The 72,089-nt window shown below is 42.3% G+C and overlaps 1 protein-coding gene across 1 annotated transcript; it reads right to left on the bottom strand.

Annotated features, from left to right (window-relative positions):
• Positions 1-14,345: 14,345 nt before the first annotated feature.
• Positions 14,346-58,417, bottom strand: lrrc3ca (leucine rich repeat containing 3Ca). The gene is made up of 2 exons (XM_068013007.1): positions 58,213-58,417; positions 14,346-15,810 (listed from the first exon to the last, which is right to left on the bottom strand). Exon 2 carries the CDS (start codon positions 15,720-15,722, stop codon positions 14,940-14,942), a length of 783 nt encoding a protein of 260 aa, XP_067869108.1. The 5' UTR covers positions 15,723-15,810; positions 58,213-58,417; the 3' UTR covers positions 14,346-14,939.
• Positions 58,418-72,089: the final 13,672 nt, after the last annotated feature.

Genomic DNA, 72,089 nt, shown 5'->3' with positions numbered 1-72,089 from the left:
ATATCACTGTACTAGTAATCCAAATGCTTGGAATAATTGTCCAGAGATATGAGCTTAAATCCCACCATAGCTGCTGGGGAATTTAAATTCAATTAATTAAATAAAATCTGGAATAAAAAATTAGCACCAATAATGGTGACCATGAAAGTACCAGATTGTTGTAAAAATTCATCTGGTTCACTAATGTGCCATCCGTTCCTGGTCTAGCCTGTATGTGACTCCAGACACACATATGGTTGACTCTTAACTGCCCTCTGAAATGTCCAAGCAAGCCAGTCAGTTGTACTCAGGAAGGTAGATTACCACCACCTTCTCAAGGACAATTAGAGATGGACAATAAATGCTGGTCTTACCAGTGATGCCCACAAACTGTGAATGAATTTTTAAAAATCAAATTTCTGTGCAATCAGACATGTGAAACAGACATAGATCAATAATAAGTGCAACAACAAGTTTATTAACAAAAGCATTGAATCATTCAACCGACATCACAAGAAGAAAAAGCAGATATTGAGGGAATCAATGGATATGGAGATAAGAGGCTAGTAGATAGAATTGAGGTTCAGATCAGCCATAATCTAATTGAATGGCAAAGTAGGTATGAGGGGTTGAATGGCTTACTTATATTCCTATGGTCCTATATTCCTACCCCGTTTTGTGAGACAAGAGCATTTCTCTTCAGCTGACTGTTTTTGACTTTTTGTTGGGCATACAAATAGATTAATAAGACACTGCAACGAGAAGTATTAAAGTGAACCTTTTGATATCAGCATAACTATTTCTTTTCACTACAAGCCATTCAATTTGGTGCAAGCATTTTATTCCAGGAAATTACAAAAGGTTTGACAATAGCCGAGGCAAATCTTTTATTTGCCCAAGAATGCCAGCAATCTTTGTGTGTGGCAATTTATTCTGAAGTTCATGTCATTTTCAGAAAATTGGCTGTCATCTGTTAAGCTGGAGTTCATTTCAGGTGATGAATTCTGAGGGATCTCTATGCTTGATGGTTACATCGGACTGCTGCTGCTCACTGCTAATGAAGGATCTGTACTAAAGTGAAATTACAGGAAAAAAAATGAATGTCTAATTATCTGTGATGGCCTGATATGCTCCTTGGCTTTCATTACTGTGTGATAATTATGTGCCATTGTTCTGCTAAATTTGAATTCATATTTGGGGCTACAATATTTGCTAATCTTAGCAATCCCTGTTAAATCTTTTCTCAGCCTTCTCTGCTCCAGTGGAAATAGTCCCATTATCTCAAGTCTTTTCACACAACTCAAGGTGCCCAATCCTGGCATCATTGTGCTGAAACAACTGCATGCTTTCCGTGGCTTTAATGTCTTTCTAAATTGGGGATCCTAAAAACTGTGCACTATGCGTTAATTGTAGCCTAACCAACATTAAGTAGTTGAGACTTCAAAATACGAAATGTATGGATAAGGAAGACCATTCGGCCCATCTGAAATAACCATATACTCCTCCCCTCGCCAATTGCTGCATCTAATTGTTTCTTGAATTATTCCAGAGCTTTTGCCTCCATCACTGCACTCAAAGTTCATTCCAGTCAGGCCCGGGTCAGGTTTTAATTTTATACCCGAGCCAGGATTTACTCTATTCGACTGTTCTGTCTATGTAGTTCACCATTCTATTGGCTTGTTGTTTGTCACTTCAAGTTTACTTCCAACCACATCCTTGGCTATTTCAGCACGATTCATAAAGTGCATGTGTCAGCATTTTCCCTTCCTTTGTGCAATACTTCATACTTGCCTGCACTAAATATTATCTGTCATTGTTCTGCCCACTCACATTTTTAATTTAGTTCATTATTGCTGGCTCCTCTGCATCCACTATTGCTCTGAGTTTGGTTAGAAAAAGAATGGACCCATACTGAGCTATGGGGTACTTCGCACCCCACCCCCCCCCCCACCACCCCACTCCTTCCCCATAGCCTGGCATTACTCCTGGAATCAATACCTGTTTTCAACTCTATAACCAACTTCTTAACCATACCAAATTTTTGACCCTTCCTATTTTATTTATTATTTCCAATTTGTGCAGATATATATTTGCTCCTCTCCTTTCCTGGAAGCGCTGACTGCTACTGAGGTACAGTTTTCTCAGCACTAGACAACCAGCAAGTGGCTAGTCTTCATGGGCAGAATTTTCACCGAGTCGACTCACAGGTCAGAAAGCTGGGGGGAATCCACCAATCCGGATTTTAATTCCACAGCGTGTTAGTCACATCAGTGATCTGTTGCTCAGCCAGAAGCCCAGCTTGATTGACAGCTGGGTCTTCAGTCGGACAGGGAACAGCTCCCTAACTATGGCAGCAGCAGGTAGGTCCATGGCAGGTCCAGGTTTTGATAGGGTTGGAGGTGGGGGGGGGGGGGTGGCTTTGGGTGGGGTTGGAGGAGGGGGCGATCGGGTGGAGCGCGATCAGGGGGCAGGGATGCAAGCGTGGGAAGGGGTTGGAGTTGACAGGAAAGAACTGTCAATCCCGGTTGTGGAGAGGCCAGGTCCTCATTGGGGGGAAGGCCTCGGGCGGAGAAGGATGGGGGTGTGGGGAGGGATCAGGGCCTGGGGGTTGCGGGGGGGGGTGGTAATCGGAGGCTACAAGCAAAGATCATTGGGGGTGGCCCCGAATGCGGAAGCTTCTGGATCGGGTGGGTATGTGTGAAGGCACTGACCTCCTGAATCCACCAATTCATTGCCTTGAGGAAGCTGTCAGGTCTCCCATGTCATGGGAAACCCGGCCGACAACAGTTAAAGGTCAAAAGCTGAATGACGATGAGGCTCCCAGCCTCACTATCATATTTAGAGCTGCAAACCGCCTCCTTGGATCGGGTTGGCTGCCCACCCACCTTCAGACTTCAGTTAAAGCCAGAAATGGGTGGGTGGTGTGTTTGGATTGGGAAGCTGATTTTTATGACTCTAACTGTGATGAGTCTTACAGTCAATACCAATACTGTCCTCTTCTCCCCTCCCCTGCCCCCGCACACATGTACCCTTCTCGGCAGGAGCAGGAACGCTTGCTGGTTTTCCCTCCGTAGATTAGGGATCTCTGCAGAACAAAGATGGAACATGGGACTCGACTGAGCTGTGTGACTCCGTATTATGAAGGATGGTGACGGCACAATTTCTAAGTATCTTTTGCAGTTTGTGCCGGATTGATCAGGGGTATACTGAGTCACGCTTTTTGTTTTTGAAGAGCAGTGTGTAGTGGTGGAAAGATTCAGAAGCTGATTAACAGACCATGACATGGATGTTCCACAGCCATCTTTAAACCAGCAGATAGGTTGGTTGTTCCTCTATGGCAGAGGGGTTTACGACCTCTCCCATCCCATACAATGAGGAAGGGGAGCCACCTACACCCACACGAGTATCCCGCTGGATGTCAACCCAGAATTTAGAGCCAGACCTTCAGGCTCGACTAGCCTGGGCCGTCTGGAGCCGATTTCAAACCCGTCACTTTCTGACCTCGAGGTGGAAGTGCTACCACTAAGCCAAATGTTAGTGAGCCATGGTGACACTGAACGAGTCAGATTCCTCAAAAAGTTAAGGAAAATAAATGCTTTATTGTGGATAGTACCTCCATTACCATGGTTACAATTGGTCTGCTGGAGCACGAACACTAGATTCACAATATCTGAATGTTTACAATTGACAGCTATTGGATTAAAGGAATTTGAAGTTCAGAGCCTCGGGGATATTGTTCCCTAGAGAGATTAGTGTTGCCACACATCTGGCTTTGAGCAGATGGTCTGTTTTATCAGTAAGCTTCCTGGAAGTTTCCAAAATGTAAATTAGACACCAAGATGTGAACAGAATTTAAAAAAAGATGGGAGAATATCTGTTTATCCCTGTAATTAATAGCATGCTAAGAAAATTGTGGAAATTGTGATAATTCTAAGAATAAGATTGCTAGTGGGCCATAAACCAGCATTCTATTATTTTTCATTTAGAACATCTTTTAAAATACTGGCTTTTTCCACTCATTTCTGGGTCTTCTAATTATATGGCTTTTAATGAACTTTCATCAGATTTTCCCTTCTACTTTTCTTCTGTTTTGGACTCATCTAAAGGTGCCAATTCTACAAGGAATTCCATACTGATGTAAAGTTGATAGTTACAGACATGACAATCTAATTTAGTCTGTGACACTTTCAGTTCCTTGGTTCCCTTTCCATTTTTGGCTTAAGATGAAAGGCTTATCAATCAGGCCAAACACAAATGAGTTAATGAGAACGACAAGGCCCTGAAGCAATTGTTGTTCAAGATCTGGAGAACAATTCTTCGAAACCCAGCATGTAGTATTAATCAGCGTCATGTTCTGCGTTCTTTTAAGACAGAATTCTTCACCTAAGTGCATTACACAATCCTATGTGTGGGCTCAATGATATTTAGCTTTAATACTTATTCTTTGTATAACTATAGCAACCAACTTTATTTTTTTTTGATACTTGTGTTTGCTTAAATGGTGTTTGGAATGTTGATTTAAATTGTTAACAGCTTTTGAATTAAACCAGTAATTAATTTTAGGTAGCTAATTACCTTCCCTAACTCTTTCCTACTTTATCTTTATTTTACAGCAGGACCAATGCTGCAGCACCAGAAGTGGCAGAAATTGTGTTAAAGAGCCCTGAGTATGGGAACAATTGTACCATGGAACAGTTATCAATCAGGGCCTGCAGCAGGTTAATCCTGGGATTGAAATGGAGGGAGAGGAGGACGTTATAAGGTTGACCTCATTTTCTGCTCTCCTCATATTTGCTTTTCCCTACATAGTTAGGAGCCAAAACAATCTCAGCCAAGGATATGGAAGTACTCACTAACCATCTTTCTGTGGCCAACGAAAGGAATGATTGCAAATAATTCCAAAGCAAGAGGTTATAACTTTCGTTAGCAATGGATTTGCCTTAGATTGTAGACTGAAACATTGTGATTGAAATTCAATCAATTCATCATTTGTGTTTTGTATAATGAACCCGCTTCCTCAGTATGCCTCATAAACTTCCCCATGGCAACACTGAATGAAAAATGGGCTGAGTACTTTCAGGCAACAGCAGAAGAATAGTTGCTGATTAAGGAGCTCAGGTTGCAGTTGGACAGCACTCGGATATTTTTCAGTATTCAGCTGTGGTGGGGATGAGACCGCTGCCGACCTCTTTCTGGAATGTGCCTTCGCAAAGCAGTTCTGGAAAGAGATGCAGTGGTTTTTGTCAAGATTCATCCCGAGCAGCTCTGTAACGCAGGACTCCGTGCTCTACGGACTGTTCCCAGGGACGCATACCAAGATAAACATCAACTGCTGCTGGAGGACCATTAACTAACTCGGTGAAAGATGCACTTTGGTCTGCCTGAAACTTGCTGGTCTTCTGGTGTAAAGAGCTGATGCACATACCAAGGTCCAGGACTACATGCTGAGGGACACGCTAAACCTTGGGGCAGGCGCTGCAAAGGCTCAATGGGGAAAGGCCACTGTGTAAGGCCCTCCCGCCATAGTATACTGTAGGGCTGGAAACTGTGTAAAACCCCCTCTGGCTGTATGCACCAGAGAACGTTTGTCATGAAATGTAAACGTACATTTTAAATATAACCTGTGATGGCCCGTGTAGTGAGACACCTCATGTACTGTATTGGAAGAAACTGATCAGTGTTGCAATTTATATAACATGTCAAATCTGACATTGCATAATGTACTTTACACATTTTTATGAATAAAGTATATTTTGGGGAAAAAAAATTCAGTATTCAGTCATTTGTGGGAATGCAAAATGGAGTATTGGAAATTGCCATAAAGGTGTGGCTCATTGTGTGAAACTAAAACCTGTTACGGTCAGCCTGCAGTATAGCATGTTGCTATGTGGCCGACTAAATCTAGTCTTGCACACCTCACGCTGCAGTCAACTACACAAACCATAATGATTACTGGAACTTTCTATAAAAAGGTTTAATCAGGTAGGCATATAGAAGATGTTTCCACTTGTGGAAGAGACTAAAATTAGGGGCCATAAATGTAAGTCACTAATAAATCAAGTAGAGAATGCAGGAGAAAGGTCTTTATCCACAGTGGTTAGAATGTGGAACTCGTTACCACAGGAGTAGTTGAGGCAAATAGCATGGATGCATTTAAAGGGAATATAGATAAATACAGAGGGAGAAAGGAATAGAAGGTCATGCTGATGGAGTTAGATGAAGAAAGTGGGAGAAGGTTAGTGTGGAGCAACAGCACCAGCGTAGACCTGATGGGGCCAAATGGCTTGTTTCTGTGCTGTACATTCTCTGTAATTTCTATTCCACATAAAACCATTGGTCTTAAAAATCTGAGATTGAGGGAGCTGGGTGGTGCTGCAACTTACCACACTGTCCATTCACTGCTGAGGCCTGGGTTCAGGTCCAACCATACCGATGGGGTGAAAGTCTTCTGGCTAAAAAGGGAAAATGAATGTGGAAACTATCCAATATTGTTCCTATTGGGCATGAGTACACTACCATCCACAATCCGGCAGCCAAGAAATTATCAAACTAGTGCAGTGGGGAGTGCACTTCCGAGTATTGGGTTAAGACCTATTTCAAATAAAATATTTTCTGGAATATATGCTGAGTAACCTGGAAGTGCAACTTGGTGTCAATAGTTCTACACCTAAAAATTGTTATAAAATAACATGTATTTCATTACCTTTTAATTAAACATAAACATACTATTTGCCATTTCTTTGAATTCAACTCATTATTGGTGGTTCCAAAACCAAGCTTGGAAAACAGAGTAAGTGGCAATATTTACCAGCTTCTGTTCCTGATTCCCAAAAGGACCAGTAAGCCTCCATGGGCATTATGTGGGAAATGGCATGAAGCAGATGGTGCTTATCCTCTGGTGTTAGTAGGCTCACAGGTCATAGTGAAGATATATCACCTTTACTGGGATTGCTTTAGGGTCCATTCGTGGTGAGATGTGACAGCTGAATCCTGTGAAATAACCTGGAGTCAATCTGTTATTTTATTACATGTTACAGGCCAGGACAAAAGGCTGGTTCATGGGAAAATGTAAAACAACAAAAAAAATTGCCAATGCAGGAAATCTTCATTTCAAAGAGCCAGCACAGCTACGATGGGCTAAATGGCCTCCTTCTGTGCTGTAATTATCCATGATTCTGTGGAATCTGAAATAAAAACAAAAATACTGGAAACACACAGCAGAATGATTAGCATTGGTAAAGATCTAAGCATTGATATTTCTGGAGTGTATCCTTCATCAGAATTGAAGACTGAAAGATTTCTAGGCATTTTAGTGCAGTTAGAAAAAATAGAAAAGAGATGTTTCTCTCTCCATCTTCCCTTTATTTTAAATTAATTTTAAGTTTAATTTCAAGAACTGTGGTTCTACACCACACAGACTGCAGCGGTCCAAGGCGGCTCACCACCACCTTCTCAAGGGCAATTAGGGATGGGTAGTAAATGCTGGCCTTGCCAACAATGCCCACATCCCATGAACGAAGAAAAAATACTTACAAAAATGCCTATTATTTTCAGTCTTCGGTTCTAATGAAAGGTAATGCACACAAAATGTCACTGCCTGATCCTTTCTCTCTTTCCAGGCACCGAGTGCCCTGTTGTATCTTTCCATCATTTTGTGCTTTTGTTCCAGTTTATGGCAATTTTTAAAATCCCGTCAGGAGTGAGTTCTTCTTTTCCAAACCTGAAAGTAAAAACATGTTACTGAGGTAGAGCAATGTCACCAGAGAGCAGTATTGAAATATGTTGGCACAGTAATTGAGAGCCAAAATTAATTGATTTTTTTTGTTGACTGTGGCATTGCCTGAAGTTTTCAAACACCCCTTCAGATTGATCGTTGACATGCAGTTCTGAGGGTGGAAACAAGATTGATACTTTTAAAATTTCTTGTATGAGTGAAAAGCAAAATAAAATCAGGATCTTGGGAGCTGGCACCTCAGACTTGAGTCATAGAGTCATTTATGGCACAGAAGCCGGCCATTCGGCCCATCGAGCCCATGCCAGCTCTTCACGGGGCTATCCAGTCAGTCCCACCACCCCACCCCCCAACCCCATTCGATCCCCATAGCTTGAGGTAGATTAATCAGTCAGACTTGTGTTCCACCCAGAATTCTGCACAGTGGAAGGCCAGTCTGATAACCTGTCCAGTCAAGCTGCCTCTCCAGGCTTCTTTACCTCACACACCCCCTGCAAGCCCCTCTTGCACCCTTCTTCTCCCAAAAGCAGCAACGTATGTTGGGACATCGTTCAACAGGTGCTGGAAGCCCACAAGTAAGCTCACCCAAGGTGACCATACATTAGAACTGGAGATTTTGCAGAACAGGGTAAAGAGTCCTGATCTTGACACAGCAGAGATGTAAGCAGGAAAGATAGTTTAGACGAATATTCTTTGCGAAGAAAGTAGGCAAGTAAAGAAGGTAGAATGTAGCAGAACTGTCTAAATGATTGATTAAGCAAATATTTCAGAGGCAAGCTCTGCTTGCTATCAATTTAGCCAAGAAATGGTACTAGTTAAGAGTAAGATGCAATGGATTTTTGAAAGCTATTGAGAAGGTGAAGAAATACTGAATCAATAGCATCGGGGACTGCAAACTTCCACACACAGTTTTAAAACACGGTAATAATACTGCAATCTGGATACCTTGGAATAGAGGGAGGAAGAAAACAGTATACTCACAGCTCATATCATAGATTCTCATTTCAATATTCTTTCATATTTGTCCTTGAGAATGATCAGAGTTTCTAAGGATTTGCTTTGTGATGAATCCCTATTATTGCAGGATCCATTAACAAATCTGCCATACATTGGAGATTACAGTATAGCAGTGTCTTATGATGTGGTTGATAATACTTTTATCCCAGTTATCAATTGACTAAATACTTTGAACTTACATTCTGAGAAAGTTAATTCATGCTCACTCTACTTATTCTCCGCAGTGTTCCATTTTCCAATCATTTTATATCCAATTGTAGGCAAACTGAATATTGCCAAAACTCAGTCAATCATTCTATTACTTTGAACTCAACCTGATTTCAAAGAAAGGCCATAACCAGCACTGTGGATTATCACATTATCATAGGAATACAGGATTGCAGAATGAAATAATTCCAGAACTTCAAAGTGGAGGAGACAATCATTATTTTATTATTTTGTAGGTGAAGGACCTCACAAAAAGTACAAACACTGCAACTTAAACTCCACATCATTTTAATGTAAAGACTCTGTTATGGACAGAATTTCAAGCCTGCAAGTCAGAAATTGAAGTTTACAAAATCCAATGTTGCTGCTAAGAAACCGGCTAGTTTAGGAATATCAAAGATGGCTGAAGTCAGACAAGGTCTGCCTCCATTGTTGTTAGTTTGAGACATTCATAACAACAGGCTCTTCATATAAAAATAAATAAACAAAGAGCCCACTTGAAACCTCTTTTAAATTAGCTACCCTATCTCTACATTAGCATGTTAGTTCAAATTGGCTCCATATAGTCCATAACATGTACATGTAGACCAGACCAAAAAAAAAATCACAGATGGAACATGCAGCCTACACAAACCAACTAAAACATACTGCTTCAAAAAGACAATGGTACTTGAATGCAATAGTAAAAGCTTAGAAATCAATTTAAGAAACAGATTGATTTTTCTCAGGCACTTGAAAAGATGCTAGCAATTCCTGTGTTATGTTGTGCTTTTTTATAGCTGAACAGAGAGTGACTTAATGTCGCACATACAGACAGCACCTGAAGCCCCTTTGCTACTGCTCAATGATGTTCTAGTGCAAACTGCTAGTGAGTGGCACTGAGGAACTGGTGAACAATACCTTCCAAAGCTGTTGAGAGCAGGATGACTTGATTGATTACTTAATTTCCTTCCAGCAGTTCCCAACGTACAAACAGTTCTTTACGCTTGCAGCTCTTAGCTAATCCATTAGCCTTTACCAGTAAATGCACAATGTCACTGAATGCCCCCATTCCATTGGAGAGTTTGGGCTTCAAAAGTGACACATCTACTATGGAGATCTAAGTTCCTTCTTTTGCGTGCTTTTAGATCATTCAACTCCAAAGTCCAGAGACATCAGAATCTTCTTGTAGGACAATTGTCACTTTCTGCAGACTTTCTCTTTATCATAACAAGTAAGAAATATTTTGTAGAATAGCAGGAATATTACTTATTATTCAGACAGTTGCAAACATAGGTTGACACTAATAAATGAAAAGGTATGTGAACACCGCGGGATTGGTTTCATCAATGCCCATTTTTGGCTGGAGCTGAAATTGAGTTTGGTATTCTTTAACCTATGTAAACCTATAAGTATGCATTCATTGTTGCAATTAGGTTTCATCTGTGTGTATAGTTTTATTTTGAATTGTGTGGGTCATTTGAAACTGGGCAAGTGAAAGAATTATTTCGTCCTTTCCAATCCTTGGTTGCATCTTGATTAGTTTGTTAACTGGCATGCTTCCTCGAGCTGCAAGATAAAGGAATAGCCTAAGCAGGGAAGATGCACAACACTGCGTCAATCTATCAGTCAAAAATGCACCATCCAGATTCACAAAAAACGTCTTGTCAATAATTCAGTATATGGAACTCAAAGTATTGACCTTTGCCTGGCATCAGTAATGAAATGTGAAAAGTTGCAGCACTCTTGCATTACTGCAGGCTACAAAATAAGGTTAAATGTTAAAATAAGCCTTCTCATTCTCATGAGGCATCACTGACAAGGCCAGCACGTAATGCCTGTGCCTCATCGCCCTGAGAAGGTGGTGGTAGGGCTTCTTCAATCAAAGCAGTTCAATGCACTGAGTGGCTTGCTGGGCCACTTCAAGGGGCAGATAAGAGTCAACTATGTCAGTTTGGGACTGGGGTCATTATATAGGCCAGACCAGGTAAGAACTATAGGTTTCCTTCCCTAAAGGACATGAGTGGATCAGTTGAGTTTCTATGACAATCTGCCAGCTTCTTGGTCACGTTTACTGATACCAGATTCCAGATTTTGTTTTCTTTGTACTGGATTCAAATTCTCAAACTGCCATGCTGGAACTTGAAATCATTTTATCTGGATTATTAGTCCAGTCTCTGGATTGCTAGTCCAGTGATATAACTACTGCACTATTGCACCCTAAATTCCGTTAAAGGGCATTGCCTGAAATATTGACCTGTTTTTCTATTGACTACCCTACTGTTCATTTCCAGCACTTTAGATTTGGCATATTCACTGTTGTTCTTTTTATCTCTTGTGAAACTATTTCTCCTAGAGGCAGAATATTTTGGTCACATCTACTTGAAAAAAAATAGGTCATTTTAAACTGTAAGTAATTGTACTAGTAATAAACTTTAGGGGAAGGTGCTCACAAAGGCTAGACCTTTCAATTCACAGGAGGGAATAAATAAATAAAGAATAAATCTGCATGAGCATCCATTTAGTTCAGTTGCTGGTTTCCAAGAAGAGGTTCTTAGCCTCGGTGGGTAAGATCACCCTTCCTCCAAGTTGATAAAGGAGATGAGGAAAGTGACCACATTAAGGGAAGAGGGCTTGAAATCAGGAAAAGTGGTTCAATTAAATTATTTAGGTGTTTTCCTCAAGTCAAATGAGCTTAGAAAGTTCTAGCCATTAATTAATCCCGAGATCATAATTAAGATCATAATCATTGGGCGGCACAGTGGCGCAGTGGTTAGCACCGCAGCCTCACAGCTCCAGGGACCCGGGTTCGATTCCGGGTACTGCCTGTGTGGAGTTTGCAAGTTCTCCCTGTGTCTGCGTGGGTTTTCTCCGGGTGCTCCGGTTTCCTCCCACAAGCCAAAAGACTTGCAGGTTGATAGGTAAATTGGCCATTATAAATTGTCACTAGTATAGGCAGGTGGTAGGGAAATATAGGGACAGGTGGGGATGTTTGGTAGGAATATGGGATTAGTGTAGGATTCGTATAAATGGGTGGTTGATGTTCGGCACAGACTCGGTGGGCCGAAGGGCCTGTTTCAGTGCTGTATCTCTAAAGGTACATTTGAGTGGATAAAATGAAATCCAAGGTATTTCTCTCCTTGCTATCATGCTGGGAAGAAGCACTATTACCAATATGGATGAGAGATTTGTGTGGACAGCAGCTGACCATCAACAGCAATTGACAGCTGAGCTTCAAAGTAGATCAGTTATTACTGGAAATATTTGTGGGTGAGAGCCTTGTTCAGAGATTAATCTGTTATGGATGGGACCCTGTAATGGTGACTCAAGGCTTCATTCCAGCATTGAGTTAAAGGGATTTCTCCAGATATAGTTTGGCTAAATTTTTGACCTCGGTATCTCCTGCCTTGAAAGACTAGCCTTAGTGAAGTCAATGAACCTTTCTATCTCTGACACTTTTTAAGAGGCTTGCAACCCAATTGATTTAATGAAAATAATTTTTAATAAAGAGGAAATGAAATTTAAAATGGTAACTTAGGTAATTAAATGTTTTTAATCTTTATTTATCAGGAAATTAGTATAATGCAATTGAAAAATATAATTTGAACACATTAGTTTCATTTGATATGACACCAATGTATTACTTTGAGAGTTGCTGAGAAGGGAGGTTTCCTGTTTATAATCAGAGCTAATGCCTGAACTGTGTAAATAATTTATACATTATTGAAAAATTGTCTTGGCTGTATTTTCTTGCATGTCCTTATGGATGATAAAGTAAGGATGGAAATATTAGTACTCATTAAAGCCAATTGTAGGCACTTGGGTTGATTGAGTTGGTCTCAGTCCAGTACCCAAACATAAAAGACTGAAAAAAGGAAGAACTTGCAATTCTAGAGTGCCTTTTGCAACCTGGAAATGCTTCAAAGCATTTTACAGCTAATGAAATACTTTTTTTGAAGTGTAGTCACTGTTATTATGCAAGAAACCCAGCACATTGTCCAACTACCTTTTAATATTGAGTTTGAAACCAGGTTGAAGAGTTGAAATTATATTTCATTATAATTAAAACTCTAGCAAATTGAATCACACCAAGCAAGACGAGATGAAAAGCCAAACTACATGCAGCTGCTTTGGCTGGATTTAATCTTTCATTTTGCATTTGTGAAGCGTCAATTCAATCGGTTTTTGGCAGGAATTGGCATCTTTGGTGTTTGGTCTCAAAGGATGCAGGGTTAGCTAATTCTCGTCAAAGCAGATCCACAAAATTCATTTATCTCCAGCTTACACCCTCCCTGACATTGGAGCTGTCTTTCAAACCAGCAGAGCAGGGAAAACATTCCATGTTATTGATTAGTGGGTAAGAAGCTCAATTCCACCTGTTTTTTTTTTATTCATTCGTGGGACGTGGGCATCGCTGGCTAGGCCAGCATTTATTGCCCATCCCTAATTGCCCTTGAACTGAGTGGCTTGTTAGGCCATTTCAGAGGGCATTTAAGAGTCAACCACATTGCTGTGGTTCTGGAGTCACATGTCGGCCAGACCAGGTAAGGACAGCAGATTTCCTTCCCTAAAGGACATTAGTGAACCAGATGGATTTTTATGACAATTGATGATGGTTTCATTGTCACATTAGACTAGCTTTTTAATTCCAGACTTATTAATTGAATTCAAATTTCACCATCTGCCATGGTGGGATTTGAACCCATGTCCCCTGAGCATTAGCCTGGGTTTCTGGATTACTGTCAAGTGACATTAACCACTACGCCACCGCCAATCAAGGGTTTTTGTCAATTAAAAGGGAGTAAGTGCCTCCTTCTGAAAGGGACAACGCTAATAAACTATAGCAAAAATCCAAAACTTCAAAAAAAAAACTTAACAAATCCAGTCCCTCTGGTGCCTACTGGTTGCAGAAGGCCTCAAGTGCACCAGCAGACACCATGTGCTCCCTTTCCAGGATATCTGGGCGTGACATAACTGTGGAAGAGAGACAGGCATTCAGACCGAACAAGGAGCTCAATTCTAACCACTGCTCAGTCATCACAGCTCATTAACTGAATGAGCTGCAACCAATTAGCAGAGCAAAACACAAATTACAAACAAGCTCCAGTTGTGGCAATGGCCCCACTGATACTTGTTCCCTGAGCAAGTCCAAGATGGATGGCTGGGTCCATGACTTCTCTTCCTTGCAAGCTTCCTACATTACAGGACTGCATTTTTGAATAGGTTGCTAGTGTAAGCTTCACACACAAGCCAAGCCTGATCACCTCCGTCACTTTAGATATTCTACACGTTGGCTAATGGCCCATGGTATTCGACCAACTCTTTGTGTTGTAATAGGAAATATTTTTATAATTCCACTTGTTGATATTTCTAACCATTTCCAGATGGATGCAATATAGGCTTCAATAGAGTAAGCCACCAATACCCTCAACTCAAATAAGTACCTATGATTCTGCCAGAAAAACACATTCTCCTTGTTTCACGCTCTCATTTATTAGGTTTGCAACTGTCAAAAACATGGTGTATTTGTGTGAATTGGACACAGATCAAGAAAACTTAGGATGCTTAATAGCAGAGAGAAAGGAAGAACGAGAGAAAGGCAGAGACTAAGATAGAGCTAAACCTGGCCCAATTTAAATGGAAGAATAGTCCTTCAGAACACATTAAGTAACAGGTTTATTCTCCTCCTGTTGCTGGCTCATTCCGTATTCATTCCTTAGTTTACAAGAACATAAGGCATCAACAGCATTTTTCGTATATTAGGTACTCTAGACTGTGACCTCTTAATCCGAGTACAATACTGAGCAGAGCATTACTGTACTCAATGCTATTTACTTTTGGCAATCCATTTTTAAGCACAAAAGTTTTGTGGGTGAGGACAGGGGCCAAAGTTGCAGTCCACTGGTTTACAAAGATTGGCTGTCCCAGTTTGATCTTTACAGCGTCACAGATCTTGAACCAATGGATTTATTCTTTTTTTTCTTTTTCCACCCCATCCCAAGAATTCACCTTTCAAAGTGTTGTGTTACACCACTGTGCTAATCGTGGAGGAGGCCTCTGACTTCCTCTGCTTGCTGGGCAGCGACTTCAAATACTCAAGGTGCCGTCTTGCGTCTTCTTGATTCTGTCTCACGTAGTACACCAAGTAGGAGATGACCATGGTGAACCAGCCAAACATGGTGATCAGCATGGCCACATCGGTTGTCTTTTTGTGAATGTTACAGAAGTTCACATGGTGTGCAACCTCCAGGAAAGATTTCTTTGCATGCTCCTCTGGATAAGCAGTCGCGCAAATGATGTCATTGGATGAACCAATTTTAATCGTAACTGTCTTAATCATTTCCTGCAGCCTGCAATCACAGAACCAGGGATTGTCCGAAAGTTTTATACCTGCTTTCAATTTGCTGAATACTTCTTCATTCACAGTCTCTAGTTTATTATGCGAGAGGTTCAGAATCTTCAAACTTTCATTCAGGCCTCGGAATGCTCCAGTCTCCAAGAGCTGAATGGCGTTATTGGACAGATCTAGTTCCTCCAAGTCACGCAGATCCTTGAAGGCATCATGTGGAATAGAAGTTATTTGATTGGAATCAAGGTATAGCTTCCAAGTATTATTTGGAATGTCCTTGGGGACCTCTTTCAGGTGCATGTCGCTGCAGCGGACAATTAATTTCTTGTCTAATTCTGCACAGTAACAGCCTTTTGGGCAGGTTGTTGCTGAGTTAAAGCAAAAAGTCATCAGAACAAAGCTTTGTAAAAGCAACCACATAGCGACAGAGTGCCGCAGGAGCACGTTCCTCAACTCCATTCTGGGGCATCGGCATAATCCTGGAAATCCTCCAATCCACAAATAAAGCCCAAGCTTTGTGGGACCTTCCGGGAACCTTCAGTGCAATCTGAAAGGAGGGAAACAAGTACGTTTAGTAAAACAATAAGTGCAAGCTGTTTTGGTATAATCGTTCACATTTCTGAATTAGACATTTGCTATAGTTTCTACAGGAGTCTTTTATTGTCTTTTGTGACTTTCCCCATCCAAATTGTTGGATTTGTGTGCTTTTTTCAACTCAAATTTTGTCAAAGTTAATCATGTTCCACTAAAGTAGTGACGGACATTTTCTTCAAAGTCCTTCCCTAATGTCTAATATTTAAAAAGTAGGTTGAATTTTCTATCTCTACTCCTGCTGACGGGGAGTAAACACTCTCATTCAGGAGTGATTCCATTCACTTTTATCAGTCTGTGAATACGGATCCCAGAAACATGATGGGATGTTGCCCCGAGCATCAGATGATTCTGGGTCAGCTCATGGTTCCAGTCATTCTGGTTTGGCTTCTCGGCCTGTCCAAAGTTGCCATGCTATAAAGAAAATGGACCTGCTCTGGGGTGTAGGCTGCCCTTGTCTGCCAATGGCTTCGCTGGTAGGAAGCAAACTGAATGGCAGTTAGGGTAGGAAATCCAATTTTTAAAAAATAACAAATATTTTTAGAATTCAACAAATGTTTAACATGGGTATTGGGAAGTACTCCGAACGAAATCTTAGATGGTAATTTACTTTAATACCTAATACCCCGGGGACATGGGTTCATATCCCACCACGTGTGGAATTTAAATTCAATTAATTTAATAAATAAAATGCCATGAAACTATCAATTGTCATAAAAACCCATCTGGTTCATTAATTTCCTTCAGGGAAGGAAATCTGCCATCCTTACCTGGTCTGGCCTACATGTGACTCCAGACCCACTGCAATATGGTTGACTCTTAACTGCCCTCTGAAATGGCCTAACAAGCCACTCAGTTGTCAAACGCAATTAGGGATGGGCAACAAATGCTGGCCTTGCCAGCGACGTCCACATCCCATGAAAGAATTAAAAAATTGGTAAATAGCCACAGCCATAGGCAATTCAACCTATTTCTTAAACACTAGATAGATGGCAAAAAGCCTGGTCAAAGAGGTAAGTTTTAAGGAGGGTGTTAAAGGAGGAGACATGGAGGTTTGGAGAGGGAATTGACAAAAGGGGTATACAACTTCTCCATTTATTAGTAGACCCAGCTCCTAGCAAAACTTCCTCTGGAAACTCTGCTCCAACACCATCAGGGAATGCTCAGGCCATAGCATATGAGGGTCTTCTGCAACATGAGATTTCATGATTCATCTTACAGCGAATAATGAAATTTATTTTATGCATGATTAGTTGCATTTTCTATTTACTAACCTAATAAGACAATTTACCCAATGAGTGAGCTGACAGCTGTAATTCATAGATGGAAAAATTCTCAAAATCTCATTGGCATTGACTAGCAGTGAAGTGCTGAGGGGAGCAGGACTGAAGATCACCGCATGGACAGTCAGAGCCAATGGTGCTGACAAGCGAGACTGCTTCACGGACAGAGCAACACATACATCAAAATCAGCTTATTAAAACGTTGCGTGCTCTGGGGACGTGCTCTCGCAAAAGGGCAGGGAATTTGAAACTGCCAATTTAGCCGCAAATTTAAACAAGCAGGCTGCCGCCAGCAACTCCCAGTGATAAGTCGGTGTGAAGTGAGGCAATGCTAAACGTCTCAGATCAGTGATGCGCTGCTGAAAGAGCAATTGCTTCCCCCAAGTTACCACAAGAATTGCAGAGATAGGCGCCTGTCCCGTCAACCTGTTGAGAGTCACGAAGGGGGTGAATGTCCACAACGGATCTCCCGCTTGTCCAATTAATGGGTGGAAGAACCACGGAAACCCTGAGAAGGCAGCATTTTATGCCACTTTCCCCCAGGATTTCTGCAGCTCTGCTACAGCTGATTAGTGAGAGACACACCTTAAAGACTGCCACACGAGAAAATTATTACATTTTCAGTGATGAGCAGAACCATGCTTTGTAAAAAAAAATCTGGTGAGCTTGTGTGGACCGGAAGCTGAGGAGTGGGTCATCCAGAAGAAGGGTCGCTGCCAGGGTTTGTCAGTTTGCTGCTGTAACTTAGGCTGATGTTCTGGAGAAACAGTGTACACCATCCCTCTAGGAGATATGTGGGAGGCACCGGTGTTGGCATGAAACAGAATAAAGCTCCACTTTGCTGCAACAAAATACCTTTCCCAAAATCTCGGAAGGTCCCCACCCCAACTCCATTCCTCATATCAGCTACCTCTTTTCAGCAAAACTGCCAACTGGGAACCAATTTGTGCAAAGTTATGGACAATCTGTATATGTAGCTTTGCTTAAGAATAGGATTGAAATTGTCCCAAATTCATTATAAACAGTTACAGTATATACGAACATATGAATTCGGAGCAGAAGTAGGTCATTCGGCCCCTCTAGCCTGTTCCGCCATTCAATAAGATCACGGCTGATCTGTCTGTGTCTCGAATTCCACACTCTCATCTACCCCAAGAACCTTTGATTCCCTTGCTTAACAAGAATCTATCTACCCCTGCCTTGAAATTATTCAATGACCCTGCCTCCACCATCTTCTGAAGCAAAGAGTTCCAGAGTTGCACAACCCTCTGAAAGAAACAATTTCTCCTCATCTCTGTCCCTAATTTTAAAACAGTCCCCCCTCATTCTAGACTGCCCCACAAGAGAAAACATCCTTTCCACATCCAGCTTGTCAAGAGGGTTCAAGATCTTATATACTTCAATCATGTCTCCCCTCACTCTTCTAAACTCCAGTGAAAACAAGTCCAATATGTCCAATCTTTCCTCATAAGGCAACCTGTTCATTTCCAGTATCAATCTAGTAAACCTGCTCTGAACCGCCTCCAATGCATTCACATCCTTCTTTACATAAGACCAAAAATGCACACAGTATTTGAGATGTGATCTCACCAGTGCCCTGTATAACTGAAGCATAACATCCTTACTTTTATTTTCAATTCCTCTCGTAAAAAAGGATAGCAGTCCATTAGCCTTCTTTATGACTTGCTGTACCTTTATACTAACCTTTTGTGACTCATGCACGAGAACACCTAGATCCCTCTGCACCTCAGAATTCTGCAGTCGTTCTCCATTTAAGTAATACTATGCTTTTTTTAATCTTCCTGCCAAAGTGAACAACTTCACATTTTCCCACATTATACTCCATCTGCCAGATCTTTGCCCACTCACTCAACGTATCTATATTAGTGTGCAAGCTCCATATGTCCTCTTCACAACATATTTTCCTACCTAACTTTGTGTCATCTGCAAACTTAGCTACCATGCCATCACTCCCCACATCTATGTCATTGATATAAATTGCAAAAAGTTGAGATCCCAGCACAAACCCCTGCAGGACTCCACTCATCACATCCTGCCAATCAGAAAAGGACCCATTTATGCACATTCTCTGTTTTCTGCCAGCCAGCCAATCTTCTGTCCATGCTAATATGTTACCCCCTACACCATGAGCTCCTACTTTGCACAATAACCTTTTATGTGGCATTTGTCAAATGCCTTTTGGAACTCCAAGTACAGTATGTCAACAGGCTCCCCTTTATCCACGGCACATGTTACTCCTTCAAAGAACTCCAATAAATTGGTTAAACATGATCTCCCTTTCACAAAGCCATGCTGACTAGTCCCAATTACCTTGAGTTTTTCTAAGTGCCCAGCTATAGCCTCCTTAATGATCGATTCTAACACCTTCCCCACGACAGACGTTAAGCTAATTGGCCTATAGTTACCTGTTTTCTGCCTCCACGCCCCCCCCCCACTTTAATAGAGGGGTTATATTTGCTATTTTCCAGTCTGATGGAACCTTTCCAGAATCTAGCGAATTTTGAAAAGTTAACACCAACGCATCTACAACCGCATTAGCCACCCTCTAAAGTGCTTTCCTGGATCTTAACTGAATTTCACAAAAGACTTCATAGCTTTGGTTATGGGTTTCTTTTTGACAATGGGGAGACTGGGCTTACGTATGAAAATTCTCTCCCCCCACTGCACCCGCCACCCCCCAAAGTATTTCAATTTTGCCTAAGTCACTTCAGTGCAAACAGGCAAGAAAGGCCCCACATTCGATCCCTGGTCTTGTGCTGAAGGTAGCAGGGGTTAAATCTGCTAAACAGACATGCAGGGGATGTTGTACGAGGCAGGCAGGCTGGCACAGAATACGCCTTCCTCATCACCACAGTTTGAACTGTGGAGCCCAACAGTGTTTACGCCTCCTGGAGCTCGATCTGTAGATAAACTAAATCCAATTATTTATATCTCAAATGTGCTAAGTTCATGCTATTTATGTCACCAAGAGGAAATGAGTCAGACAATGATCATGACTTTGTGACTGTGAAGGTATTTGAGGTCAATTTCTGTCGTCCAGAATCTTACAGATTTAGGAAGGGGTAATAAAGTGCAACAAATACAGAAGTTAAATGATTATCGCTAAAATAAAATTAGAAAAAGGACAAAGAAGAAACTCACCTAATTATGTGTTTACATGGACCATGAAAAATAGGCATCGCATTTGACCAGTTATTAAACTGCTGTCGATGCAGCCAGTGATACATTTAGAACTCTTTTGCCACATTAGTCATGGCATCTCTCCCTGCCCACTACGTAATCATCACTGTCCTAATGCACAGGCCCTTTACAGCCATCAGTCTCCACCTCTCTGTAACTCAGGCTGACACTTTCAAGCATACAGTCGAGGAAAGTGACAGCACCATTTTAAGAGAGAAAAATATGTGCATCTTAAAAAAGAGATTCAACTAAACAACAGGGATGTGTAGAAGAAGACAGGACAGGGCCATGGCACCATGGGGGTGAATTTCCTCAGAATTCCTCCCACTTTACCACTGTAACTTTGGCAGAAAAACCCAAAAAACCTCCTCCGTACTGCATGTAGTATTAGCCTAGATTTTGTGCTCAAGTCTCTGGAGTGGGACTTCAAGCTACAACCTTCTGACTGAGACATATGAGTGCTACAGCTGGGAAAAGAATGAGGACAGTTAGGAGCAAATTTTAGGAACCGAACTGAAAGAAAGGAAGGAAATATTTCCATTATCATTACAGCACTTGTTTGTTAAGACATTTGGTGGTGCTTCATGGTTTAAATGGTGAAAACATTGTATACAGTGTCTAAAAAAATCGTTGACACTGCCAACTAATGGCAGGCAGTAATGTTGGTATGATCTCACAATTTGTAATAGAACATATCTATCAGATTACTATTGAACTTCTAACCCAGGTCCTCAAAGAGCAGACTTTAATTGTTCTGCCTATAACTTGCTGACATCAATTAAGGTTTTATAACCAGGTGCAGGCAATATCCTCTCCTGGGACCTCTGCTCTTTAATTTTTCTGAACTCCCTGTTGTTACAAGACATATTCCAAGTAGGCGGTCACAGTGAGCTGAATAACATCACACTAAGTAGGTGACCTAATTGTTCCAGTTTACCTATTATCCAAAAATTTAAGTTTGGCTTTTAACGTCTTTAATTTTTGGGGTTTTATTCCTCCATTTTCCTGAAGATGCTAACTCTTGCTGGAGTACAAGAAAAGGTAACTCTAGTTCAGGATATGCCCAGAAAACAGGACAAAAGGATCCAGGTGTAAACCAATGACAGGAATTTGTTCTTTAGGCATTCACACTAGAATGGGCGATGGTTTGTGGAAACTAATGCCTTGAGAGTGAAATATTTAAGTGGAATCTGTGATGAAGGATTGCAGGTTTTCTTAGATGGATGCATTGAATGGCCTTCCTCATCTATATTTGTCTTGCAGTTAGGTTGAGACAGCCCAACCCCATTGCACAAGTTGCCTTTTCTTTTGGCCTGGGAGTGCTTGATGCTTGATCATAAAATGTGAAGTGTTCCATTCCCCAGCATCATGATGAGCAGAAATTTTACACAAAATGTTTCTGTTGCACCTCTCTCTGCTTTAATAGTTAGAGAGAAACTGTTTCCACTGTCAGGAAGGTTGATAACCCGAGGATATGGATTTAAGAAAATTGGCAAAAGAGCCAAGGGAGGAGATGGAGAGAATTTTTTTTATGCAGTGAGTTATGACTTGAAATGCACTGCTTGAAAGGTGGTGGAAAGCAGATTCAACAGTACGGGAATTGGATATATACTTGAAAAAGAAAAAAATTGCAGAGGTATGGAGAAAAGAGGGAGTGGGACTAATTGCATAGCTCTTTTTCAAAGTGCTGGCAGAGGGATTTTATTTATTTATTTAGAGATACAGCACTGAAACAGGCCCTTTCGGCCCACCGAGTCTGTGCCGACCATCAACCACCCATTTATACTAATGCTACATTAATCCCATTACCCTCTCACATCCCCATCTTCCCTCAATTCCCCTACCACCTACCTATACTAGGGGCAATTTATAATGGCCAATTTACCCATCAACCTGCAAGTCTTTGGCTGTGGGAGGAAACTGGAGCACCCGGCGAAAAACCACGCGGTCACAGGGAGAACTTGCAAACTCCGCACAGACAGTACCCAGAACTGAACCCGGGTCGCTGGAGCTGTGAGGCTGCGGTGCTAACCACAAATGGCTTTCTTGTGGGCTACAAGCTTCTATGATATATGAACTGGTTACAAGGTTTAAGATTCAAAATTGGAATATAATATATTCCCAATTTTAAATTTAAAACTTTTTAATCAGTATGATTACACTGATGCATGCATTCCATTGCCTTCCGCATATTGATTTATATTTGTTTAATCATTTATGAATTGTTTTTCAAAACACTGTATTTCCTTTAAAATATTCATTAATAGTTTACTTTTCTGTACAGATTGCTCCTCATAAATTGTTATTAATTGGTTCACTGTTTAAAGCAAGTCCCATTAATGCCTCTGGTATTAGCCTGGAGCAGCTGTTTGCCACTTGCAGCATAGGGCTTAGGCTCCACTCACTACACTGCATATTTGGCTTTCCATTATTCATCAACACAATCTGTACAACAGCTCTTTTATTTTATCAGGTCTAAATAACTTAGAAATGAGCCTGTTAACTAGGCAATGATAGATGAGGTAACCAATATGCTTTTATTTTGAATTGCATTTTTAGTGTGTGAATTGCTTCTGTCACATTAGTCAAGCTTTTCGATATTAAGAATTTGGAATTGGTGCTTGTTTGACCTGAACTAATTCAGCTTTAATAGGAATGTAGAGTTGACCATTCAGCCCCTCAAGATTGTTCTGCTACTCATTTAGATGATGGCTGATCTGTACCTCAACTCCATTTCCCTGCTTTTGTTTCATATTTCCCTGATACTCTCACCTAAAAAAAAATCCAACAACCTCAATCTTGAAAGTTTAATTGACTCGGTATCCATGGCATTTTTGGAGGAGAGAGTTCCAGCTTCATACAACCCTCTGTGTCATGAAGTCCTTCCTGATTTCAGTCCTGAGTGGATGGGGAGACCCAATGCAGTGGACATTTGCTCCTTTTTTCTCTCTGCAGTGCCTGAGGAACTCTGATTCCCCCAGAGGGCAGAGGAAAATCTAACCTTGGTAAGAGTATTAGGGAAATGGAGTTAAAGTGCAGATCAGCCATCACCTACATGAATAGTAGAACAGTCTTGAGGGGCTGAATGGTCAACTCTACATTCCCATTAAAGCGGAGTTAGCTCAGGTCAAACAAGCATCAATTCCAAATTCTTAAACAATATCGAAAAGCTAGACTAATATGACAGAAGCAATTCACACATTAAAAATGCAATTCAAAATAGAAGCATATTGATTACCTCATCTCTCATTGCCTAGTTAGCAGGTTCATTAAGGGTACGGTTTCCCATTTATTTTTCTTTCAACATTTTTACAGCTTGCAATTAGCAAGAACTGAACAGCTTGCTGTGTACATTCTTGATGAAGGTGAAATAAGATCCAATTTTCCCTTGCTCATGTAGGTTTATTTACACCACCATCTCACTCCCTGCCTTTACCCCGACCTCGTGATGCGGTGAGGTTCCTCATGCACCACCAGCCACCTAACACAATGCCTAAGTGGCCATTCTTCATGTGTTAGCATAATGTTCAACCATACAGAGCATCATAGTTAAGCCTGATCCTGTTCTGACCCAACATCCATTGACAACACCCCCCCCAACTCTAAATACACTTGTTTTACATTAAAAACAATTTGCTTGGTTCAAATTGCTATACATGGTCTCCAGAAAACTATAAATAACAATCAATGGGCTGAACAGACGTAATTACACAATCAATTTGGTTGGATATGGTTAATCACATCATTACCAGGGCAGAAAAAAGTCAATTCATCATTTTAGTCATGAGTCAAGCAATAACCTTTTAATACCAGTTGACTGCAGTCAAGGTATCTGAAATGGTCACCGCATTAGTTGATATCCATTATTTCCTTAGAATGCAACATTAGATATGTTTGGCTGAAGAACAATCATTCCTATGTCAGCAGAAACCAATTACTGGCAACACAAGCCACAAACACTACCTTTGCAAAATAGTTTTTAAAAGTTTCTTTCACAGAGGCTGAGTGCAGTAGCTGATGAGAGTCCTGGGACTGAATTTTCAAACAGCTGCAGAGGCAGGACTGATGGCGGACTGGTCTGCAAATTCCCACCACCAGCCAGCTTGCCGATCCTCTGACATGTTCCTGCCTCAGGCCATTTTAGAACATCTTTTTGTGCCCTCTCTTTCACCTGCCTACATCAGCAGCTCTCACCTCTGATGGTGGGGCTGCCGATCTTTCAGTGCTGGAGGGCCTGCTATTTGCCCTCCAGCCTCGGGAGCCCTCACCTCTTTAATTGGACAAAGCTCCCACAGGCTGCCACTTAATTGGCTGCCTCCTCAAAAATCGCTCCCAGGGCCCCACCAGCAGTTCTGGCTTCCCGACCCGGAATTCAGCCCGGTGTCAGGATCAGAACCCGCGAACGACAATCCATCCCCTGGTCTTTCATTTCTGGGGCCAACTTTTCTCCAACTTTTAGTTGTAAGAGTTCTATGTCAAAGCAGTTTGGAAAGTCTCAAAGCTGGGCACAAAATTGCAACTAAATTTGATACTAAACTTGGTAATTTCAGTCAAACGAAACCAATGTGTGAAATGTCTCATTGACGCAGCAACCTGGGGAGGTGCGAATACATTTAAGATGGTTGAGACCAATGTTCCTGTGAAGCTGTTTGAGTGCGAGGCTGCGTGGCAGCCTGGAAGGCACCAGGCAAGCCTTATGCCACTAAATACTGCACGTGCGCAGCCTCGCAAAGGAAATTTAAGACTGCGCATTGAAAAAAAATGGTCGTGCACAACAAAATTTTAAAGGAAACATTGGTTGAGACTGGCAAATATTTCTCTGGCAAAATAGCATCTAAACATTGCTAAACCTAACACAGAAATGCGGATTATGGATGCCTAAATGGGGAAGTGTACCAAAACATGGCACATCCCTCACCTCCATGATAACATTCAATTTATAAAAAGACGTACTGTTCTTTAAATGTGGGTGCTGTTGGCAAGGCTGCCGTTTATTGCCCATCCAAAGAGGGTGGTGACAGTGGGCATCTTCTACTTGAACCTCTGCAGTCCTTGTAGTGATGGTGCTTCTACAAAAATAGGGAATTCTAGAATACTGACCAGTAATAATGAAGGAATGGCAATATATGTCAAGTCAAGATGGTGTGCAACTTGAAGGGGAACCTGGAAGTGATTTGTTACAGTTACTGCTTTTATCCTGCTCGGTGGTCGAGGTAGCAGGGGAGGGAGGTGCTATTGAAGTAACCTGAGTGAATTGCTACAGTGCATCCTCTAGATTGTACATACTGCAGCCATAGTGCACAGGAGAAGGCTATTGAGTCAATTCAAAAGGGCAACAATCAAATTAACTGCTTTGTACTATATGGTATTGAGCCTCATGACTGCTGTTGTACTTCCACCCATATAGCTGGTTCACTTCAGCTTCTGGACAACAGTAGCCCCACAAGATACTGATTATAGGAGAATCTGGTGGTGTGATGCTGTTGAAAGTTAAAGGAAGATGGATGCATGTTGGCTTGTTTGAGATTATCTGGTACTTGTGTGGCACAAATACTACCTGCCACTTGTCAACCCAAGGTCCTGCTGTTGGCTGGCATGGGCTGTTTGATTATCTCAGGATTTGTGAATGGAATTATCAATGAAGAGGCTCCACTCTTGTCTTTATGACTGAGGGAAGGATATTGATGAAGCAGTTGAAGATGACTGGGCTGAGAACACTTCACTGAGGAACTCTCGCAATGGTGTCCCGGCACTGTGATGACTGACTTCCGACAACTGCAATCATTGTCCTTTATTGTGAAAGTTTCCACCTTTGTTCCCTTATTATTTCAAAAATGAACCCAAGGATCTGCACTGTAGTTCTGTAAACTGAAGGTGAACTGTGGACCCTGAGGTTCAAGTAGTAATTGGAAGTATACAATAATATCCAAAACATAAGGCAGGGGCATCATTAAAAACTGCAGGCCACTGGAGGGTCGATAATATATCTTGTACTCCCAAAGATGCAGTGCAGTCCATGTCTATCACATCCGAGTAATATGAAGCAGCACAAACTTTTCAGAAATCTCAGTGCAGTTAAATATCTCCTGATAGTGCTGTTAGCTGCAAACATAAATTTGCCGCAATATTGTTCCACAATGTGTATTTCGAGAAAGTATGCTACAAAACATTATGAATGCTGTGGGTGGCAATTTAGATGATGACATTTGAAACGATTGGTCTCCAATGAATTTACTGCTGCTGTTCTTATTTTTAATGCATGAATCAACACCGAATGAGCAAACTGTGAGGAATAGAGGGTTTCAAACAAACCACTACAAGTTCTCCTGGACTGGTTTCACCTCCACCCCCATTGGCTCTGTTTTTCCCATCGCAGGAGATTACATAGCTGTGGAGGGAGGATGGGGGAACGGAAGTAGGACGTGTTTAGTTATGATTTTCCAAGCATCATGAGTGTGGGCCAGGCTCGATGAATCAGTCAGTCTTTTCCTGCCCATCGATTTCATATGTTCATAAGTTCTTAAGGTGTTTGTTTAAAGGCTTCAGTCAGAGTTAATGACATGGGCCCTCATATGGTGCACTGATGTCATGCTACATTCTCTGAGCAGTCTGAACAGTTTGCTTCTTTATTTATTGTGGGGAACCAATATTCACCATAATCAAGTAACATCACATGATTCCACCATAACCATAACCCCAACAGCCTCACTTAGCTCATGAATAGTATTATGATCCTGTAGTTTTTTTTCCGGGAAGCATGCAGTGTGCCGTCAAGGCTGTAACAGGATCAGTACTGCTTTAAGGCAGCAAGCTCCAGGGACTGAGTCAAAGGATGCATTCTCATTGCCATAGGATACAGCCACTCAAGACCAAGGACACAAGATACATTGTTGCCGATTGACATTTGAAACTAGATGAAAAACTGGTTTTTGAGACACAGTTAACAGAGACACAGACAGACAGCTGGACCAGCATATAATGATGGAAATGAGAGCTCTCTTGGTTTATTTAAACCCTATTTATTATACTCTCTGAATTCTGATGTAAAGCCAGATTAATTTCTTAAAAGAAAATAACCAAATTCCTTTAACTACTGAACTGTAATTGCTGAAACTCATCGCTGGGAAAGAAGAGCATCAATTCAACTGCTGAATTAGACTATGGACTGTTCTACTGTTGGAGAACCTTTTATTCCCCCCATTGGACGGCTGTGAGGACTTCAAGCAACCTTGGACTGTTCCACAATGGAAGATTTCACTTCGGCAGGAGCATAAATATACAAGGACACTACTTTTTCTATTTTAAATGTTGTTTATATCTTAGTGTTTAAGAATTTAGTTTTTCTAATTAAAAAGTTAATTTGTTGATCAAACCTGGTTTGGTTAGCCTCATTTGGGGGTTAATAGATGGTACAATTTGGCTGGGTCTTTCTTTAATTTGGAAAGTTTAAAAATGATATGTTAGGCAATCTGTGGAGGGACAGGACTGAATCAACAGTGCGTTTCTCCCACCACAATCATAATCGTATATGTTAATAGGGGGCTTCGACTTGAGCGGTTGGTTGTAACAATAGCATGTACAATACTGATCACTGTGATATAAGTGGGGGTGGGGGGGGTTATCCAGGCCCCAGAGGGAAGAGTCATGAGGGACGAGTCATGTAGGTCTTCAGCTTTAGAAAAGAAACATTTCAAAGGAAACCTTCTAGGTATGTAAGAAAATAAGCCTGAAACGGAGCAGCAGAACAAGAAGGCACAGGCTCAGGGAGCGATGGGTAATATTAGGACTGATGCCAGGATGTATTTCTTATCACAGAGGATGATTGACAGCTGAAACAAGCTTCCAGGAAGAGTGGCTGAGATCAGGAAACTGGACTCATTTCAGGACCAACACTGTAGCAGGAAAGCAACAAGATAAGATTAATGGTCTGGAAGGATGAGGTGGGCCTTCTTCATCCTAAACGTTTTAAGTCACTGATCAAAAATTTGGGAAATTTTCACACATGTCAAACAAAGACATGTTTTATGAGGAATACATAAGGGAAGCAGAGACAGTATAGTTTTATAATTCAGCATTACAATGGTTCATGGCAGATGATAACTCCAGGAACAATGGCCTAGTTGTGTTTCTTGGATCATTTCATTTTGTACCAGACTTGCTTAGAAATCCATACTTAAAGAACATCTCCATATAGTTGGCTGATTTCTTTTGCTTTAGTCCTTGAGTTTCTGTCACTTGTGAGTTTGGCTTAGTTGGTAGCATTATGAGTTTGGTATTGTGGAAGGCTGAAATCAAATGGATTGAAGGAGTTCTGCACCAGTGGAATGATGTTCCATTGCAGTATGGAGGGAATGCTGCTTTGTCTACTGGATGGGACTTTAACTGAGATCTTGTCTGCATGTGCAGGTAGATGTTAAAGATTCCAGGACCCTATTTCGAGAAGAGCAAGGAGTCCTGGCCAGCATTCCACCACCTACCAGACTGACAAAAAAAATTAGTTTGTTTCGATGCTGTTTGGGATTTTGCCGTGTGCAAAATGGCTGCTGTGTTTGCCTACACAACAGTCACAACAGTTCATATTAATTTATTGTACGTGAGATGTTTGAGAGACTTGAAACGAGTTAGAAAACTGCAAGTTTTTTTTTACTCTTTGTTTATCAGAACCTGGGATTGAAGTTCAAAATATTTAGAAAGCAAACATCTCCAAATTAATTTACACAGAGACTGATTACTCATAAGAATATAACAAAACACAGAAACAGAAGGTGCAACTTGGTTCATCATCAAGAGTTGATGCAGGCAAATCATTTCCTATTGCAAGAAGGTGAATAGCCAGGGGAATTTAAGAACAGAACATTCAACTCTGTTCTCCCATTCAATTAGATCATGGTTGATCTGTACCTTAACTCCATTTACACACTCTTTGGTCTATATCTCTTGATACCTTAAGCTAACAAAAAACTATTGATCTCAGTCTTGAAAATTTCAATTGACCCAGAGACGCAAGTTTAGAATTTAGGAAAAAGGGCAGACCATTTTTTTTTTTTAAACGCAAAGGCTTACAAACTAAGTGACCAAAGATGGTCACTGAAGAGTATAAAAAGGATTCAAGAAGCATTGAATGTATTTCTGAAGTGAGAAGGAATGAGGGGATATGTTGAGAAGGCAAATAGGTGTGGTTGAGTTCAATGAAAAATGGACAGTGTTACAACCAGGCAAGAACTGTGTGTAGGAGTCTGTTACTATCTTCACCTGGTCTTATTGTAACAAGGTTTAATTTTAAACACGTTGTGTTTTGAGCTCCCCTTTGTGAATTCTTGTTCACAGCTTTCCAATTATAAGGCAAAGAAATGAGCACAAACATGCTTTCTTTGGTTTAAAGACAAAAAGTGAAATTTATTAAACTTACTTAAACTTAAACTCTAATATGGTTCACGCCTACGGATATACGACGCGCCCATGCTAGCATGCACATGCGATATACACATGCAAATAGGGACAGAAAAGAGAAAAGATTAAAGTGGAACAGTTTGAGGCAATATTTTGTTACGGTGCTTCGAGCTCACTGTAGTCCTTTTGTAAGTAGTCTTACTTTCGTCGGGGCCCAGTATTCTTCTTAAGCCTTGTTCACGTAGGAGACTTTTCTCTCTTTGAGTTTACGTGTCTTCAATGGTTTCCGAAGCTGGCGAGAGCGAAATGAGGGCAGACAGGAGAGGAGGTCATTCTAGCTTCAGTTCCAGGAGCACACGGCATTCAGAGGTCAAATTCTGTTCTTCCAGTTTAAAACTCTCCTAGTTGGCCAGCAGGTGGTCACATGGCCGACTGGTTTGACCAGGTCTCTTCTCCGTATTGGGGCGGGGACTGGTTCTTTTGTTTCAACACTTCTGCTTCTATGCAAATGTCCTTCCAGCCAGGGGCTTGCAATTTTAGGTTTTAATGTTCATGTGGTGAAATCATGTGTGCCTCAGTCTTGGCAGGTGGGGGTTTGCCTGACAGCAGGCTTGTTGGGCCAAATGCCCTTTTATGCTGTTAGCCCTTTCTTTCACAGACTGGATCCTCCATGATCTATCATGGGGCAGGATTTTCCCCATGGGCTTCGGAACTCCACTGTCATGATCAAAGGAGGGTCAGACGCCCACACTGGGTGGGATTTTCAGTCGGCCATGGGGTTGGGATTGGAGGTGGGTGGGCCCACAATCTCGCACCGCCAACCAGTCGTGCCATTTCGACACCACGATCCCAACCTGGAACCACTTTTTAGAGAGGCCGGGTTGGGGTCAGAATGGCTACCAGCCGCAAGCCCCTTTCCCGTGCCAACTGGGTTTTCCAGTCAGCACGCAGCATTTGTACATCGGGCCAAAGCATTGCCAGTGCACCATGGCAGCCTCACAGCAGGAAAGGGAGGGGGCCCACGATTCATCCCACAAGGGACCCCCACACCCACCCATTGGCTGTCCCATGGAGAGAGTTGCCCGTCCAAGATCACAGTCAGGCTGCTGTGGCAGTTTTAAATTGTAAAACAAAATCTAGCCTTTTCTTCAGAGGGCGCCTCCATGTTAAGACACCCTCTTTCTGTCCATTACGAATCAGCAGCTCCCACCTTGGCCGCTGTGTCAGTGCTGAAGAGCCTCCCATTGGCTCTCCAGCCTCAGAAGCCTGATGGCAAGTCTGTTCCCTGGCCATTAATTGGCTGACACATTGAAAATTGAGGGTCACGTCAAATTACACCATGCAGGGTCAGGGCCTGGAACTTGTGCCGATGTCGGATTCCTGACCCTGGAATGGAAAACCCACCTATAAGGGGGCGGGGGGGGGGGGGGGGGGGGGGTGGCGGTGGGAGGTGGGGGCGGGTGGGATTTTATGTTCACCCTGCGGTGAGTTTGGAGGCGGGGAGAGCACTTAATCCCTGCCACCGTCCCCACCTGTCACCACGTGGGGAACACGCCAAGCAATTCCGTGCAGATTGCTTGCCAGCTCTGGTGGGATGCAGATGGGGGAGGGTCCCTCGTTCAATGGCACAGTGCCTGATCAAGGATCCCAGCATTGGGAAATGGGGGGGGCCACTGAGAGCCACCTCCCTGCCCTTGCTGCCGACCCCTCTCCCATGATCCCCAACCAGTGAAACCCCTCCCGCCATGACTCACCTATGGCCTGGGGCCCTCGACAATCCTAGGCTGCGGGTGGGTGCCCGACTGGCAGCTTCCACTGCCTGCGTGGTGCCGCTGCTCAGTAAAAGAGCTGATGGCCTCTTCTGCCACTGGGGTCCTTAATCCCAATGAAGGCCCACAGCTGTCCACCTAGGTGCCTAATTGGCATGAAATGCAGCAAGTTTTCCCCAAAGGACGTGATGTGGGGTTCTCGCTGGCTCTTCACCTGGTGGCCGAGACTCCCGTTGCCTACACCAAATCCCCCTCACTAGGCTAGATTTAAAAGCCCACCGCCAATCTCAGCAGCACGCTCAAAAAATGGCAGCCCGCACTCACGGGCCATACGCCAAAGAGCCACCACAACCTCACGCCTGGCGGCTCATTTAAATAGCTGGGGCAGCCCGCCCCTCCCCCCATATCTCGAGAAGTGGGCAAGCTGTCCTTCCCCAGCAATGGCATCAGCTGCCTGTGCACAGGCGCTGGCTCCATTTCTAAATGGCAGCCAGCCCTGCCAGTCAATTTGAATTTTTAAAGATACAACCCCCAAAATATATTAAATAAATTTCTAATTCCCCTTTCCCACCCCCCCAATAACAGTTACATTAACTATTTGTCCGTTCCCCACACCCCCCCCCTCCACTCCCAAAACACTTATCTTTTAAATCTGACCTTCCCTCCCCACCCTGCCAGACTGCACAAAGTTTGAAGTTCACCCCTTTTCCACCATCCCCAACACCTATTACGTTTATTTGACCCCCTTTCCACCCACCCCACCCCCCACAACGCACTGAAAATCTTAACTCGTTCCCCCCCTCCCCGCCAGCGTCACGCTGGCTTTCCCCAGACAGGCGCGGGAGCACCAGCTGCCACGCTGAAGATCGCGGCAGGCCTGGAAGATTGAAGGCAAGTTCATTTAAATGTATGCATATCATTATATGATAGGTCCGCCACAGAGCCTCGTTGCTGCCGGGAGGATAGGGCCAGGCCCTCTCAACATCAGTCTCCGTGGCGGACCGCCGCCAGCTCCATCTTTTGGCCCTCCCCACCACAGAGCCCGACAGCAAGAGCTTGTTAAAATACAGCCCTCTCCGTGGGGAAGAGTCACCCTGCTGTGATTTTCCCCTAAATGAGCCAATTAAGGACAGCAGATGGGCTCTTGAAGCTGGAGGGCAATAGCAGGCCAAACCCATCTCTGTGCTCACCCTCACTGGGGCCTAGAAATTCAGTGCATGTACTCTACCCAATGTATTTAACTTCCTGAAGAAACACTTGTACAAATTTTTTCCGTTATCTCTCTCGTTCCCCACACCCCAAAAGATTAATCCAGCAAAAAACTTGAAAATATGACTGACTTTATCCCCTGCATCATTACATTCTGAGTGAGTCATCTTCGTTGGCTGTTCCTTTGGTCCCAAGAACCATCGTTCTTGAGCACAGATCCTCTGACAATGATAATGGGCAAAGGAAAGACTTCAGCAGTGTTTTCTGGCTTACACTACTAAAACACATCAGTCAAGAGATCTTCCTGCTGTGAATAGCGTCCTTGAGGTAGCAGTCGAATGTGTACTTTTTATAAATTGATCCATTACTGAATTGGCACAAGCCCCAGCAAACATACAGAGGATGGCTGCATTACGGTCAAACCATTTGCTCACAGAGCTGCCCTCTCCATTAACCAGTAGCTGGAAAGACTAATCATTCCACACAAGCAGCCTGTTTGTCAATCTGTCACAAGCAAAACACTCAGCCAATTGCTACAAAAAAATAAGCTAGCCATGGTCACAACAGACAGTAGTAACTTCCTCCACTGCTCTTCTAATGTCCTATTGATCATGCCTGGTTCCTTTACTGACAGATGTTGAAGTTTGTCACGGCTGATTGCCTCCTTTAGACAGTCCTTGAATGCTTTACCCTACTCACAAGTAATTGGTGCTGACATTTGAAACAAATATCCACAAAATAATGAATTTATATAATAGGTTTTCACACTTCAATCCACTACGCTTTGCTTGAATTATTTTTTTGTCCATAATCTTGTCCAGTCCATTACATAAGAAACCACTCCTACCATCACAGTCAGCTTTATATACTTAACACTGCTGAAAAACTAAGTGAAACCAGTAACTGGACAAGAACTCTTGACCCGAAAGAAATGGCCTTGCAACATTAGAGTAATTAAAATCTGCATGCACACACGAAAACTGTCAATGCAAGAAGCTTGTATCTCAGTTTAAGATCAATTCACTTAGGATAGATCCAAAATCAGTTGGAAAAGGACAGTCACACTTCCCCCAACGCTGGCCCTTCACAACTTTTTTGGCCTCTATCCAGTTGATAGGACTTTTCACAAAATTGAAACTACCAGACACATTTCAGTTCACATACTGCATACTTGCAATATATTTTTCTGCTGTTGGCTCAATTCTTTTGCCAGTGTTCTGCTAGTGTCTTGGCAAATTGAATAACTAAGGTGGTAAATGGGGCTTTGAACTAATGAAGGGGGTTGGGAGGATTCAGGAAAGGGTGGATACAAAAGCAGTAACAGAAATGCCAAGGCTGTGGAGCAAAGTAGCAATTTGGGTAAGAAATAAGCAGAGTGGGTCAGGAACAGACAGAGAGCTTAACAAAGGTAGTAATGCATTGGAGCCCAAGATGGCATTAGGAAAAACAGACTAAAGTTAAAGGCATTATAGTTGAATGCCCGAAGCATTCACAGCACAAGAGATGATTTAACAGCACAGATAGAAATTAATGGGTTTGATCTCATAGCCACTACAGAGACATGGTTGTAGAGTAACCAAGGTTGGGATTTAAATATTCCAGTGTACTTGAGTTTTAGAAGAGAGGCAAAATAGGTAGTCCTGATAATAAGGAATGGGATAAAGACAGTAGAAAGAAAGAAACTTCCCTCAGAAAATCAAGATGTAGAATCATTTTGGATGGAGCTAAGAGGCAACAAAGGGGCAGAAAGACCCCTAACAGTAATTGTCATGTCAGGCAGAGTATAAATCAGGAAATTAGAGATGCATGTAACAAGGGTAATACAGTAATCATAGGGGAATTTAATCTTCAGATATACTGGGCAAACCAAATTTACAGTAATAGTGCAGAGGACAAGTTCATGGAATGTACACAAGTTAGTTTTCTAGATCAGTATGTCGAGAAACCAACTAGGAAACAGCCTGTTTTAGATCTAGTATTGTGCAATGAGGAAGGGTTAATTAATAACTTTGTAGTAAAGAAGCCTCTCGGGAAAAGTGATCATAATGATAGCATGTTATATTGAGTTTGAGAGCGATTTAGTTAAGTGCAAAGCTAGGGTCTTAAATCTGAACAAAGCAAATTACATTGGTATGATGAGCAAGTTGGCTAAGGTAGATTGGGAAACTAGATTAAAAGATATGATGGTAGATAAGCAATAGCAAACATTTAAATAATTGATTCATAATTTGCAACAAATGTACATTCCATTTATGAATAAAAACCTATGGGAAAAGTGGTCCAACCATGGCTAATAAGAGAAGTTAGAGAGTATTAGATTAAATGGAGAGGCTTATAATGTTACCAAAAAAACAGTAAGCCTGAGGATTGGGAAGGTTTTAGAATTCAGCAAAGGATGACCAAGAAACTGATGATGAAATAGAAAAGAGAATATGAGAGTAAACTAGCAAGAGACATAAAAGCATATTTTAAAAGCTCCTATAGATATGTAAAAAGGAGACTAGTGAAAGTAAATATGGTCCTTTAGAGGCAGAGACAGGGGGAATTATAATGGGGATTAAGGAAATGGCAGAGACATTAAACAAATACTTTGTATCTGTCTTCATGGTAGAAGACACAAACAAATTCTGGTAAAGTGGGGAATCAAAGGTCTAGTGAAAATGAAAAACTTAAAGAAATTAGTAGTAATAAATAAATACTACTGGAGAAATTAATGCAATGAAAAATCAACAAATCTCCTGACCTGATGGCTTACATCCAAGGACTTTAAAAGAGGTAGCTACAGAGATTGTGGATGCATTGGTTTTTATCTTCCAGAATTCCCTAGATTCTAGAATGGGCCCCATGAATTGGGAGGTAGCAAATATAACCCCACTATTCAAGTAACTAGGGAGAGAGAAAACAGGGAATTAATAGGCCAGGTGGTATGACATCAGTAGTAGGGAAATGGTTGAATCTATTATTAGGGATGTGGTAACAGGGCACTTAGAAAGTCATAATATGATAATGCAGAGCCATTACTTATGAAAGGGAAATGGTGTTTGACAATTATGTTAGAATTTTTTGAGGCTGTAACTAGCAGGGTAGATAAGGGGCAACCAGTGGATGGAATGCGTTTGTATTTTCAAAAAGCATTCAATAAGGTGCCACACAAGAGACTATTGCACAAAATTAGGGCTCATGGGATTTGTGGTAATATTAGCATGGATTGAGGATTGGTTAATTGACAGAAAACAGAGAGTAAGAATAAATGGATAACTTTCAAATTGGCAGACATATGGGGTACCACAAGGTTATATTTGCCTTAGAAGGAGTGCAACGAAAATTCACTAGACTGATTCATGGGATGAAGGGATTGTCCTAGGAGGAGACAGTGAGTAGACTAGGCCTACATTCCCTAAAATATAGAGGAATGAGAGGTGATCTCACTGAAGCATATAACATTTTTAATGGGTTTGACAGGGTAGATGCTAGGAGGATGCTCCCCTGGCTGCGGAGTTGAGAACTAGCGGTCATAGTCTTAGAACAAGGGGTCGGCCATTCAGGACTCAGAAAAAAAGAAATTTCTTCACTCAAAGGGTAGTGAATCTTTGGAATTCTCTACCCCAGGGAGCAGGGGGTGTTCAGTCATTGAGTATATTCAAGACAGAGATTAATAGATTTTTGGATACTAAGGGAATCAAGGGATATGAGAATAGTGCAGAAAGCTGGAATTGAGGTAATAGATCAGCCATTATATTGTTGAATGGTGGAGCAGGCTTGAAGGGCAAAATGATCTATTTCTATTTCCTATTTCTTCTGTTCCTATAATGAAGATGCTACTAACTCAAGAGCTGACTATAGTAAGTAGAAAGACCACACCTCTACCCTAGTTATAATAAGGGAAAGGGCTGTACATTCACATCAACTTTAGACTAATGGAGCATTTTTGCTGTGGGCATACAGGGTACCTCCAAAAACTAATACTCATTGAGAGATACAGCACTGAAACAGGCCCTTCGGCCCACTGAGTGTGTGCCAACCATCTAGACTAATCCTACCTCATATTCCCTACCACATCCCCACAATTCTTCTACCACCTACCTACACTAGGGGCAATTTACAATGGCCAATTTACTTATCAACCTGCAAGCTTTTGGTTGTGGGAGGAAACTGGAGCACCCGGCAGAAACCCACACAGTTATACGGAAAACCTGCAAACTCCGCACAAGCAGTACCCAGAGCTGAACCTGGGTCGCTGGAGTTGTGAGGCTGTGGTGCTAACTACTGCACCACTGTATTCTCAGAATACAGATAATGAGGATAGCCAGCATGGATATAGCACAGACAGAGCAGCACCTCTCAGTTTTTAATTTTTTTCAAGTTTCATTTGGTTCTAGGTTCCAGTTAGTTTATTTGGAAGCAATTTTACAAAGCTTTTTGGCATTATTTGGCAGCAAAATTATCTGAACAGCTCACGTCAAAGACCTAAGGTTGCCAAATCTGCCTGGACATATTCCTAGAGGTGCCATCACATGACCTTCTGCCTCTAACTGCCACTCCACACTCCCACCATTGTTCACCCAACATGTCCATACATGTGACATGATAGCCGTTTCACATCAATTGGAAAGCAGACAGAATCTTTGTTATCCGATTGGATGTCTTGACTATAAGACAAACGGACTTTTGCCCATCCCTGATATTTTTGTAATGAATAAACTAAAGTGTTCAAAGAAAATTTTTAAAAACACAATTTTTTTATTGCCCCGCGATTTTATTCTCCTGGGTTGCTGGCAGCTGTGTCTGGGAAATTAATTTTTAATTCCTCCCAACTCCAGGGTAATCCTGGTTTACTGGTAACCCTACAAAGACCAAAAGAATGTCCATTTTGCTGGACACCATGATACACTAGGTTGAGTCTAGGAAAGAATCAAATTATACAAAATGATAAGGGGCATAGATAGGAAGAAACTTGTTCCCTTAGCAGAAGTGTCAATAACCAGGGGACACAGATTTAAGGTAAGGGGCAGGAGGTTTAGAGGGGATTTGAGGAACAAAAATTTCTCTCAGAGGGTGGTTGGAATCTGGAATGCACTGCCTGAAGGGGTGGTAGAGGCAGGAACCCTCACAACATTTAAGAAATATTTAGATGAGCACTTGAAATGCCATAGCATACAAGGTTGTGGGCCAAGTGCTGGAAAATGGGATTAGAATAGATAGGTGCTTGAAGGCCAGCACGGACACGATGGGCCGAAGAGCCTGTTTCTGTGCTGTATGACTCTATGCACTGGAAAGTCAAATTTATAATAAATCTGCAGCAAGTGAATGTAGACAGAACAGAGTGACAGGCAAATGGAACTTAGCTTTGAAATGATGATACTGAAGGAAGAGCAGCTGTTCCAATCTGATATTATTATCACATTGACTCTCCATGGGAGAACCATTAATATTGTGAACACTAGCTTTGCCTTTCTCAGTGTTGACAGTAATCACCTGTACAAATTTCAATTACAACTTCAGTTGGAATCTGTAGGTTTTTAAACTTGCATCCTGTAACAGAAGCCTGCAAGACAAACAGTAACAAGACAAAACTGTAGCAATTTCTGATGCTGCTCGAGAACAGTTGGTATGGGACTGGATTGCAGAGACATGGAGATGAGGGTGGCTTGGGGGAATTAAGGGAATACAACACTATTGTCCCACCTTTGATGCCAGCTGTGGCTCAGTTGGTAACACTCTCGCCTCTGAGGCAGAAGGTTCAAGTCCCACTGCAGAGATGTGAGCAGAAGTCTAGGTTGAGGGGGGAGTTTTATGCTCTCCCCCGCAGAGGGTTTGCAGGCGGGAAGAGCATATAATCAGTGTGGGATAGTGGTGGGGTGGGGGGGGGGGGGGGGGGGCGGAGGAGGACCCAGCCACCTTCCCACTGCCCCGGCCAAAATTAAGTCCGGGGCAGGAATGCCTGTGAATGGCCTTCCCACCTCACCGCCAATTGAGGCCAAATAAGGGCTTCAGCCCGCTGCTGCAATTGGTCAAGTTTTGGGGGGTGCCTGTCGTCCCATGGGAAGCATGGCAAGAAAAATCGTGCAGGTTGCTTGCGGCTCTGGTGTGTGTGTGTGGGGGGGGGCCTCATTGAAAGGCATTTGCTGCCTGAACAGGAGACCTGGCATCGGGAAGGGGGGGAAGGGCACCGCTGAGAGCCACCCCACTGCCCTTTCAGCCGAACCCCCCTACACCCCACAACCCCCACCCCATGAGACTTGTACCCCCCCCCCCCCCAACCTACCTGTGGCCTGGGTCTCAGGTGGGTGCTCATCAGGTGTGCAGCTCTCAGAGGGCGGGATTTCCATCATTGGGGCCCTTGATCCTGTGGAAGGCCTGCTGCTGTCCAGTTAAGAACCTAACTGGCACTTGATTCAGTGGGCCTCCCACAGAAGGGGTGACGTGGGGTTCTCAGCGGCGTTTTTGCCGGGGGTTGAGATCCCCATCGCCCGGATAAAATCCCAGCCTGACACTCCCAGCACAGTACTGGGGCTGTGCTGCAATGTTGGAGGTGCCATCTTTCAAATGAGATATTAAACCAAGGCCCCATCTGCCCTCTCAGGTGGATGCAAAAGATCCCACAACAAAATTCAAAGAAGAACAGGAGAGTACTCCTCAGTGCCTTGGTCAATATTTATGCTCAAATTAGCTGCCATATTTCCTTCTTACAACAGTGACTCCACCTCAAAAGTAATTAATTGTCTGTAAAGTGCTTTGGGACATCCTGAGGTCATGAAAGGTGTTTAAGAAATGGAAGGCCTTTTACTCAGCCTGCACCAATGAAATGAAAGTCCACCCCTGCTATCTCACAGTTTTAAAGTTCCAAAGTGAGCTTGTCTATTCTCAATAATGTTTTCAGCAGGCAATAGTCAACAATATATAAGTGTTCATAATTTGAGCATGACTAGTCATTGAGAGATACAGCACTGAAACAGGCCCTTCAGCCCACCGAGTCTGTGCCGACCAACAACCACCCATTTATACTAATCCTACATTAATCCCATACCACATCCCCACCTTACCTCAATTCTCCTACCACCTACCTACACTAGGGGCAATTTACCATGGCCAATTTACCTATCAATCTGCCAGTCTTTGGCTGTGGGAGGAAACCAGAGCACCCGGAGAAAACCCACGCAGTCACAGGGAGGACTTGCCAGAATTGAACCCGGGTCGCTAGAGCTGGGAGGCTGCGGTGCTAACCACTGCGCCACTGTAACATTAGCCTAGATCTCTGGATTACTAGTCCAGTGACATTACCACATAGAGTTGGTAGCACTCTTGCCTCTGAGCTAGTGTGGGAAATGGGAATGCTAATACAGTATCCACTTCTGAGGTTAGGGTTAAGGCACATATATGTAAACATAGTGAGTTCTAATAGTCTCCACCACATGTTAAATCGTGCAATGTAATTATGTTAGTAGTGGTGCAATATAGTACTGACTGACTGCTGATTTATGGCTGTACCAGTGCTATTATCGCCAGCAGGCGTGGGACCATTCCCCTTATTTTCTAAATCTCTGCATCTCCCATGCTCATCTTCTCAGAATTATTTCTCACCATCCTGCTTTCATTCCCGCACCAAGCCGCTTGCTTTCCAGCTTCTCACAATGAAGCTCTGGAAATAGCCATAAGGCAGTGGGGTAAAGCTGCCTGGAGAAACTCACCCGCTGAGCTTTTCCCTTGTTCTTCTCTGGGTAGGGAAGTAGTTTGCCTCCATACTTTGTACTTTTGGCAGGAGGCATGACCAAAACAAGTAAATGGCCAAAGCGACCAGTTCGTGGGACACTTTTTTGGAGACGTGACCATGAAGACATAGTTGTGAGATTGTACATCTGAACGGAGATAAGAATGTATTTCCAAGCCATACTTTTTTCCCAGTTGAGCTTGTTGCTTCATGTCATGACTGCGCGACTCAGAACATTGCCCTAACGCATCCACTGGGAATTACAATTGTAACATTTCTGGAAATAGGAATAAAGGACAATGGATTCTTCCAGCCATCAATGTCAAAGCTCTATATTGAGCAGTAGAGAATGGCTCTCACCAATATTGTTCCTTCCAGGAATCAAAGGGTAGTTTTTAACTTGCCAGCTGGGTGTAAAGCTGGTGTTGTGGATTGGTCAGCTTGTAGAGAAACCGCCCTTTTGATTTTCAAAGATAGTTGTTGTCTATTCTTTTTAATAAATAATGAGAACTTTGGAAAAAGATTCATCCATAGCCTTACATTACGACCAAACCTTGCACCCCACACCCCAAACTATCTCTTAGCATCATCCTAAACCTTAAACAAGCCATCACAAATGCCTTCTGATTCACATCTGTCCTTGATAAATCACAACTACCTGAATAATGGTCAACAAATTTTTGTAGAAATGCGTTAGACACTCATGTGCTAAAAGCTTTGTTTCAAAGCATGATAATGCTGATAGCAGTTCTATGTTGGACTGCAGTCTCAATTGTTGTTTCTTTATTCCTTGGCCCCCTTCCCTCACATAATTCTGCACAAGCTTGTTTGTTATTTGCTTTCAGAGTGTCAGTCACAGCTCAGTTTTTTTTCAATTAATTTTTTTGTGGGATGTGGGCGTTGCTGGCTAGGCAAGCATTTATTGCCCATCCCTAATTGCCCTTGAACTGAGTGCCTTGCTAGGTCATTAAGAGTCATCCACATTGCTGTGGGTCTGGACTCACATGTAGGCCAGACCAGGTAAGGACGGCAGATTTCCTTCCCTAACGGACATTAGCGAACCAGATAGGTTTTTACAACAATCGACAATGATTTCATGGTCACCACTAGACGAGCTATTCCAGGTTTATTAATTGAACTCAAATTTCATGATCTGCCGTGGTGGATTCGAACCCATGCCCCTGTAGCATTAGCCTAGGTCTCTGGATTACTAGTCCAGTGACATTACCACACAGAGCTGGTAGCACTCTTGCCTCTGAGCTAGAAGGTCAAGAGCAAAAACATCTAGGTTGACACTCCAGTGCAGTACTGGGGAAGTACTGCACTCTCAGAGGTGCCATCTTTCGCATCAGGCAATAAACTGATGGACATAAATGATCCCACAGCACTATTTCAAAGAAGAGCAGGGGAGTTAATCCTGGTGTCCTAGCCAATATTTATACCTCAATCAATAACACAAAAACAGATTATCTGGTCGTGATCACATCGCTGTTTGTGGGAGCTTGCTGCGTACAAATTCACTACGTGTTTTCTACATTACAATAGTAACCACACTACAAAAGTACTTCATTGGCTTTAAAACACTTTGGGACATCCGAAGGTCATGAAAGGTGCTATGTCAATGCAAATTTGTCTTTCTTTCTTTCTCTCCCTTTCTTTCTTTCTCCAACAAAATTCCACTTATTTCCTTTGTACGTTTTACAACAAGAGTAAAAGTAGTCGTATAAGGGAAAAAAGTGTCTGTTCCAGCTTTCCATCCATCTTCTGCCTGTCAGCTTCTTGTGTCAAAATTAATATACTGAGGAATATAAGGGTCTAAACTGCAAAAAGAAGATAGATTATTAATAAGTCTGCGATCAGGTTTCAAAATAAGGTCACAGCACAAATAATCTTTGTTAATGACAGGAATCACAAATTACTCAAACAATGTTAGATATGATTTGGAATCTCCATTAAATGCTGTGATTAATCCTAGTGTCCTCCAGTTGTTTGTTGAATATAACTGGATTTATCAGCATTGTCTTGCTTTCCCACAGGCTGGCAGATTCATTTGCTGTTATCAAACCGACTTGGCTTGTGACCTCCTTCTTGAAAGCGCAACTAAAACCTTCACTGCTCCTCTTTTCACATCCACATAGAGGCCAACTGGCATTTTGTGTTCTAAAGGAAAAATCTGTTTTAAACATCCCTAACAATGAGGATGGCTAAACCATATTAGCTGCAAGCTGAAAAACAGGAATATAATGGAACATCGACAGACATCATCTGTCAGACAAAGGCAGCTTTTAACCAAGGATAAAATCTTGGGTTGCTATGGCATCAGAATACTGACTGGTACCGTCTTGAGATAAGATGCCACTAGGCAGCAACAATTGACATGCACCATGAAGTACCCCACTGAACGTTGAACTTTGAACAATAGGGGATAAAGGCATACCTGAAGGGACCAATCAATCATTGAGACGTGCATGTAAGAATCACACAGAAAATATGGACGCAAAAGCCGTGAAATCGGGCTCCATGGTGCCAGCGCTACGTAAGCCCCAAACAGTGGCCACTGCTGGGACTGAAACCCAGCTCGAGGATGAAGATGACAGAGAGCAGCGGAAAAGTGGTACGTTTTTGGGGCCTCCCTCGGGACAATCGGTCAGGCCCTGACGAGGCAAGGGGGGGGGGGGTGGTCATTAGGGGGACGGGGCGTGTTGGGCATTGGGCGCCATTGGGGCTTTGGTGGCAGCCCTCCGTGGGGCCACAGGGTTCCCAATCAGGAGGGACTCCCACCTCCAGGCCGCCAGAAGGCCGCCTAGTTTTATCAGGCAGCTTTTCTGAGGCCTCCGCCACCCGCTGGCCAACCGTAAAATCCTCATGGTGGCGGGCGGAGGCCCTTAAGTGGCTATTAATTGGCCACTGAAGGGTCTTGATTGGCCTAGGGTGGGCAGGTTGTTTCTCGCTGCTGCCGCTGCCCTGCGTAAATTGGCAGCGGAGGCAGGAGCGGGTCGGGAAGAGCCCCCCCCCCCAGCAGCCTCCCACTCCATTTTACGCACCCCCCTCCTCCACCCCAGTGGGTGGGTAAAATTCTGGCCTGAGCCATTGTCGTTTGGCCAACCGGGCAGTTGAACGCTCTAGGATAGGTCTAGTTGTGTTGCTTATTTAATCTGTGTATTAGTGGTTCATTAAAGATCATTTCTGTGAAAGATGGTATATCCTGTGTTTCTGTTAAGGCGGAACCCACTCACACAAACACTCGATGTGGGAGGTGTGAAAGTCATCAAAAAATTCCTACAGTTCTTCGTCTGTCACCTGTTTTTGAAATGATTCTCCCAGTTCCTAAAAGAGGGGTTTCCTTACACTAATCCTTTTAAATGCACAATGTTTAACAAGAATCAGGTTTGATTTTAGTATTCTTTTTGCTGTTGATACTTTTCATATCAGAGACAATTGATTTAGGTGGATGGACTTCCAGAGTGAGGAAGCTAAATTAACACACAGCATATCAGTGCTACTTACAATACAGTTTACATTGAATGTCCAGCACAGAAACAGACCATTCAGTCTAACTGGTCCATGCCAGTGGTAATGCTCCACATGAACCTCCTCCCACCGCTCTTCATCTATTAGTATAAGCTTCCCTTCATTTCACACTTATGTGTTTATCTAGCTTCCCCTTAAATGCATCAATGCCAATTGTTTCAACTATTCCCTGCGGTAGTGAGTTCCACACACTAACCACTCTCTGGGTAAAGAAGTTTCTCCTGAATTCCCCCATTTGATTTATTAGTGACTGTCTTATATTTATGGCCCTTAGCTTTGGTCTCTCCCCACATCTTCTCTAGGTCTGCCCTTTTAAACCATTTCATAATTGTAAATCAAGTCACTCCTCAGCCTTCTCTTTTCTACAGAAAAGAGCCCCAGCCTTTTCAATCTTTCCTGATAGGTATATTTGTTTGGACTTGTGAGCCTTCACCTGTGGCCCTTGTTCTGGCCAGATAGCCAGACGGGGACTGGAGCCTCACATATAAACACTTTATAAGCTTTTATTTACAGAGATACACATTACAAACATGTACCTCCAAATCCAAAACTACAGTTTCCGTCTGCTCCTATTTATAGGAGCACAAGTGAATCTCCAGTTAATGTTCACCACCTGAATACAATTAACTATACAATTACTATACAATTAACAGCCCTTGGAAAATTTACTGTCCCATGTAATAGAGAATAGAAAGTGCTGGAAATACTCAGCAGGTCTGGCAACATCTGTGGAGATAGGAACAGAGTTAACCTTTCAGGTCGTGACCTTTCATCAGAATCAGAATCAGGACTTTTTGGTTTTATTTAAGATTTCCAACATCCGCAGTATTTTGCTGTCCCATGTGACCATGATCCTCCATCATAGCTTATTTAGCTGCATGATATTGATTGAGCTAAATTTATTAATTTTTTATTTATTTAGAGATACAGCACTGAAACAGGCCCTTTGGCCCACCGAGTCTGTGCCGACCATCAACCACCCATTTATACTAATCCTACACTAATCCCATATTCTTACCACATCCCCACCTGTTCCTACATTCCCCTACCTATACTAGGGGCAATTTATAATGGCCAATTTACCTATCAACCTGCAAGTCTTTGGCGGTGGGAGGAAACCGGAGCACCCGGCGAAAACCCACGCGGTCACAGGGAGAACTTGCAAACTCCGCACAAGCAGTACCCAGAATTGAACACGGGTTGCTGGAGCTGTGAGGCTGCGGTGCTAACCACTGCGCCACTGTGCTATTCCCTCTTCGTTTGTTTCTCTCCAGCAAAGGGAATGTAAGGGAATTCTGATAGGATGCTGGATTATCCCAACTCTCATACAGCAACATTAATAACTTGCATTTATATAGCACCTTTAACTTAGTAAGACATCCCTAGAAACTTCACAGCAGCATTACCAAACATAATTTGACACAGAGCTACATAAGGAGATGTAGGGACAGGTAACCAAAAGCTTAGTCAAAGAGGTAAATTGTAAGGAGCATCTTAAAGGAGAAGAGAGCAGCAAAGAGTTATAAGGAAGGAATTCCAGGGCTTAGGATCTAGACAGCTGAAGGCTTGGTGGCCAATAGTGGAGCAATTAAATTCAGGGACGTGCACGAGGCCAGAGATCTCGGAGGGTTGTAGGGCCAGAGGAGGTGACACAGATAGGGAGAGGTAAAGCCATGGAGAGATTTGAAAACCAGGATGAGAATTTTGAATTCAAGGTGTTGGCAGACCGGGAACCAATGTTGGTCAGTGAGCTCAGGGGTAATGGGTGAACAGGACTTGGTGCAGGTTAGGATATGGACTGCAGAGTTTTGGATGAGCTCAAGTTTACAAGGTTTACAAAGGGCCAGGAGAGCATTACAATAGTAGAGTCTAGAGGTAACAAAGGCATGGATATGGATTTCAACAGCAGATTAGTTGAAGCAGGGCAGAGACCAGTGAAGTTATAGAGGTGGAAGTGGGTGGTCTTCATGATGGAGAAGATTTGGGATTGGAATATAGAATATAAATTGTCGTGATATGGTTGGTGTTGACAGTGTCATTCTCTGTTGCTGTGCCACCACCAGCACATTGTTGTTAATAATATCATAAATATTCTCTCTTTAAATTCACAATAGCTGTTAGTCTTATGGACCCACAGCAGAAAAACTCCCCACCAAACTTGCACGAAACCAATAGCTTCATCCAATAATGGCTGATATGGGGAGATTTCTATGACAATTGATGCAGTTGGGGTTTTCTTCAGTAGATTGGAACTGAGTAGATGCAATTTATTATTTTACGTGCATCATAATTCACCTTGAAATGCTCAGCAGGATACCAGATGCAAAAAATAAAAAAATTGTTCCATTCTCCAGCGAAGATATTTCCACAATATTCACAGAATATTAATGCAATTCATTTGCTTGTGTGGTAGTTCCTTTCTGTTTCCCATTCATGAAACTAATCTAGGTTATCTTGCTTTGGAGTCTTCAGATAAACTGGCCACATTTGAAGATGACAGCTTGATAAGTAATTTTTTTTTTAAATGAGCAAGCAGATTTGAATAATTGATTATTTTTAAAAGCTGCCAATCAACCGCAGATTTGAGCAAATGCCACAAGGGCATTTATATTGAATCAAATGGCTTAGCCATTTCCACCGTTCCAACGACAAACCAGCTAAAATCTCTAATACATCTATCAAGTTCAGTTGGAATATTATTTTGTTGAGTGAAGTTGATTTTCACTGTTTGTGCACCAAGACTTATTACATAAGTTCTCCTTTAGAGCAGAGAAGGGGAGATTTGATGGTGTTTTTTATCATGAATGGTTTGATAGAGGAAATAAGACGGGACTGTTTCCAATGGCAGAAGTGTCAGTGACCAGAGGACAGAAATGATGGTGATTGGCAAATGAAACAGAGGTCAGAGAGGAAACATTGGGCTGGATTTTACAGCCCGTTTCCACCGCCACCCCCCCCCCCCCCCCCACCCCACCCCTGACGTCAGGGGACATGGCTGGGGGAGCCGTAAAATGCCTCTGAGAGAGGCCTGGCCCGATATAGCCGGCAGTGACGAGGCCTCGTGGCAGCAGCACCCCCTCAACCACCACCGCTAACCCCGCCCCCCTGCCGCTCGGCAATGGGAGCAAAATCTGCATATCTTTACAAATGCAAAGAAATGAATTAATTACTTACCCCCTCCCGCCAGCCATCCCGCTCCGATATTGGTGCCAGTGGCCGGCACTCCCGCGCCTTCGGATCTCCGTCTGAAGATCCGAGGTGGAACACTGGTGGGGAGTGGGAGCAGGTAAATTTCTCTGTGCCGGTGGAGGGGGGGGAGCCATGTCAGAATAATTTAATTGGTCTGGGGATGATGGGAAGGGGTAAAGTTTAAGGTTTATGAACTTTGAGGGGGGAATATCAGGTACACCAGGGAAGTGTTTTGGGGGGGTGGGGGAAGAGGGCAAATACTTAATTCTATGGTTATTGTGGGGAGTAGGAGAGGGTCAGGATCAAGTTATTTAATTCTATTAAAACAATGTCCCTTTACATTTTAAATTGCAATGTAGGGCTTGAAGCCCTTTAAAAATGACATTGACGCCTGCCAGTGGTACCTGACGCCATTGCCGGGGACGGACCACTCGCCCCTCAACGTCATTGGGGTGGGGCGGGGGGGGGGGGGGGTGGTTGGTGGTCTGCCCCGGCTATTTAAATGAGCTGCCGCGTTTAATAACGTGGCAGCTCCACGAAATACGGCCCGCGCATGTGGGTCACCATAGTTTATGGCCGCCGAAAATCCAGCCCATTATTTTACACAACGAGTTGTTGTGATCTGGAATGCACAGCCTGACAGGCGGGTAATAGCAACATTCAAAAGAGAATTGGATAAATTGTTGAAGAGAAAAATTTTACAAGGCTATGAGGAAAGTGCAGGAGAGTGGGATTATAAGTAAAGCTCGACCAAAGATCCAGCACAGATACAATGGGCCAAACGGCCTACATCTATGCAGCATCATTCTATGATTCTATAAATACCAAAAAAAATCTTAAAGTGAAAATCCTTCGACATCTCTTTGAAAGAATTCAATAGATTTATGAGACATAACCACACTCCCATAGGGCCAAGTTGACTCCCCCTTTATTAGGCCATAGTTCTCTAGGTGCTTCATTATTCCCTCCTTCAGGTTGCCGCTAATGTTTTACTTCTTATAGATGTTGGTTTCCGTACTGCCTGCAATTCCTAAGTTATCCTCATGCCCCTTTTTATAAAATGGCACCCGTTCACCTTTCTCCAATTCTCAGGAATTATCCAAAAAGATTTCAACAAATCCTTTAAAATACCGACCAGATGTGACTTGCCTCTTGCTTAAGTATCCTGCTATGTCAGACATGTTGGCAAGATCCCTTGTCAATTTTCTTTTGGTGCTGTCAACCTGTTCCTTATTTGTAATTTCCAACATTCCTAATCTCTTCCCTCTTCACTGACACATTACTTTGTGTCAGTGTTCATGCAGTAAGCTACTGGCATCAGAAGGCAGCCAGTAGCTTACTGCATGAACACTGACACAAAGTAATTTACAATATCTGTCCATTTCAGTCACTTGATATTTTTCAGCATTCCTAGCGTTTCCTTGATCACCTGTTTGCCAAAAATACATTAATGAAAGGCTTTCAGATCATACTTTACATTCCCCACAATCTTAATCTAATTTTCTAAATATAGTTCTCCTGACTAATTTAACCTCCTTAACCTTCTACTAATCTCTGTCCTTTACCGTGCCTATGAATTTAGACTTCAGCAAATGTTATTTTTCCCCTCTTGCTTCACTTTTTCAGTTTCCTTCTGCCTTCATCATACTTTGCTGGTGGAAAATGGTTGCATTGCATCCTGTAATAAGGGTTCCATTTATCCTGTGTTAACTGTGTATCAATTGTTTCTTTATATGCAGGTAGAGGGTGTTAACTGGGGTCTTATGTGAGCACTTATAAGGAAACTCTTACTGAAAGTGGTGGAGGGTTTTGAGTGAGGAGCTACATGTTTGTAATCCTTTCACTCTGTACAATAAATGTGAAAATGAGTAAAGATAGGCTCCAGCATTATCATTCCACAAAAAGCTTTCTGGAGTATATCACTCGGCACTGTTCCTGACAGTTTGGTCCAATCTGGCTCTCTGGATCTTCCCATGCTGGCAAATGGTGCCACGGATTGACACAAATTGAGCTCAGATCTTGGAAGACTGCAATTTCAGTGCCAACTCCACCCGCAGCCGCACCCTCCACCACCCCCCACCCCACTCCCTACCCCAAGCCAATACTCACACTACTAAAATCCAATTCTCTTATAACAGAATTGTAAACCCATAAAAGTAGCTCTACGGTTCTGCCACTGGAATAAAAGAGCTGGATTTGGAGGGGTAAAAATGAAGAACCTGCATGTGAGCAGACCAGACAAAGCCAAACCAAACAGCTGCCAGTGTGAGAGCTATCTGATGAAGTGACGATCCTTGGTGTATTCCTCCCTTTCCCCATTTAAAACCTAAAACTCAAGGCTGCACTTTGACTGACAATGTATCTCCTCTTTGGAAGAGGGAGGAAGGAAGTTCAGATTCCAAGTGCTTCTCCCAAAGTACTGACTTCTTTAAAAATGCTTTTATCCTCATCCTAGTATAGGTAGGTGGTAGGGGAATTGTGGGGATGTGGTAGGAATATGGGATAAATATAGGGTTAGTATAAATGGGTGGTTGATGGTCGGCACAGACTCGGTGGACTGAAGGGCCTGTTTCAGTGCTGTATCTCTAAAATAAATAAATAAAAATAAAAGAAGACTCCATGATTCTCTTTGTTTCATCTCCGAGCGGTGCAGCCCTAACCTGAATTAAATGTTCAGGCTCCAATATAATTCAATCACTAAACTTTTAAAGCTGTCAGACTCAGTCCAATAGTAGCCAGTGGTCCAAGCTGCAGTCTCTCGCTCACACTCTCACTTTCATACTCAGGCACACACTCAAATACACTCACACACAGACTCAAACACATGACTGCCGCTTCTAATACCACGTTTATATTAGTAGTGTTATTAAACACAGCATTATAATAAAAATACCTAAAGTAGCACAAAAGCCAACTCAGAAGTTAGTTTTGTTCCCTGTCTGCAGAGGGAAAGTGCAGGTGCTGGCCAAGCTAAGATGATCTCTGGGCTTGTTTCTGGGGATGGCATTTTGTTCTGATCACAGAATTTTAACCTTGTATGCAAGTCCCATTGTTGTCACTGGCCTCTGAATCCATTCTGGAGTCGAAACAGAAGTGGTTTGGAATATAAGCAACTGCATCGCATCACTTTGTGACACTGTCTTCACTGCACTGCTTCCACAACACAAACAGGATAGGGAGCAGAACAGGACTATATTTTCAGGTCTGACCTATTTCGGATCTTGGAATTAAGTGCAGGATACTTTTGGACCAGTAAATTCGTTTGGGTCAGCTTTCAGGCGTCAAAGTGGACAACAAAAGAAGCACTCTGTACCAGGGGATCACAAGAAATTGGTCCTCAAGCCTCATCTTAATAATTGCGGCAAACTGCCGGCACCTGTTGCAGCTCGCCTGACCGGAGAAGCAAATTTAGGTCATCCTGCCTCGCAGGCAGTAGCCCTGAGGTCAGATCCCTGGAGAGGTGGGAGGATAGTGGGAGAAGGGATGATCATGACCAACAGGAGTACTGTGGAGCTGAAAGGTGGTCCCTCTGGCCTCCATATCACCATTATTTAAAAAAAAAATCAACTTACATAGGTTAGGCTGCAACAAAGCCTAGAAACCATTAGAGGAGCAGACATCAGGCCTACTCCCTGGGGAGGTCACAAGACAGCCAATTGGCCCCTCACTATCATATACAAGGGTCCTATTTTAGATGGCTATTCCGGATACCTGAAAAATGACCCGACCCAATTTTGCATCAGACAACTATCAGGCATCCTTGGGGTGCAGGATGTTGGTCCCCAATAATGGATCTCGTGCCCATTTATGCCCATCAAATGTGTGAAAGGTATCCCAATTTCTATGTCAATGGTTTCAGGCAACTCCAGATTTTTGAATGAAACACTTCTTTCTTCCTGTTGAAAACATGTTCACGTTTGCAAATTAATTCCACTCTGATTCGGCACATTTCCTCTTTTAAATATACACACCAGCCATCAGAAATGATAATTAATAATTTACATAGCTTTCATTTTTCTAATATAAGCTTAGCTCGGCTTGTGTAACAAGGCCTCGGCTCTCGTTTCACTCAGATGCTAATGTTTCATTCAGAAGCAACACAGAAGCCCTAAGAATTTCTGCCATTAACCCTTAACCATGTGGACTGTCCTTCCTTGGATATTAGATATATAACTATATCAGATACGATTGTCCAATTTTGTTGTGTCCGCGGGATATTTACCTGCAAAAGCCTTTGCACCTAAGCCACAGATGTACATTTTTCAGAAGGAATTACCAGATAGCAAACATTAGCAGGAAGGCTTGTTGACATAATTTTTCCTTTGCTATTCCTCATGGATTCAATGAGCATTTACTCCAATTGAGTTTTGCCAGCTCAACATAGAACAGGGATTGCACCTGTAATTTTCTGACCCATGTAGCTTAACGCCACATCAGGAAGAATTTTTTTATCCACCAGTCCATTGGGTGGAATTCAAAGATGCTTTTAGTAACAAAAACATTTTTTTTTAAATTCAGCTCTTTTTAAACAAGTCATAATTAAGCAAGGTGTCCTTTTTCTTTTCTTTAAAAAGATCACTTGTCATCATCGAGCTGAGTATCTTTAATAAAGATCAGATCTTGCTTGTTTCCAACATCATCTAAGGTCAGGTATGTTGGCAGGAATCACTATGAGCATGTTGCTTAAGGTAGTCTATCGCAAAATGGAAAGGCATAAAGAAAGAGAGAGAGAGACAGAACAAATGCAGAGAAGTGGGTATGGAGTGAGAGAGGAGAATGCAGGCAAAAAGAAAGAGATAAAGAAAGAGTAAAAATGGGAGATGCATGAATTGTGTTAATCTAACTGTTATACCTCATTACACAAACTTTAAATTTAGGTCAACCCATCTTGGAAAGGATTTGCACAGCAATAAGTCTGTACTGACAGGCTAACTGATATACACAGAAATTCAATATCCATTATACTAAGGTTATTCTAGCAGCCCATATAGTCCATTTGTAAAAATAAGCTATACATTATAACCAGGGTCAATGGTTTATGGTTAGTTCATTTGACTTCTTTGGGATTTTTTTATTGCCGTTTTGGGATTTACATTCTGCACTTCAGTCCATTTCTAATTAGGGCCATTGGTTTATGGTGACTGAATAAGGCCGAAATAGCTTATTTTTTACTTTGCAGGATCCTGGGATTTTTTACCAATTTCATGATGCATCCTGCAATTCTGTCCCTTTTTCCATGGAAATCATAAATCAGTGGCTATGATTGGAAGACACCAAAAACAGAAATTATAGTAACTTCTGATATTGAGGGACACACTGGATAATCTGCATCATGTAGAGTGTGGGACAGGACAGATAACCTAGAGAAGGTTTTGAACAAGTACTGTGTTATAGAACACAGTTCTGGTCCTCATTTTATAAAAAGGACATTGAGACAATGGAGAAGATGCAAAAAAGGTTTACTAGAAAAGAGAAAACTGAGGGGTGGCCTGATAGAGGGCATCAGAATTTTGATAGGGTTTGACAGGATAGTCGTAGAGAAGTTGTTTCCACTTGTAGGCAAGACCAGAACGAGGAGCCATAAATATACGATAATCACTAATAAATCCAATAGGGAATTCAGAAGAATTCTCTTTACCCAGAGAGTGGTTAGAATATGGAACTTGCTACTACAGGGAGTAGTTGAGACGAATAGCGTTGAGTTATTTAAGGGAAAGCTAGATAAGCACATATGGGAGAAAGGAATAGAAGGATATGTTGATGGGATGAAATGATGAAGTGTGGAAGGAGGCTTGTGTGGAGCATAAACAACAGCATGGGCCGAAAGGCCTGTTTCTGTGTTGTAAATACTTTGCAATGGGAATGTGGTAAAAGGTGAATTATTGACTTAATTTATCGCCTCCCAAAAAAAAACATTATTACAATGTAATCTTTTTTTCTCATTCGGGCGAGGGGTGGGTGAGTAAAAGGAAACACAACTTTCCGTGCAATGCTCAAGAGACCTTTTAGATTCATTGTGAAAAAAATCATGGGAACTGACTGATCGCTATGGCATAAACTATCTCCCACAGGGACACAAACTCCTTGAGCTGAGTGAAAAGGGCCCACCTCTTTCTGTGTTCAAGTGCTGGAAACAAAGGGCAATGAAATCTTAATGAGTTTGGTTTTGCCCCAACAAACACGTTTTGAATTTATAAATACATAATTCTCAGGTCTTACATGGAAGCTATGGAATGTGTCACAGCCAAAGATGACACGGGATAATTCAAGTGAATTATAGGTTCCCTCGGCAGTCTGGGGATTGACCTTTCAGTAAAGGTTAATGAGCACACTTGAATGATTCTTTTTACAGAAATATTTGCCCTTTACTGTTGAGAAAGTACAAAACGTTTCTCTTGGTGCTTTCAACTAGTGCTATATGTATCACAAATTAAAAATACTTCGCCAAAGTCCAGTCAATACAGTGGAATCTTGATTATTCATGCTCCAATCATGTGAATCATGTGCTTTCATAACCAATTAGCCACAAATGTTTTCGTGAGAGAAAGCCTTGCATGAGCCATCAGACCCACATCTCCTGGAATAGATATTCATCAGACGTGCACCGATAGATACAATTACTTTCCACTTTTGGTAGATAAATGTTGGGAAATGGGCTATAATTAAGACAGCTTGGTACAACTGCCAGTCTAAAGCTCTATCAACCAACCCAATCCTTTCTTGAGCCTTGGTCTTCTCTTCCACCAGTGGTCAGGAACAGGGGAAGAACACATCCCCAGAGGTAAAAATACTCTAACAGCAGGTAAAAGATTTTTTTTTTAATTTATTCATGGGATGTGGGTGTTTCTGGCTAGGGTTGCCCATCCCTAACTGCCCTTGGTTTGATACAACTGAGGGCATTTTTTTTAAAGAGTCAACCACATTGCTGTGGGTCTGGAGTCACATGTAGGCCAGACCAGGTAGGTACAGCAGATTTCCTTCCCTAAAGGGCATTAAGTGAACCAGATGGGTTTTTATAACAATTGACAATGGTTTCATGGTCACCATTAGAATAGCATTTAATTCCAGATTTGATTAATTGAATTCAAATTTCACCAGCTGCTATGGTGGGATTCAAACACATGTCTCCAGAATATTAGCCTAGGTCTCTAGATTACTAGTCCAGTGACATTACCACTACGCCACTGCCACCACCTCCCCCCATATTTCCTATATTAATATTGCTCTAGTTTGATTATCCTTTAGGCTGCTACATAGAAAGACACCTGGTTAACATTTCAAAACAATCCAAGCTTCTCTCCAAAAAGAGATTCTTTCCTCATCTAACCCCATCCTATCCCTTGACTTACATCCACCACTCTTCCCACATTTATTTTTCATATGTATACCAATTTCAGAATAACATGTTTAGCCATGACGTTGCTCCAGAATCTGAAAACAGGCCTGTCACTTTCACTGCTAGGTGATTTAATGACAACTTGACTGAACTGATGTGGTAGCCCATTAAATACATTCTGTTGTCAACATGTTCTCACTGTATTTTTCTCCCACAATAAGGAAGCTTTCTTTTTACACAAAGTCTTTCAACAAGCTACTATGTGGTGGGCATAACAGTATACTTAAGCACTGAATTTTCACTGCCTTTTATATTGACTTACTGAAGGCTGTAATTTTAAACCCAGTATTTGCCCTGTCATTATGTTTTAGAATAGCATTCTTTTTCAACCTCAGCAATATGTTTGCATGGACAAGGCCCAATAAGCATAATTCTCCGACAGTCCTGCTTCTGTGCAACCCATAGGGTGGCAGGTTATTTCTGGCTTCTCAATTCCATTCAGGCATTTGCTGGTATTTGCAGGATATATAGTAAAAATGTAACCCAGTAAAACAGCGTCCAACCAGACTGCCTTTTCACTGCAAGTTTGATCAGGTTTTAGCTTCAGGGATTTTTTGTGGGTGAGGAAGCTGTTGACAAGCCAGTCAAATATCTCAGCCTCTTAGAGATGGTAACACCAACGTTTATACTAATCGTTAAGTTAAGGATTACACTCAACTTAGCTCCTCAATTCTGCCCCAGAAAGACAAATGACCATTTTCTCAAGGTGACCCTGTATTGTGATTCTTGATGCATTATCACATTGCTTTTTTTTTTGTGGGGGTATGGGGGACATTCATAAATCTACTAATAAAAATACTCAACTAACCTTCTGTTCATGGATTTCCCTCAGAAACATTCCATAAAGAAACAACTTTTGTGCTTTTTTGAAATGTGTGTCCATCTGGATCTCCCGAGTCCCTGTTTTGTATGTGCTATCCAGTCTGGCTGTCCTATATCTCTAACTTCTCCCTCTCTCTTTCTCCCTCTCTCTCCCTCATACTCTGATAACAGCAGCATCCCACATCCAGCAGGCTGAATTATGACCAGGAGATACATGAAAAAGCAGGTCCGCTCGGGATCACAGGTGAAGGGCTGCAATGCAGGCTGGCAGTGATTCATGGGCTGTATCATGAGTAACACTTGCATTTCATGTTGAGATAATAAAATGTCAAAATAGTTTTCTTGCTGTGCCACAGTCATTTTAGATTGATCGGAGGGCTACTTTAATTGTAGAGACTGCACCAATGGTTTAGCTACCAATTATTTAATTCAAAAAATTAGAGCATCCTCACTACTTCACTGAAAGTGCCTAAGCTAGAAATTCTGTTGGTTCATTTCTGCTGCTGCTTTTGGTGGAGAAAGTCAGTTTCAAAAACACCGAACGCTATAATTTTTTCCAATCAATAGGGAAAGCACAAGCGAATGATACTAATTGAATAGCTCTTTCAAAGAGCCAACATGGGCACGATGGGTTGACTAGCCTCCTGTGCTGATTCTATATGAGCCAATCTTATTCAGACCTATGCTGGGCAAAGCTTAGTCTCAGCCCTACTTAATCAGACCAATTCTTTCAAGATTTTGTCAGGTTTTTGTCCAGCCTTTTCGGTTTAGTTTACCTTCAGTAAACACTGGGCTTCTGTGCTTAGTCAGGCTGCACTGTCCTGACTGACCACCAAAATTAAACACTCCCTTTTCCCACCTGGGTTTGACTTTATGAGCAATTATTTTAGGACCATCATTATCGAACATGGGTAAAAATTATTCCAGGATATATTTCCAGCTTTCATCAGTTGCTCTAAATAACTCTAGGAGTAGATGTTTGGATAAGAGGAATGAACAGAACAAAATCAATGATAGTCTGTGAATAGGGGTGTTGAATTACATTATGTGGCAAGTAAATTACTCAGAATACAATTCTTGTAAATGTGTGCTTTCCTAATTTCTCCTAACAATGTTCTTTAATATGGCATCACCTGCCACCTCTTTCACAGTTAAAGAGTCTGAAACTGTACATCTACTAGACTTGAACACCATTTTGCATTAATCAGGGTGCTCTCTTTCCATTCTCCCCCACCCCGTCATGTGCTTTGGATGAGGTCCTCTCTGCTTGTTCTGGAGAATAGTAAAGATCCCATTGACACTACCTGAAAAATAGAGAGCTCCTTCATGTCCTACACACCATTCCTCCCTCAATCAACATCATCAAGAAATAACCAGATTAACTGGCCATGCAACTCATTACAAGGTTCATGTATTTGCCTCTGTGTTACGTCTATGCGCGTTACATTTCAATGTATAATATAGGCAAATCTGATTGTGTAGCAGTCATGCAGAGATTTTCCTAATCTCAGCCCAATAGAAAGAAAGGATTATGGTTGTACTGTGGGTCTTTTGCATGTATCTGTTCACATTAAAACATGACATAAATAATTAAAATATTGCAAGACTGCCTGAACAGAACTAAGAATTTATTTACAAGGCTGTTAATGGGTAAACTTGTTTTTTAGTTCTTTCATGGGATGTGGGCATCACTGGCAATGCCAGCGTTTGTTGGCCATCCCTAATTTCCCTTGACAACTGAATGGCTTGCTCGGCCATTTCAGAGGGCAGTTAAGAGGCAACCACATTGCTGTGGGTCTGGAGTCACATGTAGGCCAGACTAGGTAAGGATGGCAAATTTCCTTCCCTAAAGGACATTAGTGAACCAGTTGGGTTTTTACGACAGTCAATGATAGTTCCATGGCACATTATTGAGACTAGCTTTCAATTCCAGATTTTTTTATTAATTAATTTTAAATTTCACCCGTTTCACCAATTTGAACCCAGGGTATTAGCCAGGGTTTTTCAATGACTAATCTAGTGCCATTATCACTACATCACCATCTTTCCTAGTTGGGCTGATTTAGATGTAGCTGCCTTTGATAAAGGGCAAAGCAGACCTTGGGAACTGGATAAATAATTGGAGTAGCAAATATTTGCAGAGCTATGGGGGGGGGGGGGGGGGGAGAGCAGGGGAATGGAACTCATTAGATAGCTCTTCCCAGGATCCACGATGGGCCAAATGGCCTCCTTTTACGCCGTCTCAGGCTATGATTTGTTCATGAGGGAATCTTGCTGGCTCAGATTGCCTGCTCTTTTAGACAACAATTACTCAAATGCCTGAAACCTTTGAGACATGACCACGATATGAGAAAAAGCAATATGAGCGCCAGTGCCATTATTAACATATAATAAACAATCCTAAAAGGAGCTTTTTAAAAACAAAATAAAAAGGTTCCAATTCCCGAGGAGTTGGCATTCTCCTCTAGAGGTCGCGTTTCCCAGTCATTTGTGTTAAGTTTCAGCTCTGGGTCCATGAAATAATTCTCAATGAAGGATGTGGTATGAACTAACAATTGAAATCATTGTAAAATGCTTTACAGTTCTGAGCAAAGCAGTCCAAGATTTCGCAGGGGGGTGAGGAGGGGAATAAAACTGCAAACCTCATTTTACAAAGTGTGCCCCCTTTCCAAGCATGTACCTCTTTCTACTTGATGGGGATCAATGACCCTGCGTTTTAGAAAAGAGCAACACCATCCGCCTGAAAGTACAGCAGCGGAACCAAGGATGGAGAAGCGCTGTATCAGTGAGACCCCTGCTCCCACTCTGTCCACATCACACAACAAGGAGAAGGAAACAAAATCAAATGTTAATCACTTACCTGGGTAATGCACAACTCTCAGCCCTCTTATAAGCAGCACAGCATCATTAGATCTGAAAAGAAAGGCGGTCGAATATCGAAAGCAACAGGCTGTTTGCCCTCTTTTTAATACATATTTATAATCTTGATGCTAATGTGTTTTCCTTTCTCTGAGTCGTTCGATCGACAGACAGGGTCTCCTTCCCCAGATGCGATTGTCGGTGCCTGTGCTTCCAGCCGCCCTCTCCTTTCTCAAGTACCTTCCTTCACTTTTCCCCCCATCCCTCCCTCCCTCACATTCTCTCTCGGTTGCTCCAGAAGAGACTACGCGTTGTTTTCTGCAGATTTGCCAATCCACTGCTTCACTTGGCGTTGTAGAGTTCTTGGTGCAGATTACCTCTGTTCTCTACTGCTTTTCCTCCCCTCTGTCCTTGGCTGCCGAATGTTACTGCTCGTGTGTGTGTGTGTGTTTGTGTTTGAATCCGATCCCAAAAGCTGTTACAAAGGCTATAAGGATTAGGAATCTCCTCCTCCCTCCTGCTCACACCAGACAGCATCAGCAGGGAATCACCCACTTCTGGGACAGTCCAGAAATATACACTTGCAGCCCTCGCCCTCTTAAAAGGGCTCTTTAAACCCACTGGGGTCTGAAATTTATCCTTTGACTGAAACGAGAGCATGTGTGTTCATTCCTCCACTCATCCCTATACTAAACTGCCCAATAATGAAATAGTTTTAAAACATGCACATTTATTAGCAGCTCCATCATTTACAAAGGGAAACCAGGTATTCTCCTATATATAGCTTTTAAAGAAAAGAAATCTTGTGTTTATGACAAGATCTTATGGAGTCTCTTGCAATCATCTTAAAAGTGCTTTGCATCTAATTAACCCCTATTTTTGACGTGCAATGAACCATTGAAGCTACAATACAGAAGGAGTCAATTTATCCATCCCTGTCAATTAAAGAGAAGCTTTTTATGATGTCCCTAATGGTCCGGAGTTTTTGTAAACCAGTGCTAGAAAATATTCAACATTGTCATTATAGGTAAGAATTCATCATTTAGCAGTGAACAAGCACAAGAACAGAAATAGGCTATTCAGCTCTCAGTCATTCAGTGAGATCATGGCTGATCTATATCTCAACTACATTTACACATCTTTCCTCCCTATCCTTTGATGCATTTTATTGTCTGGTAAATATATCAATCTCAGTCTTGAAAATTTCAATGGCTTTTTGGGAGCGAATTCCAGATTCTCACTACCCATTATGCAAAACCTATTGAAACAATCATGGTACATGCTACACTTGTTTATTAAGAGTGAAATAAACGCACTTCTCAAATGGCAAATTAAACTATTCCTTTTGTTTAAAGTAAAGGGTGGCACAGTGGTGCAGTGGTTAGCACTGCAACCTCATAGCTCTAGTGACCTGGGTTCGATTCTGGGTACTGCCTGTGCAGAGTTTGGAAGCTCTCCCTGTGACTGCATGGGTTTCCACTAGGTGCTCCAGTTTCCTCCCACAACCAAAGACTTGCAGGTTGATAGGTAAATTGGCCATTGTAAATTGCCCCTAGTGTAGGTAGGTGGTAGGGGAATTGAGGGGATGTGGTAGGAAAATGGGATTAATGTAGGATTAGTATAAATGGGTGGTTGATGGTCAGCACAGACTTGGTGGGCTGAAGGGCCTGTTTCAGTGGTGTATCTCTAAATAAATAAATACTTAAATCTGAGAATCAAATATGCCAGTTAAGGCACACACTTAGAATCTTAAATGTGAAACAGCAGCTTTAGAATCTAACCTGACTGTTGCAGCTAATCAGCCATTTTTGCATTAGAATATTGTTGTATTAGAATGTACAGTGCATCAAACTGGTACTAGTATAATGTACTGGTTTAATGGGGTAGTGAATTGCGAATTCGATTGTGTGGCACTCAAATTACCACCTGAGAGTCCTCAGAAAATGAGTTTGAGGTCCTCCAAAACTCTGCTGCTTGTGGTCTTACTCGCACCAAGTGCTGCTCAGCTATCTCCCCAGTGCTCGCTGACCTACACCGGTCAAGCAACATCGTTGATTTTAAAATTCTCATCCTTGTTTTCAAATCCCTCTGTTGCCTCACCAACCCCACCCCTGCCCCATCTCTGTAATCTCCTCCAGCCCCACAGCCCACTGTGATATCTGCGCTCATCTAATTTTGCTCTCTTAAGCATCCCTGATTTTAATCACTCCACCATTGGTGGCTAAGCCTTCAGCTATCAAGGCCTTAAGCTCTGGAATTCTATCCCGAAACCGCTCTGCCTCTCTACCTCTCTTTCCTGCTTAATAACACTCCTTTACACCTACTACTTTGACCAAGCATTTGTTCGTCTGCCTTAATATCTCCTTCTGTGGCTCAGAGTCAAATTTTGCTTTATAATACTCCTGTGAAGCACCTTGAGACATTTTATTATGTTAAAGGCGCTATATAAATACAAGTTGTTGTTGTTGTTACGATTGCAGTCAGAGGGAGGGGCAGAAAATTGGAAATAGAAAGCCAAATTGCATCATTCAAATGTTTTCTCTCCCAGCTAATTACAGAGCGATAATTGGTGTCTGCTCACTCTGAGCAGACTAGAAGCGATACTGCTAAGAACATAATGGGAAGAAGTTACTTGGAAATATTGATCACACCAAGTATAGGTAATTAATCGGTGCTTCTGAAGTATTTCCTTTACTCAAACCGTGTAACTATCATCCTATCTCATGCAGTTAAGTATCATTCCATTAAGCTTTGTTGAAGCTATTACTGGTGGAGTGCTTTTAATGGTGTTACTAACAAAGCACACTGCACCATTATGCAGTTATGCAACAGACCATCACATAGCATGGCGATGACATTATAATGGATAGAAAGACTTGCATTTATATAGTGCCTTTCACAGCCTTAGGATGTCCCAAAGCGTTTTACAGCCAATTTTGAAGTGTAGTCACTGTTGTAATTTAGGAAATGAATGATACTCATTGAAGAAATGGTATTGGTTTGTTCTGATGTGTTGGCAAGCAGCAGAACAGTCAATCGAACAACTCCACGGATCCTTGGTTGTAGTGGGCGCAGAAACAAATGATATAGCCACTTCTATTTTGTGTGATAGCAATGTGGTGTTTCGCAGAGTAAATTCTGTCATGGTATTTGACGATATTCCATTGGCATCAATTTAATAAACATATGGCCATCCCTCCAGATATTTCCTTTGTGGTGGTCTCAGGTTGCCAAAAAGCATCTGGTTGTTGCCATTTCATGTGCAGCAGCTGGCGTTGACATTGCATATCAAGGGCTGGTTGGTAGTTGCCAAATCTGGGCACCAACTAGGACCCATTATATACCAGTTTCAGTAGCATGGCAGCATGAAAGATAGGAAGCTTTGGCTGCAGACTAAACCTTTTGGTCTACTGTTTAACAAAGGACAAAGGAGAGAAACAGTTCTACACAATTAGGTGATACTGTATAATTGGAGTAGGCGTGGTCTACTGAAGGATGACTATCTCCAAGTTATCCTTGGAGGTAGTTGAGAATCCAGCTTTTCAAGTCCATTCATTGAAAACTGGATTTTCAACTACCTCCTGGGACACTCAGCAAGTTAGAGTGAATTGTTTACAGCCTGACAAATGAGCCACACCAAATCTCACTCCCTCAATCTCCCCTCCTGTTGATGGGACTGCTATTTTTGAGATCTATTTCGTTCTTCTCACTCAAGATTTTTCAGCCTCCTGTTGAAAGCCACTTTCAGAGGAAACATGGATCTCCCTATGCCTTTGAGAATATATTCATTAGCCTTGATAACTAGGTAGACTTTCAGTAATGTACTCAGGATAATGAACAGAATAGCCTCTCTGCTGATTGTTTTCAGCTATGAGTGTTATCCTATCCCTCCAAAGGACCTCTCTGCAATTGTCAATGAACAGTAGAGCACCACGACATCAGACCTTGTTTAGCGAATTGACTGTACATAAAAAACACATCACTCAGGTGAACATACAGATAGACATATATTCCATATTGACAGTAGTAATCCATTTGCCTATCTCTTCAATATGGCAATAATATAACTTCACAATCAAACCTAAGTTCTTATAGTTCTTACCACTGTAGGAGCTTAATTCTATTTTCTGGACAATACCAAACCAACTCTCACTTTCACAAAGGCAAAATATTATGGATGCTGGTAATCTGAAATAAAAGAAGAAAATGCTGGAATTATGCAGGATGGGTGATCCCTTTGTAGAATACCTCCATTCAGTCTGTGAGTTTAATCCAGAGCTTCCAGGTGCCTGTCGTTTTAGTTCTCCACCCCACCTGGACTCTAAGCTCTCTGTCCTCGGTCTCCTACACTGTTCCAACAAAGTTCAATGTTAGCATGAGGAACAGCATCTCATCTTTTGATTAGTCACTTTACAGCCTTACAGATTCAACATTGCGTTCAACAACAACGGCCCCCATTTTTTCGGACGGCAGCTGTTGGTAATGATTCTGCTATTCACTCGGCACTGCCTCGAGACCCATCATTTGTTTCTTTACTTGTCCCATTACCAGCCTCTTTTGTTTTGTACTGTCATCCCTTTCGTTATTTAATTACTCCAGCCTTCCACCCTATCATAGACCTTCCCTTTTGTTCTTCCCTCCCCTCCCCCTTTGCCTTGCCTCTGTATTTGCTTAAAACCTATTACATCTCTAACTTTTTCCAGTTCAGATGAAAAGGTCATCGACCTGAGACATTAACTTTGTATCTCTTTCTCTCACTTTCACACAGACCAGCTCTGCTTAATAAACAGATCTGACCATTGATATATATCCCTCAACCAGCATTACATAAACAGATTATCTGGTCATGTATTTCATTGCTGTTTGGTGGGATTTTGCTTTGCACAATTTTGCTGTAATGTTTCCACATCAATGCCAGTCTGAATTTATAAGTTAAAGTTTAACAAAATTTGTTCTTGGGATATGGACAATATTGCAAAGCAATATTTATTGCCCAGCCCTATTTGCCCTGAGGGCACTAAGACGCAGACATATAATGTGGGGCTACAGTCTTTTCTTGGAGTTATCAGTAGTACTGGCAAGTATCCTTTCCTGAAAAGCAATAATAGAATCATAGAAGAAGGGTCACTGACCCGAAACGTTAACTCTGCTTCTCTTTCCACAGATGCTGCCAGACCTGCTGAGTGAATCCAGCATTTCTTGTTTTTGTTGTAATAGAATCATAGAGACCTTTAAGCACAGAAAGAGGCCATTCAGCCCATCACGTCTTTACCGGCTCACCACAGAGCAATCCAGTCAGTCCCACTCCCCCACTCAATCCCTGTAGCCCTGCGTTAATTTCCTTCAAGAGCCCATTGAATTTTTTTCATGATCAGTTTTCCAGTGCCTGTACATAAATTACCAAATTAATTGAATTAATTAATTGAAGTCAATTTCATAACTAGCTATGCTAGGAAGTGAACTCATGACCTCCAGATGACTAGTCCAGCACGAACATACGAACTAGGAGCAAGAGTAGGCCACTCGGCCCCTCGAGCCTGCTCCTCCATTCAATAAGTTCATGGCTGAACTGATTACTCCACATTTCCACCTAACCCCGATAACCTTTCACCCCCTTGCATAAGTACTAGGCTGCCATACCCTGGATGACTTTCCCTTCGTCCCAAATTCAGGTCTTATGTGTCGTGCATGGCTTTGTGATGACTCATCCCTGCTGCACAGTTAACTGATAGATTATAGAAATGAGAATCAGCTCCTGCAGGAGTGTGGGATTTATCCACAATAAGACTGCAGCTGCATACTGGCAGAAGAAATTTGGCACCAACTATGCAATTTGTTTTACGCTGTAGACAGCACCATCACTCAGAAAATATATGATGTGAAAACATTGATAGATCTGGTAATGTGTGACACACAGTTCTGTGTAAAGCTGAGAAGTGCAAACATCATTCATCTTATATTACCAATTTAGAGCTAATCTGTTCAGAGACTGCTCCCCTTATTTGAAAAATGATTTTCTTTTCTGTGGTCTTTGGCACTATGCTTTCACACTGTTGCATGACTTCATTCTGCATGAAGGTGAGAGGGAGGTAGAGCAGAAGAATAAAAAGCTTTCTTGCATCCAGTATCATGACTGTGAGCACAAGCAGAAATATTAATCCCCTTTGCTGTGTATCTGAGATGCCCCCTTAAAATACTGCACTGCTACAATAATGTTATGTTGCTACTGACTCACCCATCGTTCCCTTGATCATTGTTGTTGTATTCAAAGGCTGCTCATTAATGACCTTTGGCTAATGGAAATACACCATGTCACATAATGTCAGACTGCAATGTCATGGGACGATCACATCAGCTCATTAAGATGCTTGCTGTTTGCTACACAATTTTTATTTATAATGTGGCATTATTAAGCATAGTACTTCAAAATGAAGCAGCAGCATGGGTGTTGGAAGGGCCAAACCAATGAGATGCTTCTTGATGAGGGATGAAGTGCAAACTTGATCCTATCATTCAGCAAGATAGAAAGTGCCAGAATTTGATTGTTATTCAGCTACATTATAAAAATGCGAATTTTAATTTTTTTTAAATGGTTAATCTACCAGACACTGTTTATAAAAAGTACGAGGCCAATTTTCCAGACCTTTATCCCTAGGGAATACCCATTCCCCAAGCTTAAAGATCAGGAAAAGGGGGTTGGATACTCCTTTCCTCCTTTACGCTGCCCCAGGAGGGAGTATTCGCAATCATCCAACTCGCTTTTCTGGGGCTCCAAAGAAGATGGTAGTCAGCTTGCACTGGGAATACACATAGCTCAGAGTTTTCTAACCCGAAGTGCATGACTTCGCATTTGGCCACATTAAATGAGAATTGTCACACACTGACTCATCCACCCTAACTTATTTAAAATGGGCCCAGATCTTTTGATATGTTCTGAACATTTTCGTACTGTTTGGAAACGGTTTTGTTTCAGTTCTCCTCTAGATCAGTAATGAAAATGATGAATGGCATTGGAACCAATATAAAGCCCTGTGGTACTCCACTTGTAACTGGACCCCAGTCAGATCCATTCCATTAATAATAACCTTCTACTTATGTAATGTCAACCAGCTAGTGTAATCTTATAATCCCAAGAGAGTTCATTTTTCCATAGTTGTTTATGCATTGCTTTATTAAAAATACTTTTTAGCAATCAGAGTTTACAATGTCAACTGGACCACCTTTAAGTCTACTAGTCGTGATATTCTCAAAATAGCTCAATCAAGTTAGTAATGCAGGATCTATGTTTTCTAAATTAAGTGTCCCTAATAACGACCAAATTCCCCAAGTGATCAAATATCACATCAAGTATAATACTTTCCAGTAATTAAAATAGAAACTGTTGGAAATATTCAGCAGGTCAGGCAGCATTTGTGATGAAAGAAACAAAATTGACATTTCAGGTCAATGACTTTCCATTTGAGCTGGAAAAGGTTAGAGATGTAACAGGCACAGAAAGTGGGGAGGCAGGTGAAAGAACAGAAGTGATAGGTCTGTGATAGGGTGGAAGGCAGGGGAGATTAAATTATAAAAAGTATGACAGGACAAGGCAAAAGGAGATGGTAATGAGACAGGTAAAGAAATAAAGCATGCAAAACAATAAAACAATAAAACAGGTAAAGAAGTAAAACATGCAAATGGCAATAATTGATTCATTATTAAAAGCTGCTGGCCGAATGAACAATAGTTTCCTTACTCCCATCCTCATGGGACAATCATTTCCAAAGTCTGATTTTTTTTTTCCCCAAATAATGGGACCACATGAACCATCCGCCAATGCAGGAGGACCTACCAGACATTAATGAGCTATTGAATCTAAGAGCAAAAGGCACACATAGGGTGGAATTTTATGCTTGCGGTGGGGGTCTCAACGTCAGGAGAAACTGACGCTGAGATCACTGTGTCACCTCTTGTACTGAAGTCCTGCTGAATTTAGTGCCAATTAGGCACTTAACTTGACAGCAGCGGGCCTTCCATAGGATTTGGGACCTTATCACTGGAAGTCCTGACCTTGCAGAGCTGACAGCCAAGCAGAGGCTGGCAGCTGCAATGCCACCACAGAGGCAGTGGCTGCTGCTGTAGCTGTAACGACCAGATACTGAGGAGCAGTGCTGGAACCAGGCTTAAGGTATGTCAGGCCAGGAGGGGTCGCAGGGAGGGGGTAAGTGGGGTCGGCAGCAAGGGCAGGGGTGTGGCCCTCAGCAGGTTCCCCATTTTCCAATGCCGTTTCCTGTGTTCAGCCACCTAAGTGCCTTTGAACGAGGGAGCACCCCACCACCCCCACAACCGGGAAGCAGCCCGCACGAGTATTTGCAGCAGCGGCAGGAAGATGCCTTTAATTAGGGATTAATTACCCAGTTAAGGGCCTCAATTGGCAGCGGGGTGGGAAGGCCGTTGGACTAAATTTCAGCAGAGTCGGGATAGTAGCTGGGACCCCCCTCGCCGCCACCACCATCCCACCTGATTTTATGCTCTCACCGCCTCCAAACACTATGAGTTCAAATTCTGTCATTCAAAGTTGTGAAACCAAACTTGGGAAATCTAGTAATTTGTGGGTTGGCATCAAAAATGCCTATGAAGGTTAATGGATTATTGTAAAACTACAACTATTTCACTAATGTCCTTTGGGGAGGTACCTGCCACCCCTACCAGGTCTGGCTTACTATGTGGTTGTCTCTTAATGCAGAGAAACAAGGGGTAGACAATAAATGATAACTTACCAGTTGCCCACATTCCAAGAACACCTAGAAATGCATTAATCGTAGTTAAAGGCATGTCTGCAGTTACTTCTAATCAAGCAATTTTGGCTACATAACTATAGACTTGGTCAGCCATCCCTTTATCACCATATGTAACCTGCCCAATCCCTCAAATGACCTATAGGATTGACTGCTCTCAGACTGTAAACGTTACTGAAAAAAATAGCTTGCATCACCACTATACTTTTCATTACTGCAATACTAGTTCTTCTCAGCAATTTTTATGCCTGTCCCTATTCTGTTGACAATTGAACCTTTTATACATAACGAGATGTCTTTTTATAGGTTTGTTTCTACACAAACACCCCCTACTTAGCTGGTTAATTATCAATTAGCCTTGAACTCTTTTTCTTTCCTATGGATATACAAGATTACATTGCCCTCAGCATTAATTTAAAAATAATCAATATTTCTTCAAAATCACAATTACCCAACACTCTACCACATATCTCTTCTCATCAGTGAAGCCTTCCTAAAATTATGTATGAACATGAAATTACCAATTGTAATAAGTTGTTTGAACAATTAAAATCTCACAATAATCATTATTGCCCAAATGCTTCCTCATAAAGAAATCAAATATAGTCCCTGGCTTGCTAATAAGTTCAAAATCTGATTAATTGTTCTTTCTGATACTCTATAAGATGCTAAATATAGAAATTATTTTCACAGTGTTGATAAGTAACAAAACCTTTCTTTTTTCTACACTTGGCTGCCCCATATTGCACTGCTTACTAGAAGAATGGTTAAAGATCCTATGATAACACTGCACTTTTCTGCTGCTCTTATAAATTGTTCACAACAATCCCTGCCCTGCTCTAACTTTGCCCCAGAGACCAATAATACTTGTCAAGGATCAACCTCGATCAACCCTAAGCTCTAGCTGCAGCCGAACTGTTTCAGTACCTCACGCTTTCAAACGTTCTCTCTCACAACCGCAGTTAAATCATCTTTTATAAATAAACTAGTCTTTTCTTTGTGACCCAATCTATCTTCACAGAAAACTGTAGAACCTGTCAGCTGTACTTCTAATTCACCATTAATATTCAAGCAGTTTTCAGAAATACCAATTACTTTTAATTTCTCTACGGATGTAGAATCCTTTAATTCTCGCATTTTATTTCTGATATTTCTACATTAGTATAAAAGAATTTTGTTCCTACCTTATGTAGTTCACCATATGCCAACCAACTTTATCCCATTAATTGAAATTAAATTGTTACTAGTGCCACCATCAACTGTCCTAGATTCCCCAATCCTCGTGGAATGACACACAATATCACCTTTGGTATCCTCTGCTCCAATTAGTTTAAATACTTCCCAGTGGCACTTTCGACATTCTAAGCTAATCTTTGAGCCTCAACCGTAATTGATTGCAACTCATCCTTCCTGAAAAAATTACCTTCCAGTAAATGACCCTCGGTTATCTACCAACACACTTTCTTTTAACTCCAGGAGGTAGATCTTAAACTTTATTTCCAAAGATGTAGATGTAAAACCGATTGCCAACTCCTATCACTTATTTCACACAACTGCTCAAAGTCAAGAGCTACCTTCAGGTCTCCAGCCAATTGTTAAAACCAATTGCCTTGTTAATCCATTCTGATGAGCTTCCAATGATTGGGAACAATCCAGAGACCACTGATGTAGCTTTTTTATCCTTAAATTTGCTTACCATTCTCTGGTAATTATCATTTAAAAAGACTTATCCATTGCATAATTCGTATGGATGTGCAAAACAATTACAGTTTCCCTAATTCCTTCTTTCATTCGACCATTCACCCCACTATCTCTATGTTTACGATAGGCCCAGAAAACACTGAAACTCCGCACAGCTCACTGCTAGCACGTCTCACAATGAAGTCTCCAGCAAAGCTCTATCACTTAACCCAGTGGCTCTCAAACTTTTTTGTCCGCGGACCACTTAAGCAGGGCAAAAGAGCCACCAGACCACCTACCGTCCAACCCCACACAATTTCAGTTGCCACCACAAAAAACCTCCTCAGAATTAATGGGAACGTATGGAAACTATAAATATTTCACTGCTTTTTCACTGCTAAATGTAACAAATTTACATGCATTTTTTAAATTAAATATCAGAAGTAAATTAATTCATACCAGAAACAAAAGTATGGGCATTTTCATATTATTAGCAGACTGGTTTCAATCTCACTTTGAAGAGCTGGAACCTGTCATAGCCACTAAGCGCATTGCACTGCTGAACTACAAGAAAGCCCCCAGCGAGTTAACATCCGTAGCACTTAAAAGAGCCAGAAGCGCTGCACAAAGAACAGCCAGGCGCTGCGCAAATGACTACTGGCAACACCTATGCAGTCATATTCAGCTGGCCTCAGACACCGGAAACATCAGAGGAATGTATGATGGCATTAAGAGAGCTTTTGGGCCAACCATCAAGAAGATCGCCCCCCTCAAATCTAAATCAGGGGACACAATCACTGACCAACGCAAGCAAATGGATCGCTGGGTTGAGCACTACCTAGAACTGTACTCCAGGGAGAATGTTGTCACTGAAACCGCCCTCAGTGCAGCCCAGTCTCTGCCAGTCATGGATGAGCTGGACGTACAGCCAACAAAATTGGAACTCAGTAATGCCATTGATTCTCTAGCCAGCGGAAAAGCCCCTGGGAAGGACGGCATTACCCCTGAAATAATTAAGAGTGCTAAGCCTGCTATACTCTCAGCACTCTACGAACTGCGTTGCCTGTGCTGGGATGAGGGAGCAGTACCACAGGACATGTGCGATGCCAATAACATCACACTCTATAAAAACAAAGGTGACCGCGGTGACTGCAAAAACTACCGTGGAATCTCCCTGCTCAGCATAGTGGGAAAAGTCTTCGCTTGAGTCGCTTTAAACAGGCTCCAGAAGCTGGCCAAGCGTGTCTACCCTGAGGCATAGTGTGGCTTTCGAGCAGAGAGATTCACCATTGACATGCTGTTCTCCCTTCGTCAGCTACAGGAGGAATGCCGCGAATAACAGATGCCCCTCTACGTTGCTTTCATTGATCTCACCAAAGCCTTTGACCTCGTCAGCAGAAGTGGTCTCTTCGGACGACTAGCAAAGATCGGATGTCCACCAAAGCTACTAAGTATCATCACCTCATTCCATGACAGGCACAATTCAGCACAGCGGCACCTCATCAGACCCCTTTCCTATCCTGAGTGGCGTAAAACAGGGCTGTGTTCTCGCACCTATACTGTTTGGGATTTTCTTCTCCATGCTGCACTCACATGCGTTCAAGTCTTCAGAAGAAGGAATTTTCCTCCACGATAATCAGGTGGCAGGTTGTTCAACCTTGCCCGTCTAAGAGCGAAGACCAAAGTACGGAAAGTCCTCATCGGGGTGGCACAGTGGCGTAGTGGTTAGCCTCACAGCTCCAGGGACCCGGGTTCGATTCTGGGTACTGCCTGTGCGGAGTTTGCAAGTTCTCCCTGTGACCGCATGGGTTTTCGCCGGGTGCTCCGGTTTCCTCCCACAGCCAAAGACTTGCAGGTTGATAGGTAAATTGGCCATTGTAAATTGCCCCTAGTGTAGGTAGGTGATAGGGAATATGGGATTACTGCAGGGTTAGTATAAATGGGTGGTTGTTGGTCGGCACAGACTCGGTTGGCCGAAGGACCTGTTTCAGTGCTGTATCTCAAAATAAAAATAAAATAAAATAAACTTCTCTTTGCTGACAATGCTGCATTAACATCTCACACTGAAGAGTGTCTGCAGAATCTCATCGACAGGTTTGCAGCTGCCTGCAACGAATTTGGCCTAACCATCAGCCTCAAGAAAACGAACATCATGAGACAGGACGTCAGAAATGTTCCATCCATCAATATCGGCGACCACGCTCTGGAAGTGGTTCAAGAGTTCAGCTACCTAGGCTCATCTATCACCAGTAACCTGTCTCTCGATGCAGAAATCAACAAGCGCATAGGAAAGGCTTCCACTGCTATGTCCAGACTAGCCAAAAGAGTGTGGGAAAATGGCGCACTGACACGGAACACAAAAGTCCAGGTGTATCAAGCCTGTGTCCTCAGTACCTTGCTCTATGGCAGCGAGGCCTGGACAACGTATGTCAGCCAAGAGCAACGTCTCAATTCATTCCATCTTTGCTGCCTCCGGAGAATCCTTGGCATCAGGTGGCAGGACCGTATCTCCAACACAGAAGTCCTTGAGACGGCCACCATCCCCAGCTTATACACCCTACTGAGTCAGCGGCGCTTGAGGTGGCTTGGCCATATGAGCCACATGGAAGGTGTCAGGATCCCCAAGGACACATTGTACAGCGAGCTCGCCACTGGTATCAGACCCACCGGCCGTCCATGTCTCCACTTTAAAGACGTCTGCAAACGTGACATGAAGCCCTGTGACATTGATCACAAGTCGTGGGAGTCAGTTGCCAGCGATCGCCAGAGCTGGTGGGCAGCCATAAAGGCGGGGCTAAAGTGTGGCGCATCGAAGAGACTTAGCAGTTGGCAGGAAAAAAGACAGAAGCGCAAGGGGAGAGCCAACTGCGAAACAGCCCTGACAACCAATTTTATCTGCAGCACCTGTGGAAGAGTCTGTCACTCTAGTATCGGCCTTTATAGCCACTCCAGGCGCTGCTCACAAACCACTGACCACCTCCAGGCGCTTACCCATTGTCTCTCGAGACAAGGAGGCCAAAGAAGAAGAAAGCATTAATACTGCAAGAGAACACGTTTATTTGAAACATTCTAATATGTGTTATATAATCATGACAATAATCTTCTTCTGAGAAATTAATACTTATCTTACATCTTATATTAATATATAATAATATATAATATATATATAATCTTATATTAATCAAACAAAATCAACAGTAACATAAATCTTGCTTATAAAATACATTGTTGTTGCTTGCACTTATGACAATACCTGCTTCGGAAGCAGGAGCCGGTCTGGTTGTGTGCCGTCATGCGTGTGGTGGGGATGAGGATTCTAGTCTGTTCTCTTGAATGGCCTCGGCCATGGCATTGAGCATCACTGACTTGCATTTTGGACCAGCCCACGGACCACGTGGCGGACCCTCCCAGATCACACTTT

The sequence above is a fragment of the Heterodontus francisci genome, chromosome 33 (assembly GCF_036365525.1).
Source record: "Heterodontus francisci isolate sHetFra1 chromosome 33, sHetFra1.hap1, whole genome shotgun sequence".
Classification (NCBI taxonomy): Eukaryota; Metazoa; Chordata; class Chondrichthyes; order Heterodontiformes; family Heterodontidae; genus Heterodontus; species Heterodontus francisci.
Note: the sequence above shows the minus strand (reverse complement) of the source record. Positions and strands in the feature narration are given on the sequence as shown.

Bases quoted from the DNA above. Each gene is read 5' to 3' on its own strand.
- lrrc3ca (XM_068013007.1), bottom strand. From the start codon at position 15,722: ATGGAGTTGAGGAACGTGCTCCTGCGGCACTCTGTCGCTATGTGGTTG.